Source organism: Chrysemys picta, chromosome 7, assembly GCF_011386835.1.
Source record: "Chrysemys picta bellii isolate R12L10 chromosome 7, ASM1138683v2, whole genome shotgun sequence".
Classification (NCBI taxonomy): domain Eukaryota; kingdom Metazoa; phylum Chordata; order Testudines; family Emydidae; genus Chrysemys; species Chrysemys picta.
In genome coordinates, this window is record NC_088797.1 from 12,669,468 (window position 1) to 12,741,556 (window position 72,089).

Sequence of the window (72,089 nt, forward strand, 5' to 3'; positions counted from 1 at the left end):
CATACCAGCAGATGATCTGGCCCAGGATAAAATAGTCTGGGTTGCTCGGAAGCTCAAATGAGGCAGCTTCTGGTTATGTTGGAACTGCTTTACCTCAGAAGGGAAGGACGTGATGCTGGAGCTGTGTTTTGTTTTCACCTGAGGGGAATGAGAAGAGCCCCAGTGATGGGCATAGCACTGCACACACCCTACTAAGGTTTCATTTATATGTGTTCAGTGGGAGTTTGGCCTGAGTGACTATGCAGGAACATGCCCTTCAAGGATTTATTTTTGTGTTTTAAACCCACAGCTAAATAAAGTTGTCCATTTTATTTTATTTTTTTGCTGCCTTCTGTTTTTATCCCTTTCTATTGAAACTATGCTCTCTGGTGATGCTGCAGTAATGGAACTCCAGCCATTCCAGGTAGGGCTTTCTCAGGTCTGCAGAGCATGACAATTCCTTCTCCTCCCCAGTGTATCTGAAAAAAAAAAGCATCTCCTGTTTATCACCTTGAGTTCCAGCATCTCACTACCATTTTTGTGGCTGTAATTCATGCTCAGCAATCTGGTTCGAGTCTCAAACCACTGAGCTGGCAATCAATTTCCCACTGTTATTTGGGTAGCAAGCTAAACCTAAAAATGGAACTATTAATGGATTACAAGCAAGTACTAAATCTGTTAAGTAGGGGCTGACAGATTGCATTAAAACATGTGCCCTTAAGCGCTGGGTGGCACTGAAAGTGACTAGTGATACATGATACCATTATTGACCTTTGAGCTGTGTAATTTATCAGAAAGAAAAAAAAAAACAGTTTATTTTGTACTGCATGTGAACTAAACCACTAGGGGAAAAGCTTCACACTAACAGAGTTAAAAATTATCTGTAAAAACTAGTAAAGGTCAAGTTACTATGGTGCATGTTTTCTCTGATAATGGTCTAGAAAACAAATTGATTGCTGGGCCAGTTTCTTTATTCCACAATTAACCTCAATTCTCAACTTTGCATTCTATGTATACCACACTGGCAAGTTATTCCCTAATTATTTCGGCCACAGATTGCTGCATCCATGCAAAGTCCCTCCACTGATCTTATTGAAAGATCAGGGCCTCTCCCCTGCAAGTAGAGATGCAAGAATCCTCCAGTGGTGAGTTTACAGGAATCACCCAAACAAGGAAACTCTTTTCACAATAGCAAGTTCCTACATGCCAGCGTGACTGACTAAGGTGATACCTCCTGCAAAAGGGAAGAGGTTTCAGGTGAGAGCAAATCTCTTTCATTGGGTCTGTAGCAGGAGACATGCAAAGAAAATACTATACCCAATTCAAATGTAATATTTAAAACAATGGACTTTTGGGGGTTGAGATCAGCTCATTATAAATGGAAAAAACTGAGAAAAGGGTTGTGGTTCACACTCAAGCTGCCCCAAGGTTTAAAGTATATAACCTGCTTTATGCAACAGATAAGCCAGGCAGATAGCACTTGGCATCTATCTATCACATCAACTGAGTGAACAGAATGAACTTGTCTTGAACCACTTGTTTTAACCACATACTATATAGGTTTAGTAGGGTAACATCAGGCATGCTCATTGTCTTTCTCCCTTGACAAGGGCATCAAATATAGAAGCCAAAGCTCAGAAGCTATACAGATGGCAAATACACAGTGGCCAAGATCCAGAAATCAAATGTACAGCGGCTCCAACAGCAGGGGATGAGGAATGCAACAGTTTTGTTGGCATTACAAATGTCATCATTTGGGGAACAGCAGCTTTAGTGTCTGTTGGGGTAATCCTCTTACAAAATATCGCTGTGAATTTGTTTTTTCACTTTAACCAAATCTGGCGAGTTTTCCATGCTGCAGAATATTGCATAAAGAGTTCTGTTTTGGCACATCGTCGCCTCAGATCATCAAATAGCGGACAGTATCTCTGACCATATTTCAGATCTGTCTTCATGGACAGAGTCACATTATCCTGCCTCAAATAATTCCAAATTTAGGGGCACAGTTCACTTTCAGTTTACACCAATGTACATCAGAAGCAATTCTGTTGAGTTATACAGGTGAAAAACTAGTACACCTCTACCCCGATATAACGTTGTCCTCGGGAGCCAAAAAATCTTACCGTGCTATAGGTGAAACCATGTTATATTGAACTTGCTTTGATCCGCCGGATTGCGCCGCCCCCCCCCCCCCCCCCCCGGAGCACTGCTTTCCCACGTTATAGCTGAATTCATGTTGTATTGGGTCACGTTATATCGGGGGGGAGGGATAGCTCAGTGGTTTGAGCATTGGCCTGCTAAACCCAGGGTTGTGAGTTCAATCCTTGAGGGGGCCAGTTGGGGATTGGTCTTGCTTTGAGCAGGGGGTTGGACTAGATGACCTTCTGAGGTCCCTTCCAGTCCTGATAGTCTATAATGTGTATAAATGTGGTCAGTACCAGACCTACAATGTGGAATTTCATACTAAAGACATGCACACCTATCTCACTGGGTAAACCATCAGCTGAGAATAAGACATAAGGTGATATCCTCAGCTGGTGTAAATTGCCCTAGTTTCACTGAAGTAAATGTAGCTGCACCAATTTAGACCCAATGAAAATCGGTCCCATGGGCTCAGAAATCAATTATTTGAGAATAGAATCTGAAAGGTTAATCTTACTTCATTCTAGTGGCATGTTCTGCTTATGTAAGATTCCTTCTTCATGGTAGCTTTGAAGGCCAGTTCTTAATTGTGTGGGGAGTTTTTGTTTTTAATTTGTGAGCTATTTTTAAATCTTTTCTGATTATGTAGCGAGTAAAAGAGAAGGATTGCCTAAAGAATTCTCTTAGATCAGTCTTCACTGGATTTAAAAGCCTTCAGGAAACATTTGAAGTAATCCAGAAAGATTGAAGAGTACAGATGTACCTCCAAGGATGTAAGAACTAATGTATGTAATAACTGTATTTCTTTAAAATGACTTTCTCAGGCAGCGTTAAAGGCCTAGATGTAACTCAGGGATTGGATTCAGGCCAAGCTGTAATGGCTGTGCCGTTTATCTTTCTGTTTTGTTTTTTCCCCCAGCAGAAAAAAAAAAAGCAGAACAAGCATTTTACTAAAAGATTTAAACTCTGCTTTCACTCCTTCTCTCACTTAGATCTCCCACCCCAAACAATCTCAGATCACACAAATCAAAAACTAAATTGACTAAAGCACTTCAAAAACAGGAGACCTGCTACTAAAGCTAATTTTACTTTCTTTGTCCACTGGCAAGAAATCTTAGGAACACCAACATCCTAGCAAATAGGGCACTGAAACGGGACACAGGAGACCTGGGTTCTTTTGCTGGCTCTGTGGGTGGCCTGTTGGGTGACCTTTGGCAGATCATGTCCCTGCTCTGTGCCTCAGTTTCCTCCCACTCTAAAATGAGGATAATGATACTGACCCCCCCCTTTGAAAAGTGTTAGGTAGGGCTTTTCATCAGTGGATCCCAAAGTGTTAGGTGTTAGTATCAATCCATTGATTTTCAGTGTGATTTTGCTCCTGAGGCACTTGTGAAAGTCCCATCTCTAGGCATCCACCTCTAGGGATGGGGAGGGAAGGGGGAGGATTCAAGTTGAATGGCTCATTTAGTCTTTTGCTTCACTGTGTACATAGCCAAAAAAGATGGCAACAGTGAGAGACAATGGTTCCACAAGGAGACCAATAACTCCTTTCACCCTGAATAATGAACCTTAACCAGAGTTGTTTGGTCTTGAACACACAAAGATGCCATATTTAAGGAGTGCATATATAGTCATGTTAGGGGTAGAGTATGTTCCACAAATGTCCAAGTTTATTATTTATTTCTGAGCCAGCAGTTGCCAGAAAAAAAATGGTGTAATGTTATCAGCCTGTGGTGGGAAGATGCCGTCAAGAATGTGTTCATACACCTTTAATCCTTGATTTTGTAGGATGAGACATGAATTTCTCCTTCCGTTAGCCTCCGCGTAAAAGATGACACCAAGTTAGCAGACACCTGGTGTAACACAGTGGTTCACAATTCTGGGTGGCTTGAGCATGATGTCACACCTGGTTCTTCTTTCCTGGCACATCTGCAAAGCATTGGTGTTTGTTTGTTTGTTTGTTTGTTTGTTTGCTTGATGTTTTTGTAAAACATGCTCCCACTTCCCCGACCCTGCACTGAACACCCCAAATCCCAAGACCATTTATCCTGTATCTACTCTTCTCCTCACCCTCACCAAAAATTAAACAATAATCCTATTTTGACTTGATTTTTATATCCGGTGTTGCTAAAATAGTTAATATTAGAGGAAATATCAAAAGGTATTTTGTCAACTTATGGCAGACTTTAGTCCAGCATGAGTCAAACTTCAGTGTGTTTGCTTTCCTGTCAAAATTCAAAATGTTCTCAAGCAATTTGTGCAGTTGGAAATGTTGCCCACCTTTAATTGTATTTAAATATCTGTGGCGTAATTACCCTACAACTTAATTTATGAGTAAATCCAATCATCATATACAACATGATTAGGGGTCTGGAGCACATGACTTATGAGGAGAGGCTGAGGGAACTGGGATTGTTTAGTCTCCAGAAGAGAAGAATGAGGGGGGATTTGATAGCAGCCTTCAACTACCTGAAGGGGGGTTCCAAAGAGGATGGAGCTCGGTTGTTCTCAGTGGTGGCAGATGACAGAACAAGGAGCAATGGTCTCAAGTTGCAGTGGGGGAGGTCCAGGTTGGATATTAGGAAAAACTATTTCACTAGGAGGGTGGTGAAACACTGGAATGCGTTACCTAGGGAGGTGGTGGAGTCTCCTTCCTTGGAGGTTTTTAAGGCCCGGCTTGACAAAGCCTTGGCTGGGATGATTTAGTTGGGAATTGGTCCTGCTTTGAGCAGGGGGGTGGACTAGATGACCTCTTGAGGTCCCTTCCAACCCTAATATTCTATGATTCTATGATTCTATGAACATACTCACTCAATGCATGGCTGATTAGCTCTTAGCAGGGTCGGCTCTACTGTTTTTGCCGCCCCAAGCAGCGTGCTGAATTGCCGCCCCGGACAGTGGGGCCAGTCCATGTGCCATTAGGGCGGCACGTGTGTTTCCGTGGTGACAGCAATTCGGTGGCAGCTTCTGTCTTCAGCCAGAAGACAGAAGCCGCCGAATAGCCACCGCGGGCAGCTGAACATAGAAGCTGCCGCTGAACTGCCGCCACCGCGGAAACGCACGTGCCGCCCTAACGGCCCACGGACTGCCCCCGCTGTCCGCGGCGGCAATTTGGCGTGCTGTTTGGGGGGGCAAAAACACATGGACTGCCACCCCTTGCAGATTGCTGCCCCAAGCACCTGCTTGGAATGCTGGTGCCTGGAGCCGGCCCTGGCTCTTAGGTGGGAAATAGAAACCAGATTCTGGGCCTTGCTCTGGCTGTTTTGCACTGCTCCCATGGTGCATAATCAGACACACTCCCCTCCCTCCTTAACCTTTTTACTCAGGGATTCCCTTTGTATAAAGGAAGTCTTCTCAGTCTCATACTAGGTGTATACCACCAGCAGCATAGGGACATGGCAGAGGGTAAAGTAGTGTCGCATTGATACTTCTGAACTCCACCTATTCCTAACGATTAGAAGACATTTTGTGGCCATTGGCAGGAATACAACAGAGCAATTTTTGGACTGGTCCAGCTTATGCTGGAGTAGAAACAAGTTCCTGGCTGTCCTCAGAATCAGAGGTGGTTCAGTACCACCGTTGCTCCCTTCCTCATTCCATGGTGCATAGAACACAGCTCAGGAGCCAGACCTTGGCCTTTCAAGGGAGGGGAGAGAAGTCTTTCACTTTTGTTTCCTTACCATTCCATCTTGTTTTCCTCCCTTTCTGTTTGGGAATAAATTCCGCCATTTGATATCAACCGGAGCTGTGCAAATGTAACAGAAGGCAGAAATTGGATTCTTTAACTCATTTAGTTCTATCAGACCAGAAGGTCATTTTCAAGCTTAGCAACAGGAAAGGTTGGTGAATTTATTCGGAAGCAATCGTTTATAAGGTTTTTCCTGTCAGGTGCTCTTTGCATGCTAAGCGAATGAACAAAAAGAAGGCAGAGTGGCAATAGGCCAACCCAGCAGAAGTTATTACTGGCCAGCTAATAGTTAAAAGAATTTAGATGTATGCAGTGCAACAACAACTAGCCTCACAACAAGGTTTACATGAAAAAAAAAAAAAAAAGGAAACTCAGCTATTTTCCAGCCAAAATAGCTGAAAACAAAAGCAACCCTCAAATACGACCCTGGTTGTCAAAATGCTTCAGGGTGCCTGTGTTCCATAGCTAGGACCATAATAAATTAAGTTAAGTAGTAGATGCCTAGGACAGAACTCTGTGGGATACCTGAGCTATCCCAACAGGTAGAGAAATTGAAAATGAATTGATAGCCCTGGGACAGATAATATTGGAACCAAGCAATTATAGTGCCAGACCATCCAACATGAAAGGCAAGGGGGCCAATAATGATTTGCATTGAGATAGCACAGCATGTACATCACATGATGTCCCAAGGCTTTTCACAACCATGTAAAATCACAGCACAGCTGTTGAAAAGGAAGAAAAAAAAACAGGAGTATTTTTTTTAAATAAATCCTAATAAACGGGGCTTTATGACAAGTGGAAAAAAGCATCATGCTCTTAATGAGTATGCTGATGTTTTACACCATGGAAACATCCACAACATCACTAGAAACCTGCGCTGGCATGGCAGTTTCACTTATCTGGCATCAGCGAGTTCGGTTAGAAAAATAGAATAAGGGAACCATATATATTGGTCCTCTTGTTTCCTTTCAGTTCTGTGACATTGCATCCTCCCCCTGTACGTTAGTCTAATGCTGCCCTGCTGGTCTAATGGAAGAGTGAGCAACAAGCAAACACTATCTCCAGTTTCACTTTTTGTGTTGCATTGTTTGAAGCAAATAGGCACCTTCAGCATTTTAATGGCAGTACCTCTCCTCCCCTGCCCCATGACAAAGCAGAGCTGCAGATTTTAGCAGAATAGACTTAGTGTGATTTTGAATTGTGACCTTTTATTTAATTAAAAACACTTACCTGGGAGTTATTACAAATGTATAATTAACCTCTTCTTCCATCACTAATGATGGCTTTGTTCCCTCTCTATGGGCAGTCACTCTTCTCTCTGTTGCTTGACTCTATTCATTAGCACCAGGATACTTTCCCTATGAGCTGTTACTCTTTAGGCCAAGTTGTCCCTAGCCCTAGTATTGGGAATACGGGGAAGGGAGAGGGTGGCAGAAGCTTTTCACTTTGCCCTGCACAATGACCAGGGACTATCATAGCCCCAGTTGCTCTAGAGACCACCAGGACTGCTCCATCCATGAGCTCCAGGAGGCACAATCCATCCCAGCACTGAGGGGAGGCGGTAGGGCTATGCTGGTGGAGCTGGGCACAGAGAAGGAAGTGGTCTTTGCCATCTCAAAGCACGTACACTTACTTGCTCCATCTGTGCAGCCAGGATTTTGGAGCGGGATTGTGCCTCTTGAGTTTTCCCAGCAGTTCAAACACTCCCCTGCCCCACATAGGCATTGGGAAGCTTCATATTTTTAGTGCATTTTGAAATAGTCAGATGGAAAGTCCTAGAGAAACCCAGATTGTAATAACAATTCCACCACTTTAAAAGCTTGGCTGTGATGCAGCAACGAGAGTGGCCCATTTAGGAGGAAATGTTGGCCTGATCTTGCTGGTGCACCAGTTGTGAATAACATCATAAAACATTTGTTAGCATCCTGGAAACATGCTGGTTGTTTCACTGGCATGAAGCAAGCTACGGTTTATTTCTGAGTGCTGAAGGCTCAACACATTTACTTACTGTTGGACTCGTGACAGCTACAGATTATCAATGCAGCTTAATTAATTTATGCTCAACTTCAAAATAGCTCTGATATAAGCAGCACCTGGGAATGTGCTTTTTGAAGCATGTTCACTTCTGAGAGACAAACCCCAAGTTGAGGCTGTAGCTAAATGTGACTGTCTCGCAGGATTAAAGGCACTTGTCAATGGCCAAGCATATTCCTCCCATTTGACATCAACTCCCCCTTATTTTGAAAAGAGACAACTGGTCCAGTCCCCTAAATAAAAGGATCTGGGATCTAATCTGATCCTACTAGCAGAAAGGTGACTGGATTGTACATGATGTAACGGATGATCTCAGTACACCTGTAAACCCTCTCAGACAGTTTCCAAGGAAGCATGAAGTAGGAGTGTGGGTTAGGACAAGTAGTTCAGGACAGCAGCCTAAGGGCAAGAATGATCTGACCTATGTGGCAAGGCAGAGGACTAAGGGCAGGGAGCGGGGGTAGAGAGGAGAAAGCAGGTAAGGCACCCTCTCTAAACTGTATGATCCAGCCTTGCTGGAGTGTCAGTCAGCATAGTGAGGGGAAACAGGTTCCACTGCACAACTATTCCTCTTTGCCTATGACTGCCCAACTTGGGAGAGCGAGGAAGTATTTGAACCAAAACAACAACAACAAAAGGGGGTTTGCAAAAATTTTCAAGATTGACTTTTGTCCCAATTCAAGGTAGGACATTTTTTTCAAACTCTCTAATATTCTCAGGGGACCTAGCAGAAACACGTCCACTACTCGCCACTGTCCCACCTCATGTCGCCAAGGATCCGCTCTCTTCTGCATACATGAAGGCAAGACTCAGTGGCAATTCAGATCTGTGTCCCTAGACCCAAAGCTCTTGCACACAGCTCTGCCCATGTGTCCAGCACTGAAAAAAATCCCAGGATTGGAGGAGCTCCTCACGTCATCGTGACAGCTTCTGTGGGCTCCAAAATCTAGTGACTCATAGTCAGTTCATGAGAGTTGGCAACACTGCAGCTGCTCTGCAAGGACTCCTATTACTTACCAGTACCTCCAGCCTGAGGGAACTGCCATCCTATCCACTTCATCTTCCATGTTATCACTGTTTTCTGCATTCCCCTCAGCCTTCCACCTCTCCTTGCACTCCATTCCCCTGCAACTCCTAAATCTGCCTCCTTCTCCCTCAGTGTTCTGCTCCTCATCCTTCCTATTCACTTTCCATGGTGTGTCTGCTGCTCCTCATAATACCTGAGTCCTGTCTAGACCCTTGAACCATAAAGTGGCAGCCATTTTGTCTGTGGGCTTGGCTTCAGTTTCACTGAAAACAATGAGATGTGGCAGCCAACTTTATTAAGGGCATCAGAGAGTCCTGTGGCACTTTTAAGACTAACAGATGTATTGGAGCATAAGCTTTTGTGGCTCAATACATGCATCTGACGAAGTGGGTATTCACCCACGAAAGCTTATGCTCCAATACATCTGTTAGTCTTAAAGGTGCCACAGGACTCTCTGTTGCTTTTTACAGATCCAGACTAACATGGCTACCCCTCCGATACTTTATTAAGGGCAGCTTCACTTCCATATAAGGTAGACTGTAGGGTAATGGCAGCCATCTTGCTGGATTCAGCCCCGTTGGCAGTAATAGGAGACGGTAGGCATTTTGAATAAGGAATAAATCATGAGTTGGTACTTTTCATCATGTTCTCCTGAGCTACATAACCAACTCCCCCCCCCCCCCCAAATTGCTAGAATCACAATACAATAGAGCTGTCAATATTGGAACAAAGTAAATTACACCTCACAATCTAGAATGCATTTCCAGGGAAAAGGTTCTTCTTCAAACTTTGTCTACCCTCAAGCATAGCTCTGATTCTGCAATTGGTGGCCAGCAGTCAGAGTAACTGCACCGATGCTGACCCCTACAGGTTGAGATGAGCAAGCCAGGGTTTGCAACAATTAAATTAAACAATATTTAGCCCTCCTTTGTATGTAGATATCAGAACTTCTGTTCTTCATGCTGCACTTTTAAACAACTCCCCCATTCCACAAAGGCCTTCAGAGTTGTTGTACCCTCCATAGACAAAGCACATGTTATTTCATAAAGACTTAACTTTGAGTTTTGGGTTTGTTTTTTGATGTTGTTCTCTTAATAGAAACCAAAGATCATTCTTCCTGAAAGGTTATGATTGTGCTTAGCACTGTTTTATCCATCCAAAAGAACAAAGTGTGAGGCAAATAAAAACAGAGAGGCAGCCCCTTGAGGGTCTGTACATGCCTACTTTTTCACATACAAGTACCCTCTATGAAGTCCCACTGGCTTCACTGGAACTACTCACATGGTTCAGCATTTGCAGGTTTGGGCCCCATATCTACACCAAACATAAAATTCCATCCACACAAAATTTTTCCTTTATTGTCATACTTACTCTGATTTTTTGTGAAGCTTTAAGAAGTTAACTAGCAAAGATAATTTGTTTCCCCAGGCTGTTACATGTAAAATAGTGCAGAACATAACAGTTGCTACCATTGCATTGTTCACATTGCTTGTATGTTTTTTTCCCCTCTCTGTGTCCGTCTTGTCTATTAGATTATAAACGCTTCGGATCAGGGGCTTTCTACTCCTCTGTGTTTAGTAGTACCTGTGCAACGGGGCCCTGATCTTAGTTAGTCCCTAAGTGAAACCATAATAAATATGTTTAATAATACACTTTCTAGTTTGTTATTTCAAAATTAAAAAAAAAAACAACCAAAACCTTCAGACACAGTCTAGCAAAAAGAAATAAGATGCTAGTGTGAAAAATATTATTAGCCACATTTTATTATTCGTTGTAACTCATATGCATGGTTCTCATACTCCTTCGAATATGCTGTAGCATATGCTCTCATATTTTGTATTCCGAAGCCTTTTTTGTAACAATTAACAGTGAAATGTAGACACAAAATTAATCTGCAGCCCAAAGCATGGAGCAGATATATATTTTTGAAGTGTGGATAGGTTACTGATAAATAAGCCTAACTGGATTTCACATTTGACCTATTTTTTAATTAAACAAAACGTGGAGATGCTCAGTTAAAGAAAATTTATCTTGCATGACAATCTGGACTACAGCCTTGTCTAACCTCAGTTTTACCCATAATGTAGCTACACTGATATAGCTGCACCAATGCAAATTTCTGGTAGAGATGCAGCACACTCTGATTTACACCATGATTTACAATGGTTCATGCCTACAAGAGCAGTTGCCTCAAGTTCAACTATACAAGGGTCTAAAAGCACCAGGTAAACAGGCTTATGTTTCTGATCATTTAAAACTCTGGAATATGTTAGATTTAATGAATTCACAACATAGAAAGGGGTTAATATTGGGGGTGCATCAGAAATCAGTTCTTGGACATGTGTTAGTAATGAGGTGGAAGCTGGGAGTGAATGAGCAAACACTGCCACCTGGTTACACAAAGTTTTGATCTCCTTCATGAGTAAGGTAGACTGTGAAGAACCCAAAAGACCTAACAAAACTAGGTAAAATAAAGAGCCACACCAGAGTAGTGAAATTCAGTATAGAAAAGTGCCAAGAATGCACACTACAAGAAGTAGTTAAAAATACTTGTAGACATAGGATTCTGAACTAATTCTAGCCTCTCAAGAAGAACTTAGACTCATGGTGATCAGCCAAAGGGACATGCTTGCTTCAGATGACTGACAGCAAGAAGTCCAGACGAGTTGTGGGGTTGTGTAAAGAAAGAGGCAGAGAATACTACAGGGTTAATGACATTATGTAAATCTTATACAGCCTCATCGTGATTAAAGCATTCCACAACTGATCAGCTTGTCCCAATTTGTGCAGGTGCTCTTAGGTGAGGCTCTGGGGAACATCTACATGCCTCCCCACTTACAGTACCCTTGAACAACCCATCTACTGCTCAGTAGACCATGAGGATGAGCCGTGAGAGGGTTGGCTACTGCAAGTTTTTAAAGGGCTTCCCAGCACACATTTCCCCTTTCTCGTCTGGCCTGAGCCAGACTGTCTTGTGCTGACATGCTTCTGCTGCTGCTCTGCACTTACTCATGGCCCACCCAGCTCCACTTCCCACATCCACTGTGCCTCTTCAAACAACAAATACAACATATAGATTTTTTTTTATTCTTACAATAAATACTGTATTTTTTTTTTTTTACTAAGACAAGTTGCATGAAAAAGCTCTTTGTCTTGTAGGAATCTATTAGTTCCAGGTGCTTATTCCCAGCACAAACTCATAATCCTCTGTCTCCCCCATCATCATCATCATCATCTTCTTCTTCTTCACAGCAACCAACTGCAATGTCACATACAGAAGATTATGTCTTCACATAGAGAATAATCATACGGAATCAATGAATCCCTAAGGAACACAGATCCTGTTTTCATGCAAATCACCCTAGTAATAAAAATTGAAGGAAGAACAATCCCCTAGCCCCTGACTCTCACAGATAAGCAGTATACTATATGAGCAGAATTCTTTCCAAATAGAATTGTTTTCAAACTTTCCCATAAGACATAATCTAGTGATTAGATTCTAGTCTCTTTAAAATCACAGATCCCAATTTCATATTAGAAGTGTTTTAGATTTCCTTATCTAAATCCATTCATTTCTTTTAAAAGTCTGTGTTACAGTCTTTGTGCTTTTACCACTGACGAAAAGTTTCTGTCTTATATGGTGTCCATCACAATAGGTATCTGAATGGTTCAGATGTAAAGGTAGTTGAAAAAAATGACAGTTGTTTTTGTGTTTTTGTTTTTTAATGTCCTTGAAAATATTTTTCTTTTTATGAAATAAACAAACATGAATATGGTTAGTAAAAATGCTTCAATTTGGGAGGGAAATGTTTTTGAAAAATCAAAAAAAAAAATTCGTTTCAAAATGGAAAATTGTGAAAAACAGATTTTCAGCTGAAAGAAAGAAAGAAACCAGGCCGTTTCCCTGTGAAAACAGTTTTGTCAGAAAAATCGCTGATTCATAAGGTTTAACAAATACAGACAATGTTTCCTTAATATAGGCATGGTTAAAAAACTTAGGGTTGAGTGGACCTCTATGCAGCCTTAATGTGAACATTGTCAGGTCTGCATGTCTATTGTGCACATAGTTCTGGTGCAAAAAGCAATGCAAGTACTATAAACATGTAACACTTCCATCCATAAAATCATTTGTCTACAATGGATTTTGCAGATCACACTAACGCATACACAAGTGATAAACTACTTAGTGCATGTGCAGGCGCTAAACATCTCTTTTCCCCCAACATACTGTAGAGATATGTTTATGAACGATTGGATTTGGAGACACTCCCTCATAAGGCACTGTGTTGTGAGTGTGGGAATTTGGAGATGTGCCCTGGAGGCGGGGGTTGGGTTCTTTTCTTAATAAAGTCCATCTCTACTTTGAACATGCGTAAAGGCAAACATCACATGCACAACTCTGTGATGGGAGAACAGTTCAAACAGGCACTTAAGGTGAAGAGATGTACAATTTTTCTACAGCAAAAAGGCTGATTGTAAACAATAACCTGTTAAGTAGGTTTAAAAGCTTGTATTCACCATTTAACAGCCCACAAGTACATGTTTTGCTCCTTTATAATCACACTGTGTGCCCCAGGAATTTGCTCACAACAAGTCTCTTTTCTCACTTTGACAATTCTCATTAACAGCTGCCTTTTCTGCACACAGCAACTAATGAAGGCCTATGTGACCAGCATGCTCAAACAAATAAAAATATATTCATTTGATTTGATTCACTGGGCTACAGTGAATGTTAAAAAAATGGAGGGCTGGGTTTAGAAATGGTATAAGTAGACATGAAAAATTACACTGTGGTAGCATGTACTAAAACAATAGTAAAGCATGTACTAAAATCTAGAATTGAAATTGGCCACTAAAAGATCAGATTTATCAGAAAACAAGTGACATTTTTCACTAGTGCTTCCATAGATCATGTACGGCTATTATGATATTTAATGAACTGGCTAGTATGTATGCATACAACTACCCTTTACTGAATAGAACCAGAACTGCTTGTCATAGTCCCCAAACTGTTAAAAGGTAATCGATTCTCCTTTAGCTTGGGTAGTAGAAGCCTTTGCTCTGCAAATGTTAAAGCAAAAACAAATATTTACTGCAGGTAATCAGTGGAAGGAAGCTTCTGGTGTTAAAAATAGAAGATCAAGAGAAAATAAGAGTGGTGCATCCTCTAGTCTCAGTAAAAAAATAATAACGACACTTATTAAAACTGTAGTTAAAATGATTTCTATCAGTTTGCAGCCTTTTTTCATCATAAAACCAGACCTCCCCCATTCAATAAACTTAAATAAAATGCCATAAAGATTCTTTATTTTCACTTAGTTTAACATTTAGCACAAAAACATCTTGTGGCAACTTTTATTTTCCTCCTTTCTGAACATCCCATGAAGTACTAAAGTCCCAGTTCTGCTACCCTTACTCACACTGAGTAGCATCTTTCACCTCAGATCCTACCATTGGCTTCTGGAATTGAGTTAGGGGATGAGGTCTGGATTCTGGGATGGAGCCTCGGCGGAAGCTCTTTGACTGGTGTAAATAGAAATACCTCTAGTCAATGGCTGAGGATCTGGCCCAGTTTTAAAAGTGTCCTTTAAATAACTAAAACTAATTTTTATGTTGTCTGTTCACAAATTCATTTTTAGTGATACATGCAGAAAGTGCAAAATACATATCTTGAGTAAGAACCGAAGTATAAAATCAATGATACTCCAAGAATAACTACATTTCATGAATCCTGAACAAAGAGGAGAGAGTTATTCATAACCAAAGAGGAAGGGACTGCTTTGATTGTTCCTTGGTGGTGATTTTTTCTTCTTTTCACCCAACTTTTGCAAAATACAAAAACACTGAGTGTGTGAAGATAAAAGGGGGGGAAATGGGGATGATGGTATGGTAGGGGATCTACTCTAGACCACCAAATCAGGATGAGGAGGTGGACATGAGAGGCGGGTATCGAAGGCCGGAGGAGGCTGTGCCTCTCCAAACAGCCTTGCGTGGCCCCGCCCACACTCTGCCGCCAGGCCCTTTCCTGGGCTGTGCTGCGGGGTGCTCTTCCCCCTGTGGCTGGAGCTCCAGGCTGGGGCTGGGGAGCTACTGGGGGCTGGGAGAGGGAGGCCACACCATCTGCTCTCCCAGCAATCTGGGGCTGGGTGCCACCTGCGCAGGGCTAAGCTGCGCCATCCACTCACCCACCCAGCACTCTGGGACTGGGGGGGCCACGCCATTCACTCATCTGCCCGGAGTTCTGGGGCTGGGGGGTAGAGACGTGCCTCCCGCTCACTTGCCTGGTTCTCCAGGACTGGGCGGGAGGGCTGCACATCCCATTCACCCACCCGGCACTCTGAGACTGGGGGAGCATGCTGCTCGCTCACCTGCCTGGTGTTCTGGGGCTGGAGGCACTCAGGCGGCCTGTGGGTATGGGGGACTGGGGAGGGGTGGCTGCTGGGATGGTGGGGGGGAACTCTGGGCTCCGGCAGGAGCAGCGGGGCCTCGGGAAAAAGGGGTAGTCCGGGCCGGAGGCTAGCCTCTCCGAGCCTGGGGTTCACTTGCCGCCCATGGAGGTGGATGACACATTTCTAGAACAAATAACAGAAATATCCAAAACACAAGATCAGGTAATAATGGGGGACTTTTAACTACCTAGATATCTGTTTGAAAAGTAATATGACAAAACACAAAATGTCCAGTAAGTTCTTCAGAGCAACTAGTGACCTCTTGTTTCAGAAGGTGGAGGAAGTAACCTGGGGAACAGCCATTTTACACTTGACTCTGACTAACAGGGAAGAGTTGGTTGTGAATCTGAAAGTTTAAGGCAATTTGGGTTAAAGTGATCATGAAATGATAGATTTTATGATTCTAAGGAATCATAAAGAAATAGAATAAGAGCAGCAGAATGACGTAGTAAGATGGGATGAGAACAGTAGAATAAGGACAATGGACTACAAAAATGCAGACTTTAACAAACTCAGGTAACTAGATAAATTTTCATGGGAAGAAAATCTAAGGGAAAAAGGACTTCAGGAGACTTGGCAGTTTTTCAAGGATACAGTGAACTATTCTGATGCAAAGGAAAGATAGGGCATGTAGTAAGAGTCCAATATGGCTTCATTAGGAGCTCTTTAATGAGCTGAAAATCTAAAAGGAATCCTACAAAATGTGGAAACATGGACAAATTGCTAAGGATGAGTAGAAAAGAATAGCAAAAACATATAGAGACAAAATCAGAAAGGCTAAAGGTACAAAATGAGATACACCTAGTACGGGACATAAAAGGCAACGAGTCTCTTTAAACACATCAGGAGCAAGAGAAAGATGAAGGAAAATGTAGGTCCTTCACTTTAAGTGATGAAATTCATCCTACGGTATTGACTGATTGAGCTGAAGTAATGTCAGAACCATTTGCGATTATCTTTGAGAACTCATAGAGAACAGGTGGAGAACCAGAGAACTGGAGAAGGCAAAAGTAGCACCTATCTTTAAAAACGGGAACAATAGAGGATAGGATGAGCTATCGACCAGGCAGCCTAACTTTGAGACCTGGAAAGATAGTGGAACAAATTATTAAACATTCAATTTGTAAGTACCTAGAGGATAATAGGGCTATAAAGAATAGTCAGTGTGGAATTGTCAAGAGCAAATCATGCCAAACCTTATTTCATTCTTTGACAGGATTACTAGCCTAGTGGATAGACGATGAAGCTGTAGTCCTAGTATATCTTGATTTTAGTAAGGCTTTAGTATGTCCCACCTAACAATCTCATAAAAAAAACCTAGGAACATGTGGTCTAGATAAAATTTCTATAAGGTGGGTGCTTGAAAGATCATACTTGAAGAACAGTTATCAATGACTTGCTATCAAACTGGGAAACATATCTCCTGGGGTCCTGCAGGGGTCTGGTCCTATTTAATATTTTCATTAATGACTTGGATAACAGAGTGGAGAGTATGCTTATAAAAGTTGATTATGACACCAAGTTAGGAGGGGTTGCTAGCACTTTGGAGGACAAGCTTAGAATTCAAAACAACTTTGACAAATAGGAGAATTGGTCAACAAGAAGAAATCCAATAAATAAAAGTACAAAGTACTACATTTAGGAAGCAAAAATCAAATGCACAATTACAAAACAGGGAATAACTGGCTAGGCAGTACAACTGCAGTAAAGGATCAGGGCATTATAGTGCATCACAAATTGAATGAGTCAACAACATCAGCACTAGTGAGGCTTCAGCTAGAGTAGAGTGTCAAGTGCTGGGTGCCGCATGCTAGGAAAGATGTGCGCAAATTGGGAAGAGTCCAGAGGAGAGCCACAAAAATGATAAAAACCTGATGTATGAGGAAAGGTTACAAAAATTGGGCATGTTTAGTCTAGAGAAAAGAAGGCTAAAGGGGGACCTGTTAACAGTTCGCAAATAAATTAAGGACTGTTATAGAACCGTTGATGATCAATTGCTCTCCGTGTCCACTGAAAGTAGGACAAGAAGTAATCGGTGTAATCTGCAGCAAGATAAATTTACGTTAGATATTAGGAAAAGCTTTCTAACGACAAGAATAGTTAAACTCTGGAACAGGCTTCCAAGGGAGGTTGGGGAATGCTCACCATTGGAGGCTTTTAAGAACAGATTGGACAAATACCTGTCATGGATGGTCTCGGTATATTAGATCTTGCCTCAGAGCGGGGGCTCTTGAGGTCTCTCCTAGCACTACATTTCAATGATTCTATTATTTCAACTACCAGGAAGGTTTTTAGAATGTTCGCTGTCATGCTGTCTCCACCCTATAGATTACCCACTTATTTAGCACAAGAAACAAAGAGATTAATTTACACTAGTAAAACTTCCCTCTGAGACCAAACAGACGGTGTGTATACCATCAGTGCCTGATCACTCTCATTGATGTGTCTTTCATAGTTGGCTACTGGCTCTGAACCAGTAATTGATTTCTCTCAAATGTCTTTCTTTCCTGGGTTCTTACTGGCCCTGTGCTAGTGCTTGCTCTCCTACACTGTTAATGTTATCTATACTGACTGCTCTCTAAAGTGTATATCTTAAGCCTCACTGCGTGTCTTCAGAATGTAACTTCCTTCAGTTGGCTGTGTTTAGCTCTTGATCTCTTCATATTTAGGGCTAGGGTTAGGGTCAAATGTTGTGGGAAGTTGTATTAATTTTGCAGGGGTACAAGATAGAAAATGCCATTGTTTAAATATTGATAGATCGGGGAGAATGGTTCATTGGTCCAAGAATGCAGAAATAATTTAACCTTTGAAATATTCATGAGTATTACAATGTGTGTAGGCATTTAAATAAGGGCCAAAAGTGCTAAGTGAGAAATGAGTGCTTAAAAATTTGACCTCAATTATGGGTGTCGAACACTTGAGATGTTAGCCCCATGCACCTGATCTAAGACCCATTGAAATTACTGTAAAACTTCCCATGGGGCTCAGTAGTCGTTGGGTCAGGCTTTATATAATGACAAATTATTGCTTAAATAGCCCTGTGAATGTTAATAAAGTAGGGGGTAGGGTTTAGAAGATAGTGTAAGTAAACATGTGAAATTACAATACAGTAGCAAATGTATCAACAGCAATGAAACATACTAAAATCTAGAATTGAAATTGAGCACTAAAAGATCAGACATGCCAGAAAATAAGGGATTTTTTAAAAGATCTTAAATCAACCGCATTCAAATGAAAGGTAAATTCAACTTAGATACAAATGAGGTAACTGCAAAAGGGTGAAACACCAGTGCACTGTTACTGCACTTATCAATGGATAAGAAATAAATTCAATATCATTATACCCCTACTATCCTTATCCCTTATTTTTTTTATGAATTCTCATGCTTGCTTAAGAATCTTGTGTCATTAGTGACAGTGGAAATTGTACAATAATTCTTCACTTTAAGTCATCCTGGTTAACATTGTTACATTGCTGATCAATTAGGGAACATGCTCATTTAAAGTTGTGCAATGCTCCATTCTTACATTCTTTGGCTGCCTGCTTTCTCCACAGCTGGCAGCCTCCCTACACCCCCCCTCCCCACAGTGCCTCCCGCCCACCAGCAGACCCCGCGGATCAGCGCCTTCCCTCCCCCCCCCCCCCCCACCATGGCAATCAGCTGGCTTGCGGTGTTTCAGGGGCAGGAGGGGGGGGAAGGAGCGCGGACTGGGAGCACAGGCTCACCCTCCCTCCCCTGCCTCCCCAACGCCGCAATCCAGCTGATTACCTTGGGCAGGAGGCGGGGGAAGAAGGGGGAACCTGCGCACCGAGTCCTCGCTCCTCCCCCCTCCCTCCTGCCCCCTAAACACCACAAGCCAGCTGATTGCCCCAGGCAGGAGGGGAGGGGGAGGAGCAAGGACTCGGCATGCAGGTTCCCCCTCCCTCCTCTGCCTCCTGCTGGTGGCAATCAGCTGGCTTGCGGCGTTTAGAAGTGGGGGTGAGGAGTGAGGACGCAGCGTGGTAAGTAAAGGGGGAGGAAGTGGCGAGGAAGAGGCAGGTCAAGGATGGAGGCTTGGGCGAAGGGGGACAGTGGGTGGGCTGAGGGATGCTTGCAGAGTAGGGGAAGCTGCCGCTGGTGCGCAATGTGCTTCTCTTAGCCTACAGCACCTTCAGCCTCCTTGCCTGCCTCATCTCCAGTGCCAGTGGGATGTGCCTGTGTGGGGTAAGGCAGGGGCACCTCCCAACTATAGTACTGTACTGTATGAACTGTATGTTTGTAAACACCCACATGTGCACACTACTCCCCCCCCAGTGTAGTATTAAATTGCTTGTTTAAATTTTTTTTTAAACATATACCTGTATGAAATTGCTTGTTTAAAATTGTGTAAAACGTATATAATGCCTTTTGTCTGGCAAAAAAAAAAATTCCCTGGAACCTAACCCCCCATTTACATTCATTCTTATGGGGAAATTGGATTCGCTTAACATCGTTTCGCTTAACGTTGTAGTTATGTTCCTGAAAAATGTGAAAAATGTGAGAGTTACTGTAACTGGGATGTTTATAAACCATTTGTGATCATTCATTTGTTTGTCTAAACACTTCATATTGGCTGAGAAAAGCTAGGTGCTCTTCTTACTAGTCATTTGAACATCTATTTTATAAGCCATCTTGATTTTCTTTTTAAACCAACATTAGAGCTTTATTTTCTATGGTATGAAGGTAGGTTTCTATTTCTGATAACACTTGGACTAAGAGGTAACAAAGATTCTGCCTTCTCAAAATTGCAAAATAGCCACAAAGCTAGATGGTGTTTGGGAAAACTCAAATCAAAATCTTTATGAGTAACAACACATCTGTTCTTATTTACAGGCATTAGAAGATACAAGCAGCAGCTCAAAATCAGAAACATTAGTCTGATCTACCACCCCTGCAGATTTTAAGTAATTCAAACTTTAATAATATATATAAAGGTTTGGCTTGACAAAACTCTAATTATGAGTCTCATCTTATCTGTTCTGCCCTTGGCCAGTATCCAGCTAGCAATATTTTCAGTCCTGTGACAGAAGACATTGTTCATGGCTTTGAACTCTTCTTGTTCGACACTTAAAAGTGTTTAATGTACACCATTAATTTAGGCTTTTTCAAACCAGTGGGTTAAAGGTTTGTCCAATTACACTGCTCTACAGCCAAAATGCTTCTGAAATAAATGTAGTCAAACGTTACTAATTCTGGGACACTGAGAATGAAAATGATGCTTAAAATTGTTGATTGGCTCTAGTTTTCAAGATATGCTATTGGATCAGTATATACGACCCTTGACTTGGGAATGGCGGAGAATAAGTGAGTTATAAAGGGAAGGGATCTCAATTTAAACCAGAAATGACTAAAATACATCTTTGACTGGATCTATGAATAAATCTATGACTGGGTTTGGACAGTACTTGCTTTTTAGGCAAAACAATGAATGATGCAATCTGAAGCTGGTATTGCGTCATACATGATATGAATTGCATCATGTTATTCCTAGAAGTCAGGGATGATGCAATCATAACGAAGCTTACAATCATAACAAAGCTAACATCACTCTGCTGAACAAATTGCCCTATATCAGCTCTAGAAATCATACAGTGTCGTGCTCTCTTATTTGTCAGTGTTTGATTTTGCAGCGATGCCTTGTACTTGTGTGAACAGTGCAGATAACATCGATGGTGTGATGGCAGCCCTCAACATCCTTCACGATCCAGATGAGTGGAGACTGTTCATTGATTCATCAAAGATGAGTCTTAAAGCTGTTTTACTGCATAATGGCAATGTTTTGCCATCAATTCCAGTTGGTCATGCAGTCCATATGAAGGAAACCGATGACAACATGAAACAACTTTTGAGGTGCATAAACTATGACCAACATCAGTGGCAGCTTTGTGGCGATTTGAAGGTTGTTGCTCTCTTGCTTGGTCTGCAGACTGGATACACAAAGTACTGCTGTTTTCTCTGTGAACGGGATAGTCGTGCACGAGATTCCCACTACATCAAGAAAGATTGGCCACTCTGACAGTCGGAGCCTGGGAGGAAAAGTGTTTAGCGTCCACCACTTGTTGAATCAAGGAAGATTTTGTTACCACCCTTACACATCAAGCTGGGTCTGATGAAGAACTTTGTCAAGGCCATTGACAAAACACAAGCTGCTTTCAAGTACCTCCGTGGAAAATTTCCAAGGTTAAGTGAAGCTAAGATAAAGGAAGGTGTCTTTGTTGGTCCTCAGATTTGTGAACTTCTTCGAGATGATGCATTTGACCATGCACTGGGTGGCAAGGAAAAGACGGCATGGAAAGCCTTCCAGTTACTGGCAATAAATTTTCTCGGAAACAACAAGGCAGACAACTACAGGTTGTTGGTGGAAAACCTCCTCAAGGCAAACAAAAGCCTTGGTTGCAACATGTCACTAAAGATATATTTTTTGCACTCTCATCTAGATTTTTTTCCACCAAACTGCAGAGCAGTGAGCGACGAGCATGGCGAGCGATTTCACCAGGACATTGCAACAATAGAGAAGCGCTATCAGGGCAAATGGAGCCCATCAATGCTTGCAGACTATTGCTGGACAGTGACAAGGGATGCTCCATTTAATGAATACAAGAGACAAGCCAAGAAGCGCCGAGTAGACACTGAATAGGACTAAATTATGTACATATTAGTTTTTTGCCTTTTGTTTCATAATAAATTTTATTTATATAACCCTTTTGCTGATTTTTAAAGTGTTACATAAACAGGACAGGTGAAATATTATCATATAAAGCAACCATAAACACATGAAAAGACCTAGGTTTACAATTTATGATTAAAACTCTACTACCTACACAATATACATAGACATAAAATGTAAAAACTTAAATATCTTAGAAACAGTAGCCAATCAGTTGTTTTAATTGTCATATTTGAATTCAGCACATCAAAATACATAATAAATAGCACATTTTATCTCTGAAGCAGACGACTTCTCAAAAACTGTAGACCAGTGTTATGTTACAACTTTAAGGAACTTGAGAGCATATGTATAGAAATATAGGTACCAACACTACATTTAGAATTAGGATTGCAACACAAACCAACAAAAGCTGAGAATTCAAAGTTAAAGATGATGCTTTTTTTCTTAACTTACAAGGCAATAATTGTGTGAGTTACAGATGACCAGAGATGGTTATTTTTTTTAAATATACAACACTATTTAAAAAATAATAATTCTGGCGTACCAAATGATAATACTGCATTATACCCAACGGTAATATGCATCTCCCTTTATGGCTTTCAATGTGATGCAGCTGCTGTTGGGATGAAACCTAGCGGCTATTTAATGGTGCACAGCAGCAGTACACAACAGTATAAGCTGCAAGGGCTCCAGCCCACCAAACCAGACCCTGATTGTCCCTTACCTCTGCAAAAGTCCATTTCCAGATCTGAATCAAAACACTGTGGCTCAGTATCCGTCTCTAGGTATAAAAGACAATATGTGAACACCAGGTCCTGCTGAAACTGCTGAGGGGAATTCTGTAAAGAAAGCAGGATGCAATTAATTAAGTTTGGAATTTGGCCAGCATATCAGAGCTAACACCCTTACATTTGTAAGTGCCAGGGGCTGGGACCTCAGCTTTTCACCTTGTTCAAAGGGTTGCATCTTCAACCTCACCCTCACCCCCATGGGATCTGTTCTGTAACTGATCCAGAGGAAAGAGCATTGCCTGCAGAATCACTAATGCCATTTCCAGAAGCACCATGGGCATATCTTGGAGACTTCATATCCAATTACTGACCAGGCCTTGACTCTCTCCTGCTTGTAAGATATGAATAAATTATAGCCTGAATAAGGAAGACAACATGTCAGTAAAACAGCAGCAGTAAGACTCCAAGCCCACCATGAGATAAACTAGATTGGCATTACTTAATTCATTTATGCATATCATTAAGAGAAAAAGTGCTTCCTAACTGCCTTCTTTGTTGTGAACAAATCCCTCATTAATCATGGGCATATCACCTGAGAACACTGGTAAAGTCAGTGAAGTCAAATAGAATAGTGACAGGTATTGAAGAGAACACAATATATCTCATCTGGGAATGCATTCACCTATTAGTCAATGCATAAACACACATTTGAACTTTCAGAGATTTTAGAAGGGGAGCCAAGAAGCAAAGGGCTGCATACACACTTCCATAATTAGATGCAAGAGGAGAATCACAGGAATAATTATCTGTACTTTCCATGTTGCCTGTAGGTTATCTATTTACTGTTACACACCAACCTTATCTTCTCCAGTCATGTTGAGTAGAGACAGAGATGGCAGCAAATTAAAGGGGCACCTGGGCCAAATTCATCTTTGGTGTAAATCAACTGATTGGAGCTATTCTAAGGATGAATTCGGTCCTTTGGTTCAGCTTCAGAAATAGGGACTTTGTCTTGGAACTCTTATTCATCCAAATAGCCCAACTGAATTTGCTGGGAAAACTCAGATGGTCATGGAACACGACACTGCGCCTCATAATGAATGGACATTAGCTTAAAGGTTCCTATGTGGGCTGTTTTCCATCAGATGGGCTTGTTCTGTTCTGGTCCAACAAAAAAGTAACCAAGTCCAAAAGCCTGCTTAAGTATTCTTCTATAAATAAAGAGGTAAGTAATATGATCAGCTGCTGTTCTGTGCTTCTGAAGAGTTTCTGTAGACCATGAACAGGGTAATATACGAAAGCATACATTCCACTTTTATTTTCATCCCCACATGAACAACATAGTTACGTCCAGTGTGATGCAAGATTCCCTGACACATTCAAAGTTTATGACATGTACCCAGAAAAGAAATGGCACGAAGATTTATTTGGAGGTGCCAAAAGTCACAGAACCTGATCATTAAAATCAGTTATTTGTCCAAAGTATTAGTCATCATTAATATATTTTTCCACTATCAGAGATGTGTATATGTCGTGACATTTAGGTTTATTGGACACATGTTTTAAATTATGTCACCTTATACCTATGCCACACGAATTGCACATAAATAACTCTGAGAAGCAGATGTAAGATGTTAACTTTCATAAAACAATGTATTTTTTAGAAGCAGCCCAAGATCAAGGATTTCTACCACCCAAGCTAAAGGAGAATCTGTTAGCTTTTTACAGTTTCGGGACTATGACAAGAAGTTGAGCAATTCTGATTCTACTTAGTAGAGGGTAGTTGTTTGCACACATACTAGCCACTTTAGTAATCTTCACAATATCTACATATGGCCGATAGAAACATTAATGCCACACTGCCAAGACAAGGTGCACGGATTATGCATTGTTATTAAAAGAGTAACAATTTGCCATACAAAAGGAGAGAAAAAAAAGTTAAGCAGCAAATAGGCAGTTTGTAGTGAGTTATGCTCAGCAGGAGTAAAAAGGCTGAGCACTAGATGTGGGACAGCATATAATTAATTAGTAAAACATCTCTCTCGCTAGCAATATTTTGCTCTTCACTCCACAGCAACTAAGTTGCCAAACCAGAGGCCCGACTACCATGCTCACCGTTATCTGTATGCATACCCATACCATCTCCAGTCCAAGGTCAGGGCATTCCCTCCAAAACCCTTGTTCTGTTTTGCAAGTATGAAACTTATATTACTGGAAACACATGAAGACTCTTTGACAGCGCATAACTTTCTTCCTCCTCTCTGAGGAACACCACTTCAGAACAAAAATGTAATAGAGCTCACAGTGTCACCAGAGCTGTTGTAATATGCACTTGGGCATTGTGAAGATTCATGCTTAACGCCTTTATATAATTTGCAGGAATACGTATGAAGTCTCCACTGCATACTAATGCTGTATTATGCAGTTGTGCAAAAGAGCAGGGATGTACTAAAACATTTTGGATGGCAAGGATGAAGAGTGAATAGCAAAGACCCAAGCAAAAACTCTGCCACATCACCTGTGATCACAAAAATATGAATGAACAAAGTGATGCTAGGCCTGCTCTGACATATGCCTTGTGCAATCCCAGAGACAATCCTGGCACAAAGGCTGCATTTTGGGGGAGAGTGGGAGAACCAGAGGAGAGGAGGAGGGGTGGCTGAAAGGCAGTCAGTGTACTTTAATGGACTTCTATGGAACAGGGAACCAGGGACTCTGCAGTTATAGGTACTGAAACTAGGGGTGCGGGAGGTGCTGCTGCACCCCCTGGTTTGAAGTGCTTTCCATTATGTTCAGGGTTTACAGTTTGATTCAATGGCTCTCAGAACCCCCACGATACAAATTGTTCCTAGCACCCCCATCTGCAGTTCTAACTCCAGCTCAGCTGTGCCTGATTTGTGTGGCCTCAGGCAAATCAGCTAATATCTGCATCTAATTTCCTGATTTGAAAACAGTGATCATATTACACACTTAGCTATGTCAGAAGTGTGCAACTGATTGTTTGTGCAATGCACTGCAGGCATAAAGGAATGTAAGTGCAAAGTATTAGTGTTTTATTAGAACATAAGAAAAGAATGCCATTTACATGACCTCATGTACAAAGAGAAACTTGCTTAATTTTAACAAACCTCTTGACTCAGTGAAACTTCTGAAGCCCATAGCGACTTGACTGACTGGAGATATACTCATGAGTAAGAACCAGCTAGTTCATTAATATTTTGTTCTGTTGTCCTGCCAGCTGTGATGCACTGCATCGGCCTATCATAACACTAAATATATGTATCAGAGGGGTAGCCATCTTAATCTGTCTCCACAAAACAACGAGGAGTCTGGTGGCACCTTAAAGACTAACAGATTTATTTGGGCATAAGCTTTCATGAGGTGCCACCGGACTCCTCATTGTTTTTTTTAGTAAATCTATGATCCATGGTATTATTATTTTATTCATTAGCTATATTCTGGCAGCAGTAAATATAGTCCAAAGACATTAGAAGACAGAGTCTCTGCCCAGGAGAGCTTACAAGCCGAGAAGACAAGCTATAGTTACAATTTAGAAGCCTTTTGGTTCTTTTAAATGGCAAAATATGGTCTCCTAATAATTATCTTATGTCATCCTGACATTTAAGTTAACGTACAGTGTGAAGCCAGAAAATGCCACCTGTTCCGTAGAGGATTTCATACTCTTCAGGGTAAAATCTATTAAATAGCACTCTGTCCTGTATAAAAAATACACTCCTTTACTGCAGGGCAGGTGCAATCTTGAGTGCAGACTGCTATGTAAATCAGATTAGTATAAATCAATTTATGATATATTTTTAATTGTTTAACGGGAAGCTTCAAGTTCAGTGAATAGATTTTTGCGTATTGGTCTGTTAATGAATTTTAAGAGGGGAAAAAGTTGTAAAAAATAATATACAGCTGTGCTGTTCTATATCTGTATGGGGCCAATTCTGAGTACGTCCTTCGAGAATCCAACGTGCCTTCAACTCACACATATGCCAAGTGTTCCCAGATCATGACAATTAAACTTCATCAGTTAAATTTTAATATAAAGACCGAACTAATTAAGGACCTGATCCAACACTCATTGATGGGCCCAATGACAATTAGCAGAGATAGTGAAGTTCTCATAGTGGGTATTGCATATCCCTACTAGCCTTTATTGGACTGATAAAGGACCACTACTAAGGATTTAAGTGCTACTGTACTTTGTTCATACCACACCTTAGTTTTGGACATTTTAATTTTGAAAATGTTCACTTTGGTTGCCAGGCCTTTGATGGGGCCAGAAGCAATGGAGACATCTTCTGTGGGTGGGGAGATCGCAACTGGAAACTGCTGAGGTAATGTTCCTTACACCTGCCTTCCCTTTCCTTCCTCCTCCTTTACCTTCAGCTGCTTCTTCTCTCTTGTACCCCTAACCACTTCCAATTCCTATGTCCTGCTTCAGGGTGTAAGAAGTGGGATCAAGAAGATCATATGCTGCATCTGAGCCTAAGGCCTGAGACACCCACTGTTACTGTCACTGGATGTGGTACTGGTGCCTGCTGATTGGTTTCTATTTGGTGATGGTAGAGGATTGATACAGTTTGCTGCCCAGGTGCAGTAGGCATTGTAGAAAACATGTTTTAGCCCCACCCTTACTCTAATTGCTGCATTTCTGGTGATACCAGTGGCTAGCTGACCACCCCTTTTGGTTCTGAAAGAGATATTTCTAATTAGGCAAAATTGGCAAATTGCTGTGTGGTTTTTTTTTTACCTTCCCAGAAGGGCTGGTTTGAGTGGTTTAGGTTCAGTTGTTGCAACTTGGTCCTGAGCAAAGCATTGCATGGTGAGGGGGGCGGGGTGGGACTCAAAGGTATTTAGGTGCCTAACTCTCCTTGAAACCAATGGGAGTTAGACACCTAAGTTAATTTATGAATCCCACATTTTGCCTCTGTGCTCATACAGTTTGTGGCTTCCCCCATCTCATCTCTTCTACTTCCAGCGAGGAGGAGGGAAGACAGGGTTCCTTGGCAGTCCTAGCGGTCGAGAGGCGATATGGCCTTCACAGCCACCCTCAGGTTTATAGTTCTTCAAGGTCTTTAGTGCCATTTGAGATCCACACTGGAACAACCTGTAGTGTAGGCAATTACCCCAGTTAGGCAATAGTTTAAAAGAAAGTTTTAGCCCCCGCATTCAACCTCTCTCTGATTTCTGTTTCATTGTTTCACTGTACACACAAATTGTACCTCGCCGTTGTATGTTTAGTGTTAATTTAGCATTTGGCTTCGGTCAAATAATTACTACTCAGCGAATCAGAATAATGTGTTTTGAGGTTCCACTTTTCCAAGAGGATTTTAATCTATAAGACCCTGAAAATAACTGGCTTTTTTTGTAATAGGAAACAACATAAAACATTGTGTATAAAAGAAAACCTCTTTTTAGATGACATTTTCCTGAAAATTAAATACATAAGTAAATAGCATAAAAACTACTAGTTAAGAGGTAAAAATGATTTATGTAATTAAAATACTCATGTATTATGAATAATCCTAATTTACATGGGTATAGTAGGTCATTTTATAGTAATTAGCTGGTGCAGAGTTTTTTCATCAATTAAACTAATTGCTTTTTAAACTAGGTGTAGATTGAATATTGATCTTTTTATTCAGCTCACTTACATAAGCAAATTAGATCTAATTGCATGCTTACCACATCATTACTCAGTTATCACCAATTACAAAAAAAAAATCTTGTAGAATAATGCTCTCTTTCTGGTATTTGAAGTGGGTTATTTAATTGAGGTGCTCAGAACTGTGTTTTGTCATCTATCAAAATAGTAAACATTTTTGCAGGCAGAACAATATAGCACATTATCAGTTAACTTAATGTACCAGATCAAATCAAAACAGGTACAGTAGATACTCAGAAGTGTGGCTGTTTCTTCTGAAATGTGTTAAAAGGAGTCAAGAGAAGTGAACACACACATAGAAATAATGGATACTGACCGTTCTGATTTACTATCACATTACTTCTCATTTTCCAATAGTAATTTGTTACTTGGCTTAGAAAGGATCAAAAAGCTGGCGAATTTCAGGGTTTCATTTTTAAAATCATTTTTAAAAGCTAAGTGGGGGGTGGCGAAAGTTGTCATGCTTTCCCCGCAGCAAACTATAGTCTCTGCATGGCTGCCCTGGATGGTTCACAACACAGTCACTTTCTATTTTAATTACAATGGGATAAGAAAGTGATATAATCCTTATATTCTAGTTATAGATTTCTTCTCTGTGTGATCTAATTGTCACGCATTAGCTCTTGAAGAGAGACTAGAGATAAAACCCCAACAGCTCATAATAAAGTGCTTTTATTTTTTTGCGGGGGGAATGGATTGTCCCTGTCAGAAAGGCTTATTTTAATCCTCAGATCTCCTACTAATAAAATATTATGGAGATGGGGAACTAAACGTTCATACTCACATAAAACATACCTGTTACAATTTTTTTATTTTATTTTGACACCACGTAGAGCTCTGTTATGATATACTTTTCCTATGTGGAATAAAACTAGGTGAAAATCATTTATTTTATTTTTATGTATTAAATTGTGTTGTGTGGTTGGTGGGGTTTTTTGTTTGTTTGTTTTTTCAGAGACTCAAACTACAGAATTGCTCCTGCTGACAGACATTCTGGCAAAGTTATCTAGGCTGTCTGAATGACATTTTTATTATAGGGCTTTAAGAACTCAACCAAGATCAGAAACCAGTTGTGCTGAGCCCTGTGCATATTGAGATAGCATATGAGCGTGTCAGGACAAGGACTAAGGGCCAGATTTTTAAAGTATTTAAGTACCTAAAGAAGTAAATAGATGCCTAGTGGGATTTTTAAAAGCACCTAAACAGGCTAGGTATGTAACTCCCTATCTGCATCTTTTGTGCCTAAATACCCTAGAAAATTTGGCCTTTAGGATATGTCTATACTGTAATTTAACACGTGCGGCTGTTCCATGTCAGTGGGCTTGGACTCGTGGGACTCAGTTGAATTGTGGTGTAAACATTCAGGCTTGGGCTGGAGCCTGGACTTTGGCACCCCATGAGTGGGATGGGTCCCAGAATTCGGGCTCCACCCAAGCCCAAATGTCTACACCGCAATTGAACAGCCCTTGAGCCCAAAGCCCGAGAGCCAGAATCAGCGGACACGGGCCAGCCACAGGTGGTTAATTGTAGTGTAGACATACCCTAAGTGTAGAAGGCAGGCAATGTGTGGGGAGAAAAAGCATTAGCTCATTTTATAGACAAGCAATAGAGGCACAAAAGGTAGGCTTCCAAAATTACCTAAGTTAAATCATTTTCCAAAGTGATCAGGTCCAGATTTTTCAAGGTATTGATTGATGCAGATAGGTGCCTAGTGGAATTTTCAAAAGAATCTAGGTGCATAACTCCCAAAGATTTAGTAACAGTCAGTGGGACTTGGGTGCTTTGGAAAAAATTAACCATAGACATTATGTGAGTTGTTCTAAGCCATACAAGCAGTCTGTGGTAGCGGCAGGAACTCAGTCCATATCTCCTGTGTCCTACCCACAATCTTAACCACAAACCATTCTCTCTCACTTCAGGAGAGTTTCTCGCTACAAAAAGACTCCACACTAGTACCGGTAGGAACTGTGATTTAGTGCAGATCCCACCACAAAAAAGGTTATTCATGTAAACCGTACAAGTGACATAGGTAGATTACAGTCTTGCTTATCTTACACAGAGTGTTCTTGCAAACAGACCAGTGGTCAGAGTCTGCCCTCCTCTATGGTGATAATGAGAGCAAAAGTATGCTGGAACACATACGGGGTTTAAAGGGTGTCTCTACCACAAGTGATAGGAAGGGCTGGGGGATAGCAGGCACTACTGTTATTCCAGAACCGGGCTGCTATTCCCCCGGGCAGGTGGGTAGGCAGTGAGCAAACAGGAATGGGAAATGAATTGAGCTTTGACTCCATCCGATGGCTCTGAGCCAGAGCTGAGAGGAAAGCACCTGGCTTCTGGCACAGGGTGGGTGATCGGGATGTGGAATCAAAAAGGCAATTGTGACTTTCAGTGTCATAATTTATTCCTTGGTTACTCCTGGGAATGTACAATTCGGTGCCACTCAGGACAGATTATTTGTTAAAGGCTAGATCGTAATCTTACACCTATTACTGGGGCAGATCTAAGATGATGTAAATCACAGCGCTATGTCTATTTACACCAGTTGAGGATTTGACCCATAAGGTTACAGACATGTTTAGAATGGGCACTGTTATCCCTGCATTCATTACTTTCTCTTTCAGGCTCTGTCTGAAAAATTGGATTCTTCTTTTCTTTTGGAATTTGTGTGAAGGGTTTTGTTGTATTATTATGTTTTATTGCACTCTGCTTTTTTCCCGACTGCACAATAATCCCAAGTGCTTTGCAAAGGGTTCACTCTATAAACACAATCAAATATATTCCTTATCATTTGATTTAATGGGTAGAGAGAAAGGACTGGAGCACACATGCAACTGAAGCTGATCAAAAGCTGATAGCACTTTCACTGGGGAAGCCTAGACAGGAAGTATCCTGTGTGCATTGGCTATTGATGAGGCCAGAGACCTAGCAAGATAGGGTTTCCAATTAGCTCCAAATAGAGGGGGAGGCTGGTGTAACTATCATTCGCACAAATACATGTTATTTCCTTCAGACTGTCAGAGGTATGACTGTCTAGTCAGCTGGAAACTTTTCAGCTATAAACCTGCTCGAGCATGAATTGGTTTTGGGGTGGAATGGACTTTGAAAAGACAAAGGATACTGCTGTAAAATAATAAAATAGCAGAACAGCAAGGAGGAAGCTGAAGTTTAGTCAATTCACTTGTTGCATCAGAACTCATTCTCCGGACAAATGAGGGCTTGCAGGGAGCTGGATTCAACGACTCTCTAGAGAAATTCTTTGCAGACATTCTTACAAAAGATATACTGAGCCGTAATCCTGGGTGTGCTGCACCAGGGCAGAGCAAATGGAAATCACTGTTTAACTGGCGTGTTGAGGATTGTCCTTGTGTATGGGTAATCCCAAGGTGACATATAATTAGGCTTGGCAGAATTTGATTTTTTTAAATATAATTTTGACAGCTAATATCAGTGTCTATTTTTAAGTATTTTTCAGTGTTTATCCATTTAGATGTTCACAGTTGTGCAAAATCATGGGAGCTCAGACCATGGGGAGTGGGTCAGTCAATAATTATTTAATAATAGTAAACATTGAGATTCAAATTGTTAAAGCTCTATCATGGTTAAAACACAAACTGTCACTATCGTATGTCAACACGTTAGCCTTCAAGCAAAATCAAAGCAGCATTTTTCTTACCTTGCCTATCTATAAATTCTGGTTGTTATCGATGGAAATCATTTTTGTCTGTTTGTGTATGTACAGGGAAACTGATGTTTATCAACATTTACCGATAAAAAATATAATCCTTCCAAGCCCACATATAGTTGGTGTCACTGTTTATAGTCTCACCCAACAACTCGTTATGCAGAGTTTCCAGGTAAAGGTGGGATGCTACTGGCTTACCCCATATCCTCTTGGTTCCTCACTGCTGGAATGGCCTGTTGAAACTGTGGATAGCCAGCTGTAAATTAGAGCAGCCCAAATTACACTGGGAACTGCCCTGGAATGTAGCTGGCCTCAGTAATACTGGACATGCAAGAGTGGCTTATAAATAAAACTAGTTGTCATTGAAAGCATCAGCTGAACTAAGATCATGAGAACTTCCACACTAAATGCAATGAGTACATGTTATTGTTATTTAACTTATGCCATATATACACTACTGTATTTCATTCATTTAACTCCAATACATTCATTTATACATTGCTATCTTAAGTCTTGAAAATGTTTTCCTACACTTTATTCTTGCATAATTTCTAAAGTTTTGGACAGATATATCACACTTAGGGCTCTGTCCTACTCACATTTAAGCCAGTGGAAAAATTCTCAGAAAATGACTCAATGGGAGCAGAAGCATGGCTTTAATATAGTATTAATTGATTTCCTTTTGGGGGAGGGAAATGGTATTTATAGTTGATGGCTGGTTTGTTCTTTCACTTTTTCAAAGTTCTTCCCTATTGTTAAAACTGGAACATATGGAGCATAGTTGTCGATGTCAAGGCCCAGAGGCCAGCTACGAGCATTCTTATAGCAACTCTACCTAGAAAATTGATCAATAAACTGCATTCTTTTTTCTGAACAAAATGACAGTCTATTCCATAAGGGAACTTAGTGGTCCATGCTATGGGAAAAGAAACTCAAGAAGAACATTCAACTACTGTTACAATAGAACCTCAGAGTTACAAACACCTCAGGAATGGAGGTTGTTCGTAACTCTGAAATATTCTTAAAGTTGAACAAAATGGTATGGTTGTTTTTTTCAAAACTTTACAACCAAACATTGATTTAATACAGCTTTAAAACTTTATTATGTAGAAGAAAAATGTAGCTTTCCTGTTATTGATTTAGTAGTTTACATTTAACACAGTGTTTACATTTGTGTGTGTGTTTCTGCTGCTGCCTGATTGTGTACTTCTGGTTCCAAATGAGGTGTGTGGTTGACTGGTCAGTTTGTAATTCTGATGTTCGTAACTCTGAGGTTCTGCTGTACATCAGTTACATGTTCCTGCAACTTTTTTATTAAATGATTAAATCTCATATTTACCTATGAGAATGTAACATAATCAGGCCAGATTATCTAAAGGGAATATCTCCATTTTGCAGACAAACTTGAGATGTGCAAGTATCCCAATTTGGGCACCTGGAATAGCATTGCATATTCTTTTTGCACCTTCAAAGACAGGATTCCAGGTCTTAGGCCTATCCTTTTTAGATTTTTTTTTTAAACAACCTACTCTGATATATAAGATGAGAAGGTTTATTGTATAGAAGTATTATACTTCTCCTGAATACAGTGTGGGAATCATCTCTCTGAAGAAGGGAGATAGATTTTTTAAAGTAAACTATACATTGCCTGTGCAAATATTCACATTTACCTAAAGCATCTCTGTCTTTTATATCTAGATCACCAGGCTGCCAGGTTTTCTTCTTTCAGTCAGAAGTAGAAATGACCACATATCAAGTGCAGCTAATCATACATTGTGCACCTCCCTTTATGGGCATCCTCAATGGTAGAAAGATAGCTACTCATTATCATAAGTACTGAGTTCAGAATATAAGTCTCTAATTTTTCTTGTCGAACACAGAACTTTCATGTGTTTATTTTTTTTTTAGTTAAGTATATATTGGATCCTTTATACTCCACACATGGTATATTCTCTGAGGTACAATGTATCCTAGACGCCTGGGCCCAGCTGTCCACTGCCATCTGAAATTAGCATTTGTGGACAAAGCCATTTCTATAAATAGAAACTGCATATGAGTTGTCCACTGAAAATCAAATGGACTCTGCATGGGTTTAAAGTGAAGCACATACTTAAGTGCTATCCTTGATCAGGACCTGATAGCTGATGTAAAACTAATACCAGAATCAGCATATTCCAAGTCAGAAACAAACTCTGCCACATTTGTCTACAACACAAAATTACCATTTTCAGTGTAACTCAGTTCTGAATACTGATTACCCATGTACCCTGTCTGATTCACAGTAATAAGCTAACCCAGAAAGCAGGGCATAAATTAATGAATTATCCTAAGTTCAACTGAGTATTTTTGTTTGTTTTCTTGACTAGGTGCTTCAGGGCTTCACACTATCCTTATTTATATGCATACAAACCCATTGGTATTCTCGGAGTTTCTACAGGTGCGAGGGTAGAAATTGGCCCCTTTGACTTTTCCTTCACACCATATTGGCACATGAGCTTCCCCAAGACCTTATCTCTTCCCCTTCCCATTGGCTTTTCAGAGCTATTTGAGAACAATTAAAAATCAGTGAAAGAGGGTTTGCATGTCTGTGTATGGATGAACTAGCCATGATGCCCCGTTTGTTCACCACTGGTTTGACATGATTACTTTCCATATTTGAAAGCCTATACTGAAAATGCACTTTTGCACTAAGCCAGGGCAGCCAAACAATTTGTTGAGAAAGGAGAGACTGAAGCTAGATGGAGATCTTCCTCTTTGCTCTCTTAAACTATAGTTCTGAAACAGCTTTGTTTCTTACAGGTGCCTGGCATCCTCATATGTGAGAGGTGGAAAGGCAATGGTCATGTAATACTGAAAAGCAAGCTTCCTCACTTTGTATATAGAGCCACATGCTGATGCTACGTGCTACCAGCCAGCTCAATCTCAAGATCTCTTGGCACATCTCTATAGATGGGGGGAGGGCCTGGGGAGACTCTGGGGAAGAGCAGCAGCATCAATATCACAGAGTAGGTCTATCCTAGTCCTGGAATGAGCAGAGCATGGTAATATTAGTCACAGAGAATCAATACGCCTCTGTAGCTGAGCAAGGGTATTTCTGGGATAGCTTTGGGGGTAGAAGCTCTGTGTGCATTAGAGGATACTGCCTAGTATACAGTGGCTGATACTAGAATACCAATATAAACAAGAATGGGAGGACTTTATTTTTTTAGTTCTCGGAGAGAAACTTTGCTAAAAACTTTAACATACCATGCAGAGAATAAAAGAGAATGAAGCGTAGCAAGTGTGGAACAGACAATCTATTCAGGAAGGCAAAACTTTTGAAATGTCTTCATGTTTGCCTCCATTCGAGTCAGCAGAATAGCTAAAAGGATGCCAAGGGACACAGTTCACTTTGAAAGCAAGTGTCAGTCTTCTCCCTGGAGATTGTTTTCTATTGTTATTGTAAGTAACAAGATTACTATAAGAGAGATTAGAAGAAAATATTTTCTTCTATGTAGTAGATCGAGCACTCACCGGTGTGGTGCCTCCTACTGGTTGCCTCAGGAATTAGCTCTTTTCCAGCCCTCGGAGCACCCCCTGCCAGCTAGTGTCTCACCTGCCTCAGGCCTCAGTGTCCCTCCGGGACCCCGGTGCCCCTTGCCTCAGGGTTCTGCCCCCATCAGTCCCTACACTCTGGGATTCCCCTCCCATGGGAACCCCCTCCCCCTCTATACCCACCTTGCCTCAATGGCTACTGCCAGTCGTCATCTAGCCCCTTCTCACTGGGACAAACTGCAGTCTGTAATGGCCACTCATCATTGGCAAGGGGGTTGGACCAGCGGCCTCTGCAGCCGCTGTACATCTTTAGGCCTTAAACAAGGCCTCAGCCTGGGACGTTGCCAGGCTGGAACTCCCCAGCTCCTCTTGCCTGTCCCCAGCACTGCTCTGCATCAGGTACCCTCTGTTCCCAGGTAGCGAGGCCCTTCTCCCTCTAAGACTGGAGAGAGACTGGCCCAGGTCCTCCCTGAGCCTTTATAACAGGGCCAGGTGTGGCCTGATTGGGTGTGGCCTCAGCTGTGGCTGCCTCCCCAATCAGCCTTTAACTTTGTTTTCCAGGAGCAGGGTAACTGCCCCGCTACACTCTACTTTCACAAGTTACATTATATATTTGACAATACATTGTGTAAACTCATTTCCTCCGCTTCCTTCGTATACAAAGTTAATCTCTGATCCAGCAAATGAAGCCAGGAAAGCAGGTGACTGTGACCAGATGGAATCACGTTGAAGTAGATTGGAGTTCCCATGCAGGAACAGGAATCTACCTTTCTAAATCCACTTCCATGCTTAAAGCCTTTTCTGTCATCTGTGACAGTCATTCAAACAACTGGGCGATGGAAAGGGGGAGAAAATCACCACGTTTTAGAAATTTGGAAGCTATTGCACAAGCATTATTGTATTCAGGGTAGAGCTGGTACAGATTTTTCAACAATGGTATTTTTCACTGAAATTTTGAATTTCAACAACAACAACATAAAAAAAGGAAATCATGAAATTCCCTGTTCCCTTCCTCCTATTTTTTTCAGACAGATTTACAAGGGAACAGTAGCTGAAACTATTTAATATTTTTGAAATTGACCAGATTTTAAGTTGATAGTGTCTCTAGAAGGTAACAAGCCAATTTCTGTAGTGCCAACCTATTTTCAAATGTTCATGACTTTCTGGAGCATTCCCTGTTGGGGATGACTTTTACCTGCTTGCCCTCAACTAAACATTCCCCCTTTGGAGTATTTGATCATTTCAACCATTTTTAGTTATATGATTGTTAAAAAAAATCTTTCATACTCATAAGAAATTTTGGCCACAATTTGTGTTGGGCTAATTAAAAAAGCTAATGAAGCCGGAAAGCTCAGGCTTCGGATGCAATAGGCTTTGATGAGTTTCAAAGGTCCCTCTGTGGTGGTTTGTTTTTTAAAGATTGGTTTAGAAATGAAGTTAGAATGTGGGTCTAAGCCTGCCCAGTAGAAAATTCCATTTGTCTATCAATAGCCCTATTTCACCACCATGTGAAGGAGGATGGGGTGTAGGGAAGGAGAAAGGCAGACAGCAAGGTCCTTGCAGCCCAGACCACCTGACCACTGCAGGGACTGGAAGCCTTCCTCAACTGCCACATGGCCCCTGTCCCCTTCCAGCTCCTCCAAAATACTATTTCTTAGTAAGCGGGGGGCATACCTGGGACATGAATCTCCAAATGGGGGCTCTGCAAAAATAGTTTGGGAACCTTTGACCTGTTCCATATCTCATTGAAAGCATGGCTCTCCCATACAAGGTTTTGAGCATTTCAGCAAGGCCTCCCCCTGTAACTTCATTTCCCATTGAAGCTGGTAGGAGTTGAGGGCATTCAGCACTTCAGCAACAGGCAGTATGGAGCATTTTCAGACTCAGTAAAAAGAACAGGAGTACTTGTGGCACCTTAGAAACTAACAAATTTATTTGAGCATAAGCTTTCGTGGGCTACAGCCCACTTCATTGGATGCACAGAATGGAACATACAGCAAGAAGATATTTAAACATACCGGGAACATGAAAAGGTGGAAGTACGCATACCAACTGTAAGAGGCCAATCAATTGAGATGGGCTATCATCAGCAGGAGAAAAAAAAAAAGCTTTTGAAGTGATAATCAAGATGGCCCATAGAAGGTGTGAGGATTCTTAACATGGGGAAATAGATTCAATTAGTGTAATGACCCAGCCACTCCCAGTCTCTGTTCAAACCTAAGTTAATGGTATCTAATTTGCATATTAATTCAAGTTCATCAGTCTCTCTTTGGAGTCTGTTTTTGAAGCTTTTTTGTTGCAAAATTGCCACCTTCAAATCTGTCACTGAGTGGTTAGAGAGGTTGAAGTGTTCTCCTACTGGTTTTTGAATGTTATGATTCCTGATGTCAGATTTGTGTCCATTCATTCTTTTGTGTAGAGACTGTCCGGTGTTTGTCTCTCCTGTTGCAATGTACTCAGAGTCTATTCCTAGTGTTCTAAACTTATTTCCTTTAAGAGAAAAATATTCTCAAAGAAACTCCACTTTCGGTAAGAACAACTGTCTGTCAAGCCCATGCTTTTTAGTGGCTTCCTAATTTAAGCACATTCCTAATTCCAGGAAGAGCACAAGCTCCTTTGTTCTTTTTGCTTCATGCACTATTTCTTTAATGTATGTATGTGTTATTACAATACCTTTCTATTACCATGATTGTTCTCGACACATTTTTCCTAGCAAGGCAATTTTGGTGTCAGCTTTAATACAACCGTTTGAAAATTCCTCCAGTCTGTGGACAAATTCTCACTCTAGGTGCAAAAACCCAGTGGCATTTTGTCAGAAAATACATCCTGCATTTTCTCTCTTTGTGATACATTTAGGCTTGAAAAGATATTAAGAACTAAACATGATATAAATCCAGTTAAATATTTACCTATGCATATTCACTACACCAAAGAAAAAAGTTAATCCTTTGCTGCTTTGTTGCAGTGTTTTCTAAGGAAATGTCTCCAAAATCTTTTTTTTTTTTTTTAAATTTGCATGATTGCTGCAAGGTTTCTTTAATGAGCCTTCAGGGTGATAAAAGGCACAATTAAAAATTCTAGTTTCCTCAATTGATATTTTTATCTTGGAGCTCCTAGTTACATGTTCAACTTTATAATCCAGATGACTAACCTTTCCTTTTGTGTCATAATTAGATCCCTAAATAAGAATTTCTTAAGGTATTGGTTTGGTTCCTGGCTCTTTATCTAGGATTATTTGCAAGAGATAGTTCAGATTTTCCTCTTAATAGGTGAAGATGTTTAATTTAGAACAGACATTACCAACAACTGCTTTAGTTATTAAATTAGCAAACATGAGACATGTTTATGATGTTTTGATATTTGAGCATTAAGATGGTTTAAGATACACATCATAAAGATGAAATATTCCATTGACGAAAGAGCTGTTTTGTAAGGATTCATATGAACATTTTTTCTGGTTTGAACTCTGGATTTCATACACCCTGAGTTTCATTTTGAGTTAACTCAGCGGGGTGCCTTTCACAGCTATGCTTTGTCTGCTTTGCATTTTGGTGCTAATGCAAAGTAGCCGTAGCCCGCAACATTCTCCTCAAAGATGAAATACCAAGTGACAGCACCAGCTTACCAGTTCTACCCCACCTGTCTTGGAACATGGAGCGGGGGGAGGGGGAGGCGAGGGGGGGAGGGAAGAAAATAAGAGAAAGGGGGTGTGGTCATTGCACCCTTACTCTCCAGGTGCTGGGATGGCTCCCTGCAGTCATAGGGAACGGGGAGTAAAATAAAGGAACCATAATGTTCCTCTCATTTAACATAGGGACCAAACTAGTTGCAGGATGGGGGGGGGGGCATAAAGTTGGCTTAAAATCACCTTTGCCTCCCCCGCCACCCCATTCTGAACTGTACTCACCACAGCTTGGATGCACACCAGGATTGTGACCACAGCTTCAAAGCCAAACTTGGATGATGAATTTCATTTGGTTTCACATCACAGCACGAAAGACCACTTGCATTTTTCATGAGCTTCCATTCCAACCTAGACCTTTAGCCATATTGGCTCAAGAGCGGGTTCAGACTCACTCAGGACAGTGACTCTTAGATAGCCTTTTAGGGAAATTTATCCTGGACTTTTACCAATAGGAGTCTTTGGGGTTGGCATAGGTGAACTTCATAAAACTTTTAAAACAGCAGTCATTCACCATTGGCTGTGGTGTGCTAGGAAAGCTGCTCTCTAACCTCACTGGCTACCACTGTGTATCTCAGTGTAAGTGGTGTGGCTTTTATTTTTTTTTTTAAATGGTGGCCACTAGACCTTCACCATCACTGGAGCTTCTTTTTCACACACACACACACACACACACACACACACACACACACACACACACACACACACACACACACACACACACACTTTCTTTACATTCGTAGAATCTCTTTACTCTGTTCCTTGCCTCCCAGCATTATTCTGCTGAAAAGCAAGAATCTGAGAGTTAATATTTTTTTTGCAGCTATGTACTATTTGATGCTAAAAGTGCAGCACACAGTATTATGTTTAAAAGAAATGAGTGATACAGTAGTGATTAGAGAGAGGGAAAGGAAGAGTGTAGAAAAGTTAAAATTAATAACCTCCTTTGTGTAATATATTATACAAAAAAAATCCATCACCTTAAGCTTGAATCTTTTTATTCTTTGGATTTTCCTCTTAGCAGAGGGACTGTTTAAAAAAAACCACCTTTTTAAAATTAATTTAATCATAATCTCTAATCTGGATTTAAAGAAATCTTCTGGGAAGATGGCACCCTTTGATGACTTCAGTGAATTATTTTGTTTAAGTAGTGCCTGAAAAACACAGTTAAACAAAATTTCATAAATTTGGACTAGGGTTTGCTTAAAACTCACTCAATATACAACTAAGAGTATGCAAGAAAACTGTTAAAGGCTGCCTCAGGTTTTCCAAAGTAAGACACAGCTTTTTAAATCTTTAGCCTTTTGTGAAAAACACTGTTATCTTCCTACTGAGTGATTTAAATCTTAGATACATAGCAAATGCCAGAGCAGAGCAAACAAAAGATCTGATTTTCACCTTGGCCTTAACCCAACCTCCCTTTTTGCAAAATAGCAGGCTGGCTTGGAAAAAGAGTTTTGGGTTTTTTTGTTTGTTTCTTTTTAAAATGTCTGCTTCTGGTAATAGTTTGTGCCATGTGCTTTCAAGGAATGAAAGGGAAGCGCCTTTGTGATGCACTTAGCTCATTGCGCATAATAGTAACCACATTGCAAGGCGCCTTGGGGGAATTATTACTTCCTGATACCCAGTCATTCAGATGATGTAAAGTTACGAGCACCAATAGCTTTAAACATGGGTGGAGAGAGGTTGAGTGTCTCAGACTGGTGCCATGACCACCACCACCACCCCGTCTTCCCCGCGCGCTTTAAAAAAAAAAAAGGTAACATCCATTATGTACCTGCTGCAAAAGGCAAGAACATTGACTACCTTCAGGACAGAATATCTGCACTGTTTCTTAATGGTTATTTCTTCTTAATTTTTGCCAACACATTAATGTTTGCAGAATCATTACTATTATGTGGAATTATTCCAAGCTGTTCATACCACGTAAGATTTGGCTCATGTGACTTTTCCACAGCCCATTTTCCAAGTTTTACCACCTGTTAAGTTCTTTCAGGTCCTAGAGGAGCAAACAGATAAGCCCCCTGCCAGGCCAATTCTATCACTTAGTAGTAGCTCCAGATGTTTAACTGGATGTTTTGAGCATCATTGGCTGGTGTTCCTCCTCTCAGTGTGTTGGCCCATAGCATCATTTGAAGGCTTTCCAGAAGAAATAATGGAAATCTGACAAAACAAACTGCCAATATTTTTAGCTGGACAGTAACATGCTCCCAGTCCAATGTGCCTTTCTGGAGAAATAATGCACACTCTGTCAACACAATGTGACATTAGATGGCTGCTGTCCAAGTCTGTTTTGAGGGAAGTAATCAAGATGCTGACTTATCTGAACATTATACACAGAAGTGTAGAGTGGGTAAGCAGTTGAATTGCCACTGATACAAGTAATCCAGGTCATCTATTATTGCTTGAATCCTTACTCAGCTTTCCTTTTTGGATTACAGCTCCACATATAAACTATGTAATCCCCTTTGGATGATAAAAGACTGGTTAAATGCAGTTAATTCTAAGAATCAATATTACATTTTACAGGCCCTAATGATTAATAAAGTGTTGTGAGGAAAAGGCCAGCTGTACAGATTGCTGCTAAACAAATCATATAGCCTGCTTCTCTATTAGCAGGCTTTCAATAGACATACCACAGCAAGTCAGATTATGCTCACAGTCATGTCCACACATCCCCACTGAGGAACATAGGTAAATAAAATGTTTGTGTTTGCACATCGACTAGGTTTTCACACAAGTTAGGCAGGAATTTTGGCTAGCGATTCTGGATGCCTAATTTGAGACACATTAACAGGCCCAGGTTTTCTGAGGGTATATATCCAGCATTTTCTGAAAGCTTTTTGAGTTTTGATCCTCCTTCTTTCCCCTCCCCTGAAAAAGCATCCACAATTATTAGTATTGGTTGTATTTTTCCCCATAAATTTTAATCTATCCTTATTAAAAGTCAGTTATCTATCAGCTAGAGTAACTGAATACTTTGAGCTTGTCTACAGGGTACTGCAAAGTGCATGGGAGAGGTGTGAATTCTAAAGTGTACCAACATGTTTCATACTATACTAACTGACTTACATAGACCCTGCTGGTGTGCACTAACAGTACTCTAATGTGCATTAACATACGGATAATAGGGAGTATTTAGTGCACATCAGCAGGTTTGTTAGTGTACTTTAGAATTCACTCCCCTCTAGTGTGCATTGCCACACCATGTAGACAAATCCTTTGAAATGTAGAACTGAAAAATACACTGATTTCCCCAAGTGCTTTGTTATACAGAGCCCGATAATTACTAGCACACTAAGAGAAACTACCCTTCTTAGGTAGCAGATATTATGAATGAGACTTGCAGTGGGGGAAGGGAGCAGTAACCTGAAGATGAAATAAATCAAATGACTTCTGTCATTCTGGGTAGTATTAAATTTGCTATGGTGAGAGTCACTAAATCAAATGTGTGACGTCCTGTGACAGAAGTGGTTCATGTGGTGATTCGAAATAAACAATAGGCTTGTACATGAAGGGATCAGCAGTGATTTCAAGGTGGATGTTACTGTTACCCAAAGCTAACTCCCAATGTATTCCCAAACTGGCATAATAGGAGCTATACAATAGCCATAGAACAACCATAATTTCCTTCAGGTTGACCTGTATAGTGTTGTTCAGATGAAAAACGAAGGGTTGTTACATGTGAAAACAGTGCTACAATAACACCTAGCCTTGTGGAATCAACTGACACAAACCAACCCTCCCCCTCCCATGCACACCACCTTGGCAAACAAGATTCCTTCAAACAACTGTTGTCATTTAATCCCAAACAGTTGCTGTATTAAATAAAACCTTGCCACCGGGATGAGTGCTCCCCAAATTCCATTGCTCAGATACAAAGAGACAGATGTTCTCATCAGGCAAATATCCAGGTAGCAGTTTCTCTAGCAACAATGACCTCATGAAAGATTTTAAGAACTTTCTCCCCTCACTCCTGGAACTTTTTAACAGTTCCAGACAGTGTGTAGTCTGAATTTTTATTATGGGAGTATGTGTGTATGGGGAGCCGGGGAAGAGGCATTAAAGCAGATGGAAAACCTATGATGGTGTCAGATAACCCTACAGTGTATGCCCAGTGTTTATTCTTATGAGATGTATAGGGTTATTTTTTAAATGAAAAAGTACTATACTTATTTATGACCCAGCGCTACTCCTCTAATAAAATTACAGCCACTTAAAAATTACAGCCACAGGATAGGCCCACTGCTTAGTGAAGAGGGAGAAACAGTAACAGGAAACTTGGAAATGGCAGAGATGCTTAATGACTTCTTCGTTTCGGTCTTCACCGAGAAGTCTGAAGGAATGCCTAACGTAGTGAATGCTAATGGGAAGGGGATAGGTTTAGCAGATAAAATAAAAAAAGAACAAGTTAAAAATCACTTAGAAAAGTTAGATGCCTGCAAGTCACCAGGGCCTGATGAAATGCATCCTAGAATACTCAAGGAGCTAATAGAGGAGGTATCTGAGCTTCTAGCTATTATCTTTGGAAAATCATGGGAGATGGGAGAGATTCCAGAAGACTGGAAAAGGGCAAATATAGTGCCCATCTATAAAAAGGGAAATAAAAACAACCCAGGAAACTACAGACCAGTTAGTTTAACTTCTGTGCCAGGGAAGATAATGGAACAAGTAATTAAGGAAATCATCTGAAAACACTTGGAAGGTGGTAAGGTGATAGGGAACATGGATTTGTAAAGAACAAATCATGTCAAATCAATCTGATAGCTTTCTTCGATAGGATAATGAGTCCTGTGGATAAGGGAGAAGCTGTGGATGTGGTATACCTAGACTTTAGGTAAGGCATTTGATATGGTCTCGCATGATATTCTTATTGATAAACTAGGCAAATACAATTTAGATGGGGCTACTATAAGGTGGGTGCATAACTGGCTGGATAACCGTACTCAGAGAGTTGTTATTAATGGTTCCCAATCCTGCTGGAAAGGCATAACGAGTTGGGTTCCGCAGGGGTCTGTTTTGGGACCGGCTCTGTTCAATATCTTCATTAACGACTTAGATATTGGCATAGAAAGTACACTTATTAAGTTTGCGGATGATACCAAACTGGGAGGGATTGCAACTGCTTTGGAGGACAGGGTCATAATTCAAAATGATCTGGACAAATTGGAGAAATGGTCTGAGTTAAACAGGATGAAGTTTAACAAAGACAAATGCAAAGTGCTCCACTTAGGAAGAAAAAATCAATTTCACATATACAGAATGGGAAGAGACTGTCTAGGAAGGAGTACGGCAGAAAGGGATCTAGGGGTTATAGTGGACCACAAGCTAAATATGAGTCAACACTGTGATGCTGTTGCAAAAAAAGCAAAAATGATTCTGTGATGTATTAACAGGTGTGTTGTGAGCAACACACGAGAAGTCATTCTTCCGCTCTACTCTGCTTTGGTTAGGCCTCAGCTGGATTATTGTGTCCAGTTTTGGGCACCGCATTTCAAGAAAGATGTGAAGAAATTGGAGGGGGTCCAGAGAAGAGCAACAAGAATGATTAAAGGTCTTGAGAACATGACCTATGAAGGAAGGCTGAAAGAATTGGGTTTGTTTAGTTTGGAAAAGAAAAGACTGAGAGGGGACATGATAGCAGTTTTCAGGTATCTAAAAGAGTGTCATAAGGAGGAGGGAGAAAACTTGTTCACCTTAGCCTCTAAGGATAGAACAAGAAGCAGTGGGCTTAAACTGCAGCAAGGGAGGTCCAGGTTGGACATTAGGAAAAAGTTCCTAAGTGTCAGGGTGGTTAAACACTGGAATAAATTGCCTAGGGAGGTTGTGGAATCTCCATCTCTGGAGATATTTAAGAGTAGGTTAGATAAATGTCTATCAGGGATGGTCTAGACAGTATTTGGTCTACGCCTTTTTCAGGACTACAGGAAGGAAGGCATTTCATTTCATATCAGAATCCAGGGGGAAGCAAGGTTGGACTGACTATCTTAGACAGAATTGTCTACGGTGATGGTGCCACTAAACCCCACCGTTACTCGAGGCTGAGAATAAACTCAGTCTAACCATAAGTTTTCAGGTATCTAAAAGGGTGTCATAAGGAGGAGGGAGAGAACTTGTTCACCTTAGCCTCTAAGAATAGAACCAGAAACAATGGGTTTAAACTGCAGCAAGGGAGGTCTAGGTTGGACATTAGGAAAAAGTTCCTAACTGTCAGGGTGGTTAAACACTAGAACAAATTGCCTAGGGAGGTTGTGGAATCTCTGTCTCTGGAGATATTTAAGAGTAGGTTAGATAAATGTCTATCAGGGATGGTCTAGACAGTATTTGGTCCTGCCATGTGGGCAGGGGACTGGACTCGATGACCTCTCGAGGTCCCTTCCAGTCCTAGAATCTATGAAAGATGTCAGAATTTGGCCAATAGTTTTAGCTGAATGTACAGGACGATAACAGTTTGGGCTAGTTTAAATGCATAAAAATGTCCAAATTCTTGTTGTTTGAGTTATTTTCCCATAGCCCTAAATCCAGCTACTCCTATGTAATCCCCTGGTGTCATCTGAATTTCCCATAGGGAAGCTTGCATTGGTTAAGTGCGGTAAACCTGGCTAAAGTGATTCTATGTCAAAACCTGTTAAAATGGAGTGGTGTCTGTATGTGTGTTGTGTTTCCAATTAAAAACGGAAAACTAAAAGTCCAGGGTTAAGTATTTCTGTCCTATATCAATCTTTAAGCACGTTTAGGCTTTGGATTTAAAAGGATCCTAAAATAGAAGTTTGTAATTGTAACGGACACTCCAGTTGAACCCCATTAACCGTCACCCTCATCCTCATTTGCCTTCAAAAATCACATTGTGTGGAACCTAATTAACCCATTTACAATTTATTAATGATTGGCTTCTTGTTTTCTCTACTAACATGCCTACTGAGCTAAAAAGGAAAGAAAAAAACAATCCTTGAGCTGAATCTTCTAAAGCTCTTCTTCCTATTTCTGTATTTTGAAATTCCTAATTAAATCCCTGGGCACAAGTGGATATAATTTAGACGGCAACTCAAGTCTTTAGGCCTATACAGATGTCACTAAAAATCATCTTTGAAGGATGATTTCAGAAACAACTACGGCACCATTAACTAGAGTAAATTGGAGGCACACAAGTAACAGACACTATTATTTTGACAGCCGCTGAGTTAAATAGAGGTTACAAGGAAAATCTGCATATCATTGTTGAGTTGATCACTAATTAGGAAGAGATTTCATTAGAGCACTAGTCTAATTTTTTTTAAGATGTGCTGAAAAGAACCTGAACACACTGAAGATTTTGCAATATGTGAAAGAAAATGTGGATTTTCAGGGAGAACTTAAAGGATGTGCAAAATTAGACTCTGATTCACAATGCTAAGTTAAATTGGCCTAGGGAGATTTTTTTTTACATGTAGGTTAGTTTTGTTTAATCTAATTATTTGTTGTTGATGAAGTTTGGTGCTCTTGAAAATGCTGGTCTGGAAAATCTTCCATAACAGAATACGAAACAAGGTAAAATTCAACTCACTGCAGATTTCTTTATAACCTGAAACTCAGTCCATGTTCATAAGAAGGCCATTGAGGTTTGCAGACCTCTGAGCAAAGCTGCACTGAGTTTGCACAGAACCCAGGGCAGTCTAAGCATTCAGGTAGAATTCACAATATAATACTCCAGTGGTTTACTCCGTATGCTAGCCCTCTGTGCACCCTTTATGTATATACCTTTCAGTGGAGCAGCCTGGACTAACTCAAAGACAGCTTGTCATATGACCCACTAAGGCAGCTACAATCCACAGGGATGCTGGGAGTGAAACTCAAAAGGCTTTATTACCAATACCTTCCCCCCACCAAAGGATTCAGAATAAGACCTGATCTACACTTAAAAATTAGACTGACCTAGCTATGGGCTGTGAAAAAAATTGGGGCTCCGAGCGCCATCATTAGGTCAGTCTAGACCCCAGTGTAGGTGCAGCTAGGATGACAATGTAGGAAGCGTCCTTCTGTCAATGTAGGAAGCATCTATACTTCAGTGCTACAGTGGCACAGCTACGGCATCTGTAGTGTAGATGTGCCCTGAGATTACCACTTCAAAGTAAAGGTGACCTGTCTGAGTTTGGATCATCTTCCCACAATGACATTACAACAGCCTGGTAATACTCCCCTGGAAACAAACACAAAATCCTTGTGAATGACTTTTGCTGCACACAATTCCTCTTACGCACAGATTACAGAGTAGTGGTTGCCACATGAATGTCTAGACACACGCAAAATGTGAAAATCCCTATAAAACCAAACTAGACCTCTTCAAACAGAAAGTGCCACATTTGTCACAGGACTCTTGCTAGCACCAGTCAGAGCAAGTAGGCAGTTGCTAAATGTCAGCTTCTCCAATATAACAGACAATTCAGCTCTACCATAATTTAGAGCACTATTCCCTAAAGAAGTATAAATAAGAGAAGCTCATCATAGACCAGAGGCTCACCTATTAGGATCCTTTGTAGACTCTGAGCTCTCCGGTGAATAGTGTCACATGCAAATAATAAATTCAATCTAGCACGATAGCATCATATATATTGTGAATTTTCAGAACCCAAAATGTCAGATATTCAAGTAAATATGTTACTGCTGTCATAGGAAATGCTGAAACAGGGAGATTCTACTCTTGCCAAAGAAGAACCTGTCCCTGCTTGCTGTCCTAGCCAGACAATATTTTCAAATTCAGAAGTGAAATCCTAACTCCATTGAAGTCAATGGGACCAGAATTTCACCCTAAGGTCCTTAATGCTAAGCATCCAAGGCCTAGTCTTCACTTACCGGCTGGTCCGGCGGCATGCCATCGATGTTCTGTGATCGATTTATCGCGTCTGGTTAAGACGCGATAAATCGATCCCGGATCGATCCCGGAAGTGCTCACAGTCGGCGCCGGTACTCCAGCTCGCCGAGAGGAGTACGCGGCGTCGACGGGGGGAGACTTCCTGCCGCGTCTGGACCGCGGTAAGTCCGGACTAAGGTACTTCGAATTCAGCTACGTTATTAACGTAGCTGAATTTGCGTACCTTAGTCCGAAGTCCGGACTAAGTGGGGACCAGGCCCAAGTTTGAAAACATTGGCCATAGAGAACAGAGTTAAGGTGTTCTTACTTAAATAATATCAGTGTAAATCCAGCAAAAAGGATACAGTTCTTTATAGACTTTCAGTATACGTTTTTTGTTTTTTTGCAGTACTTTAAAATAAGCCACCTTCTGATCAGCAAGAGTCTGATTCTCCATTTCCTTGCATAGTCATTTATACCTGTATAATGTGGGTTTAAAATGCTACCACCAATATAAGCAAGTAAAGAATCCTGAGTTGGCAACATTTTTTCCCTCGCTTGCATACATGTAAATGATTACACAGGGTGCAAGGCAGTGAAGAATAATCTCCTTTGTCTGTTGAGTTATTTTTAATGCAAGCTCTTTAGGGCTGTGACCATGTCTTCTTTTCTTCTGTACAGGAGCGCATACACAGCTCGAATAATAAAATTATTAGTGATGATGTACAATTAAGGGAGAGGAGAATTGGTTACATAAAATGTATGTGAGTGAATGTGCCCAAACATAGGCAGGGCTAAATGCTACCTGTTTTATTTATTCCCACTGAAGTCACTTGTCCCAAAGAACAATTAACCCATAGTTCTATTACCTAAGGTCATATTCCTTCTCTTATTATCCTGCAAAAGGGATCTTTACAATATCTAACCTAGGAATCTGAATTACAAGTTGGTCATTTATAGAAAGAGAGACAAGGTGGCTGAGGAAATATCTTGTATTGGACCAACTTCTGTGGGTGAGAGAGACAAGCTTTTGAGCCACAGAACTCTCCTTCAGCATGTGAATGGCGGTTAAATACACACCTATGGATTCAATGGCAAGCAGGATTTGGCTTATAGTTTGTGCTCTCCACATGGGGTAGCTGATCATTTGCTCCTAGCAATAGGTCTCTGTCTTATTGGAATAACAACTCCACACAAGAGCAGGCAAAAATCCCATCTAGTTACCCACTACAATAAGTTAAAACAAAAACAAAGCTGCCCTTTGTTATAGCCCACAGAAGTAGCTCCTCTCCAGCCAAGATTCCAGCTGTAAATGAAAATCTTGCTATAGATTTGCTCCTCCTTTTATAACCTGCATTAATGAGGTCCAGATGCCTGCTCCTCTCTCTTTGATTGACAGCTGCACATAGCCCTTGAGGTGTGGCAGGGTTTCTCTTCTTGGGAACTGTTTTATCCTGTCTTCCTCTTGCTGGGGGGGTTGGAGGGAAGGGATAGGGGTACATACACCCTGTTATGCAGATCTGAATCTAAAGCTACAAGTTGGTGCAGGCCAGCATACTTTGTGCATCAGTTTGGTGCCTTCCCACCATCACCGGCATCTAGGGAGGCCTAGAGTATGAGGTTCCAAACGCTCTGTGCCCAGCTAGCGCTTCGACAGGATCTGAGGCCATTTTGTGTGCAGAAGGAACAGCACTGGAGGCACTTTCTTTTAAAGCTAAAATAAAAATAGCTCCATTTTATCTGGTAATGAACTCAGAGGCAGCCTGCTTGGGAATTTACCTTGGGCAGCAGCCGAGAGCCGAGAAGGGAAAAAATAATAAAGAGGGTTGAGCCAGAGGGTACTGGTGGAAATCGAAAGGAGAACTGACTGTACTGCAATATACGGTGCTCCCTAGGCACAGACATGCTAGTGTGCTGCCAGCATGGATGTCTTTCATTTCTCTGGGGTACAAGCAGCTCCTTCCCTCCTCTCATTCACTCTCATATTTGACAGCCTAGTGCAGTCATTCCATTTTTGCCCAGGAGGGGTTTGGTCCTGCAAGGTGCCTAGCACTCTTGGGAGGTGCTGAGTTCCAGTGCAGTCAGTTGTGTGGCAGCATGTAACAGAATCCAGTCCTAGTAGCACCAGTCTCTGAGCTAACTGGGTTTTTTCCCTTTGGAGATGTGATTTCTCTCTGCTGTCCCGTAGAATAACCCAGAAAATCAATGCATTGGAAATACAAGTCAACAATGAACCATTGTCTCAGCTTATGCAAACAGCACAGCCCCTGCATTCATGCAATCAATCATCTGATAGTACACAGCAACCTCCAAAGTGAACAACAAAGCACCTGTCTTTGGTAGGGGGGAAATAGCAAGCCGTACGTTGGCACCAGAAATGTTTAAATGATAATAACTGGGTTATTAATTAGCTTTTTATTGCTATAAGGAGTGTAAGCTATCCAGCCCATCCTGTAAGGAGAAGGGCTCTGAATGGAGTACAGCAAATCCCAGATGCAACAGTCGCATGTCTACTCACTAGCTGCAGTTCCTCTATATATTGCAGATCAATATATGAGCGCAAGTCCATGTGATGGGGGCAAGGCAAGCAGAAGATGGCTCAGAGTCAAAGAGTTGCTGATCTGTGCAGTATGCTCACATGGAAGAGCACCTTCAGTTATGCAGTGAATTGCCTAAAATTAATGCAGAGGTTTCTGTGTTAAAGCCACCACAAAGTCCAGCATAAGGCAAGGGGGTGTGTGTGTGAATGAATAATAGGGAAGTGATAGAGGCATCCCATGGCAACAGGGCAATCAGCTAGATGCACTACCTGTGATGGGTATGATGACTATGCCAGGGATAGGCAGGGACTGGGTTTCCAGTGGCTCGCTAGCCGACCAGATCATTGCCGACCCCATCTCCATCAGCCCTTCACTGAAAATGAACACACTTTGATGCAGTCCCCCAAATGTCACATAATTTATTTGACAAGCATTTCCCCGTCTATGCTTTTTCAGTGTGAGAGTGGAACATAAGTGCTATCAAACACATTTCAGGAAAGACCTGTGTCTGTACTGTAAATTTTCTTTTGCTGCCCCTTCTCTCCCTTTCACTAGCAATATTCTTAACAATGCACTTTTCTATTGAGCCCTTCTCATTAATGACTCCCTCTTTGTCTGCTTTAACTTTTTAGTTCTTACACCATGCCTGGTAGAAGCAGGGGGGAAAGTCTAGCTTTTAAGACTCTTTGAGCTCACGTCCAAGAAGGCACCTGTTTGTCAAGTGGTCCATGCTATATTATTGTATATCTGAATAGATTTTAGCCCGCAGGTAGATTAAGCTTCCAGGGAGACAGCACAGGCAGGCAAGCAAACTTTTCTGGAACTTAAGAGAAGTAAATAAATAAAATCTCTGAGGAAAAACTCACCAGCTAGAAAATCCAGGCAGGGTCAGGACTTACAAATTTTCCAGGGGCCAGTTTTTGGGGCAGGTGCCTCCTGTCAGCTGCAGACCCATTAATCACATTAGATCAAAACATCATGCAACTTGTCAGGATATATGTGACACATCTGATGTAACCCAAAATTTAGCCCTGTACCAAAAAGAAAAAAATGACATTTAATCAATCAATCAATGAAAACTCATTTTTTGCACATCCCAGAAGAAAATGTCAGGGTGCAAAACAAAAGAAACTTCTTTAAAAAAGTCATTCTGTATCTATATAAATCAATTAATGTAGCTTGAATCCAGCTCGCAGTAACTCCTTAATTTCAATCAGTAAATTTCCTCATTATCTTCAAATAGAAATGGCTAATGGAACAAGAATATCTACAGCCCACCTGAAAGGCAATTTTTGGAATGATCTTTATAGTTGTTTTTCATTGAGGACCCAAGTCACTTACCCAAATGTTGAGATAGATTATTAGCAACTGACCTATTTTTTTCTCCTTACACCTTACAAACTAATGTATCAACAGTACTCAGGGATAACTTCACTGAAAGACAACCACCTCAGGGATGAAATGCACAAACATTTTAATAGTCTCCAACCATATAACGCCACAATTCAGAAGTGAAAGTTAAAACAAATTTTCCCAATTTAAACTCCTTGGCAAATTTAAGTAGGAAGATAACAAGCGCCATAGTTAAAATTTGGCCAGGATATGAGGGTTAACAACTCCTACTTTTATGGGGCCTAATCTAAAGCCAGCTCACATAATAATGGCCATGTCAGGTCAGACCAATGATCCATCTAGCCCAGTATCCTGTCCTCCGACAGTGGCTGGTGCCAGATACTTCAGAGGGAATGAACAGAATGGGGTAATTATCAAGAACATAAGAATGGCCATACCGGGTCAGACCAAAGGTCCATCTACCCCAGTATCCTGTCTTCTGACAGTGGCCAAAGCCAGGTACCCCAGAGGGAATAAACAGAACAGGTAATCCTCAAGTGATCCATTCCCTGTCGCTCATTCTCAGCTTCTGGCAAACAGAAGCTAGGGACACCATCGCTGCCCATCCTGGCTAATAGCCATAGATGGACCTATCCTCCATGAATTTATCTAGTTCTTTTTTGAACCCTGTTATAGTCTTGGCCTTCACAACATCCTCTGGCAAAGAGTTCCACAGGTTGACTGTGCATTGTGTGAAGAAATACTTTCTTTTGTTTGTTTTAAACCTGCTGCCTATTAATTTCATTTGGTGACCTCTAGTTCTTGTATTATGAGAAGGAATAAAAAACATTTCCTTATTTACTTTCTCCATACCAGTCATGATTTTATATACCTCTATCATATCCCCCCTTTGTCGTCTGTTTTCCAAGCTGAAAAGTCCCATTCTCATTAATCTCTCCTTATACAGAAGCCATTCCATATCCTTAATCATTTTGTTGCCCTTTTCTGAACCTTTTCCAATTCCAGTGTATCTGTTTTGAGAAGGGGCAACCACTTCTGCATGCAGTATTCAAGATGTGGGATTCATGGATTTATATAGATGCAATGTGATATTTTCTGTCTTATTTTCAATCCCTTTCTTAATGATTCCCAACATTCTGTTTTCTTTTTTGATGGCCACTGCACATTGAGTGGATGTTTTCAGAGAACTATCCACAATGACTCCAAGATCTCTTTTTTGAGTGGTAACTGCTAATTTAGACCCCATCATTTAATATGTATAGTTGGGATTATGTTTTCCGATGTGCATTACTTTGCATTTATCAATATTGAATTCCATCTGCCATTTTGTTGCCCGGTCACCAAGTTTTGAGAGATCCTTTTGTAGCTCTTCACAGTCTGCCTGGGACTTAACTATCCTGAGCAGTTTTATATTATCTGCAAATTTTGCTACCTCACTGTCTACCCCTTTTCCCAGATCATTTATGAATATGTTGAATAGGACTGGTACCCAAACAGACCCCTGGGGGACACCACTATTTACCTCTATCCATTCTGAAAACTGACCATTTATTCCTACCCTTTGTTTCCTATCTTGTTACCAATCCAGGAGAGCATCTTCCCTCTTATCCCATGAGAGCTTATCAAGTGATCCAGTCCCTGTTTTCCAGTCCCAGCTTCTGGCAGTTAAAAGCTTAGGGACACCTAGGGTATGGGGTTACATCCCTGACCAACTTGGCTAACAGCCATTGACAGTCCTATCCTCCATAAATTTATTATTATTTTTAACCCAATTATAATTTTGGTCTTCACAACATCCCCTGGCAATGAATTGCACTGGTTGACTGTGAATTGTGGGAAGAAATTCTTCCTTATGTTTGTTTTTAAACCCGCTGCCTATTAATTTCATTGCATGAACCTGGGTTCTTATGTTATATGAAGGTGTAAATAACACTTCCTTATTTACCTTCTCCACACCAGGCACGATTTTATAGACCTCTATCAAATCCCCTTTTAGTTGTCTCTTTTCTAAGCTGAACAGTCCTGTTAATGGAACAACACCCATTGACTAAAATGGATTTTGGATCAGACCCACGAAAAACACCATGTTATATTTAAATGGTCACAAATATTTAGGAGTCAGTCCTTATGCTTTGCTCTCATTTGAAAGATTGCTAGTAGCACACTTCTCCTAAGACTATGCTGGGGAAGTTGCTCAGTTGAGGTCTCCCCTCCTAGTTTGACTTTGTGTGTTCTTCTGGAATTATACAACAGGGTAGTATAGAGGAAAGACAGTTATAAATTATGTTCAGCCAATACCAAAAGTAGGCAGTACAGGAAATCTCATAAGAAGACTAAGCTAATGAGAATTTCAAACCAAAGCACTATAGATAAGCTATAAACATCTTTTCCAGAGTTTATCAAACCAAACGCTTGCAACTTTCAAGGTTTACAAAGTACTATTGGTTAGGGCTGGCTGGAAATTCCGTTTCACTAAAAAAATTGAAGGTTTCAAAATTTGTTTTAATTCTGTATGGAAATTAAAATGAGATGTTTCAAAATCACACACATACCTCTTGAGAGAGAGACCGACTGCAGAATAACCAATAGATTAGCAGTTAGGGCACTCAATTAGGACACAGGCTCAATTCCCCACTCTACCTGATTCAGAAGAGGTACTTGAACTTATGTTTACTACATCACAGTCAGTCTCCAGATTATTGGCTATTCTGGGGTGTCTCTCTCTCTCTCTCTCTCTCTCTCTGTGACCATAAATTCCATCCTGGTCCTGAGAAAGTTTTGATGAAACTGAAGCATTTCCATCAACAGCTTTGGTTTTGACAAATCCGCATTTTCTAACTAAAAAAGGATTTTGTCAAAAAATTCTTGACCAGATCTACAGCTGGTAAGGGGTGAGCATCAAGATAACCTCTCTATATATCTTTCTCTTGTTCCCCACCTTATCACCCCCTCCTTCAGTTGGCAAGAGATAAGAAAAGTTTAAATATCTGGAGAACAGCCTCTGATGTTGTCATTTTATCTTCACAATATTTCTTAATTTTTAAAAGAAGGGAAAAGGATGCATAAAAGGCTTGCTAAACCTCAGATATCTGAGCTCTTTAATAGCAATGCCACAAAAGACCTTTAGTTTTCAGAAAAATACAAACTAAATCTTCCATTTCCTTTGTTAGGACAGATAAAATGACATTTTGTCAGTTACATATGCAAATAGATTAAATATATATATATATATTTAATTCATGAGCATCTTAAGAATACGTGCCACTGTCATTGAACTTTAAACACCCCATAGTTTTAAAAAAGCACTTTTGGCTAGCAAAATAAGAAAATATTTTTCCCCATGTACAAGCTGTGTCTTTGTTCCCAGTAGACAAGCTAATGGTGTATAAAAAAGCTTTAAATTTTTCACTCTAACCGGCTGTTAAGATAAAAAGAACAGTGACTCTCTTAGAAACATGTTGTATATTAAATTCACAGGTCTCAAGACAAACATGGCTTTAACTTCATACTGAACAGAGTGCGCTTTTGCCGCATTGGCATTTATCACATATTTGACAGTGAAGGAACTACTGAATCACAATTACAGATGAGAGGATCTCCAAAAGTCCAGACGTTTCGTTTTGTTCTACTCCAAAACTTGTCCAAACTTTATTACAACTTTTTGTGACAGTTTCCTTCTCCAGTAGGCTAGAGAAATATCAGAACCACCAAAAACCTCTAGTTTCAGGGATGACAAAGTTTGGGACCAATGCTTACATTTATTTTGCTAACACCTTCTCTTGTCCCCAATCATGTACCTGTAATTCAAAATAGAAATATTAGAACTGGGACAAATGAAGATAAAGGTCAGATTTGGCAGAGAACAGGCTTGGTAGAATGGTGTAGGTGTGAAGTTTGATTCTTTTCTCAAGTACCCTGATGTAAATGAGAAGCAAATCTGTTCAAATCAATGGAGTTACACCAGTGTAACACTGATATAAACGAAAGGAGAATCTAGTTCCATTGTCTCGGACTGTGTGAGGAGAAGGGTTAGTTGAGTATATTTTAAAGTTTGAAACAACAGCCAAACTAATTTATTATTCAACAAAAAACAAACATTAAATCTTGCCTAAAAGCCTTATTCTCTTTCCAAGAGCCACTTTACAGGTTTTCATAATTCAAATACACATGCTTATAATATTAATTATGAAGCACTTAGACACGTCCACCAGTGGGAAGGCTGGAGCAATACCAATTTTAGCACCTTGCATGAAGGCCAGTTATTTGGAGTTTGAAACCTTTCAGGTTATAAAAGGGAGTACTGCAAAGTCACTGGGTCTCATAAATATTCCTCTTGCTCTGTACTACATCCAAGATAGAATAAAGGGAGTCCATTCAAATCAAAGGAGAGATCCCTAGTTCACTGACATAGGCACTCCTGTATAAAATGGTATAAATACATAATCAAGCAATGCAAATTACACTGTCAATGGATACTGAATTTTTAATTTTTTTTTTCAAAATTACATTAGCCTAAGACTGAGAAGAAGCATTGAGCAGTCTTGGACCAGCAACGGGTTTAATATTCAACATTTTATGGCCTGGTAGAATAGTACTGGTATAGAGCTTGATTCTTCTCTCATATAAATCAGGAATAAATCTACTTAAGTCAATGAAATAACACCAGTGCAACAATTGCTAAAAATGGAAGCCAAATGCCATTGGAAAGGAGATACTTCCCCAATGAGATACATAGCACTTGCTTCTAGACATGGATGTTAGTGGATGGATCTAATGGATGTTCAAGTTGCAGCACTTTTACTTGGAGAAAAGCTACTTTAGGTAATTTGCAGAGATATATTTATTAGAGTGAGTTGAAAATCAGAATTTTCATCTGGCAGGAAATTCCAACATTTCCACATTTGTTTTCATCCCATATTGAGACAAAATATTGAAATAGCACAACCTGGTTGGACATTGAACTTCATCCATCTGAGACATCCTGGTGGCTCGTGGAAGTTGCATTATGGGTGACTTGTGACCCTGTTCTTCTCTATGGTTCTGGCTCCATGGCCAGACTGCATCATCCATGATGCATTATGATGATCATAGGATTCCCATGATTCACTGCAATGGTTCATCTATAATGGAGACGGTTAAACAGCCTGATGGTAAACTGACTTATGTCCTTCTTGCTGATCGAACAGACAGGACCTCCGGTCCATGGAGGGCCCCAATCTTCAGGGAATGGTTGGAAGGATTTGGCCTACTAAGGCCCACAGACTGTGTTCTTGTTCTGTGCAAACATTGTTAGGAACTTGAAACCACAGGAAAACTCCTTGGTGGGATTTGAAGGACTGATCACTTGCCAGAGCCCATACTGGAGTTGGGATGGACTCTGATTAGCATGCATGTAGGGTTTTTTATTGTTTTTAATATGTTTCCTCTGTACTGCTTTTAACTTTAGAATAAAATATGCTTGCTTAGACAGAGCTGTGTGGTAGATTAGCTGTGTCAATTACACCGTTAACCATCTCTGAAATGAAGGCAAAATAAACCTGCTTATCATAGAATATCAGGGTTGGAAGGGACCTCAGGAGGTCATCTAGTCCAACCCCTGCTCAAAGCAGGACCAATCCCCAAACAGATTTATGCCCCAGATCCCTAAATGGCCCCCTCAAGGATTGAACTCACTAAGTTTAGCAGGCCAATGCTCTGGGTTTAGCAGGCTAATAGGTTTAGCAGGCCAATGCTCAAACCACTGAGCTATCCCTCCCCCCTTGTGTTTTTCTGGGGAATTTATAGTATAGTCAGGGAACTGTACAGCCTGGAAATACCTCAGAAGGGAGAGAGACGTATCTCCATCCAAGAGAAGTGATGGCTGAGGAGCCTGGAGCCTAAAGTGGGTGCCCATGCTGGACGATAGAGGGGGAATATAGTGCAGTTGCCCTGAACTAATACACCCAGGCCTCCTGAATCACAATTGAGTGCCTTAACCCCAAATCATCCTTACTTCATGAAAGAGTCTGATAAAATATGTGGCATATACAGAACATCTGATTGTATGTTTAATTGTGATAACCTGTCTAACTTATCCAGGGCTTCATCCTCCAGCTGTAGTGTGGCCATCCCCTAAAAGCTTTCTTGCCACACACTCCCTATATTCACTTTGTGTGCAACCTCCACACAAAGAATAAATTGTTCAGCATATATATTATATATATATATATATATATTTGAAGTACATGTTTACTTAAAGGAAAAAGACCTGAGATGTCTTCTACTAGTAACTGAACCCCTGACTTGCTGTTTGGTCATTTTCTATTTTGAAGCCACTGGCCTGACATGCTTATTAATATATACTTTATGCTATACATCAGCTATATTTTTACTCAATGAAAGAATGTGACCTACTTTATTCCACTTGTATGTCTCATCTTATCCATCTAAAGGCTGTGAGTTATGTTGGTTGTGACAGATAGTGCACTTAAGGGCTGTCAATCATCTGTACCGTTGGAGACAGAACTTTGGAGAAATTAAGCCACTTGTATCTACCAACTGTAAAAATTAAGCAACTGCTTATGAAAACACAAGGGCTTTGATCAGGCAATTTCCTTCATGCCCACTTGCTCCTCATACTATTCACTGAGTAGAATGTTACTCTACAAATACCTGCTGAAATCAATTTAGGTAATTTGACCTAAATATTATAAGCTAGATTGTAACTGGCCTTATGATATTGAGCAAGGTAGGAAGGGTATTTAAATGCTTCCCTCCGTCTTTCCACAGCCTACCTGAATCATTGTTCTGTGGGGCAGATGCTGCTCCACATTCTGGTGGATGGAGAGGAGAAGAGAGCGTCTAGAGTCTTCAATGTTGCTTATATCAAGCATTCAAAAATCATGCATCAGGCCCCCCCAAAATCTGTCTATCTATCTTCAGTTCCATTTCTTTGTCTTCTGATCTGTAGGGTGCATGCGCTTCACATTTTCAAGCTTTTTCTCAACAACCATGAGGGGCTAGAACCTTGCTATTTTAAAATAAACAATGAGTTTCTCTTGTAATTTCTTGACTTCAGCAGCTGAAATGTTAAGAAAATTGTGACACTCGCGATAAAATCATGCGACTCGTCAGTGAGTCTTGACTCCGCCCCTACTATGCACCAACCAATAGGGCTGAGAAAGTGCAAGCTAGGGAGTATTTCTGAACTGTAAAAGGCTGTAGCAAAACACTAGCCCCTTAGGAACAAGAAGGGGAACAAGAAAAAGTGTGATTGCTTTCCTTGTCTACTTCTGGGGTGCGTTAGCTATATGCTGTCCCTTATACAGAGCAAGATGACTCAGGGCTAGTTATCTAACAGCATAACTCCATTGTCTTCAATGGAATTATGCCATCAGAGAATTTGGACTACAATCTAGCCCTTTGATATCACACATTCATCCGACTGACTCTGGAACTCATTAGTTACCAAGATCTTAAATACTCTGAATCTGTTACCTTCAGTACATGCCACAGACATCATCTATTAGCTTGGATTTTGTGAGAGAAGAGAGCTGGAATAGTGAGGAAGAATTATTACCTCTGTTAGGATCAGTTTTTTCAGCTTTATTTTAGCTGTGTAGGTAAAGTTGTGCTACTGGATATGGCATTTGCACAGATAGAGTTTTTAAAGATTGGTCAAAGGTCTAGATCACGTGATAGGCATATTTTACAGTGTTTATCAATCAAATACATACAATTAGCTTAACTAATACCATGGCAGAAAAGCTTTTTAATAAAATAAAATTTCCAGATCTGAACCCATCTGAAATTTGTGACATTCAAAATGTAGCCTGAGAGCAGATCTAAATTTTATTGTTGCAGTGAGAAAAATTACCAATATTCTAAGGCCAGCATATATTTGCTGTGCTAATTAAAATGTATACCCAATTTTGTGAACAGCATCTTCTCTTGATTTATAAAAATCTAGAGAACCCCTGTGCAATTCTTGTTTTCCCTCTTTCTATTATGATAGTGAATAAGTAGTACATTATCAAAGCAAATTATCTCTCCAATATGGTAAATTTAATACATCATCAAAATGAGACACCATGATGATGAATTTATGAATCATCCTTGACAGACAAGGTCAAATAATAGATTCAATATTAAAACTGCATATACAGTATTTTAGAAGCAGTTCCTTTTATCAGGGTGGGAGTTTATATTTAAACTTATTGAAGATGCGACTTATGCTGTGTATTTTATGATAAAATGTTTAAACCGATGTGTCATCAATGCCTGAAGCCCCTAAAATGGAAGGGAATTGATGAACCCAGATGTGCCCAGATTATTCTAGCAGTGAGTCATGTCCCATGCTTCAGAGAAAGGTAAAAAACTTCCAAGCTCCCTACCAATCTAACCAGGGGAAAATTCTTTCCCAACCCCAAATCTAGTGATCAGTTAGACCCTGAGCATGTGTTTAAGACATTCCGACCAGGCATCAAAGAAAGAGGATTCTCTGTAGCTCTTCAGACACTGGTCTACCCCATGCAGTGTCCCATCTCCAGCTGTGGCCAATCTCAGATGCTTCAGAGGAAGGTAAACAAACCAAAACCAAAAACAGACAACATCTGGCCAACTGTACATTAGGAAAAACAAATCCTTCCTGACCCCATATATACAACCATCTGAAGCCCTGAAGAATGAGAATTGATGATAGTCATGGCCTTAATGCAGAGCTGGAGGTGTTATGAGCCTGTTGAGGCAATGAAGACAATCATGTTCTCCTTGTGGCCTATAAAGAAAGGAATTCATAGTTTCTCAGAGATTCCAAGGCCAGAAAGGACCACCATGACCTTCCAGCCTGAAGCTGAATTGAAATATAGCTTTTAGGAAAGATATCTAATCTCATGTTAAGGACTACATACAATGATAAATCCATCATCTATATCATTGATAAAAATATTAAATAGTGTTGGACTGAGAACTGGTCACCGAGGGACCTGCTAGAAACAGCCCTGCTGATATCCTCATCAACAATTGCATTTTGAGATCCATCAGTGAGCCAGTTTTTAATCCATTGAATGTGTGCCCTGCTAATTCCATATAATGCATGGTTTTCAAACAAAATATCATGTGGTAGTAAGTCAAATGCCTTGGAGCTATTGTCATAATAGGCTCATTGAAGTCTTAATGGGAGTTGGATCACGCACATACTTAGCAAAAGCTCCAGATAGCCCCTTATCATATGGGAGTCTTAACAGAATTAACAGTCAATCTATATTGACCTAACTACAGGACATTTCACAAGACCCTTAAAAGACATAAGGCCTGATGAACTCCTGTTGTTCACTGGAGTTTTGACTTCAATGGAAGCAGTACTGAGCCTACCATCTCTGGGTATGTTTTCAGCCAGAAGTCATCAACAGGTTCAAAAAGTGTGGCGCTATAATTCCAAAATATGTTGCATTCACTAAGGAACTTTTTCAAACAATTAAAATAAATGGCGGAGAACACATAATTTAGAAAGGTAATCAGGGAGCTAGCTACTAAACTGACCCAAGTTGTATGCAATGTTGTTGTAGCCGTGTTGGTCCCAGGATATTAGAGAAACCAGGTTGGGGAGATAATATCTTTCATTTTCAATATCAGCTTCAGGTCTGCAGTACAAAGGCCTATCATTCAATGCATTTTCTGATGCCAAGTGTGTCCAGTTCCCTTTTGTTTGTTTTTTTGTGGGGGTTTTGGCAGCTTTTCCATGGCCTTCTGGTATACTTCCCAAAGGAGTGATGTTATACCAGCAGTACCAACTTCCTGCTCTGGCCTGCCCTGCAGCAAGGACATCCCTTCTGCCTTGCATGTTTCTATCAACAGCCCTATGCGCCGGCTAGCCAACCAGCAAGCTGTTTCCAGAGATCAGCACTATTCAATGAGAGCCCACTTCTTATAGGTACTGCCCCTGTGGCTGACTGTTACAACAAGGCTATCCAGGAGCTGCCCTCCAGGCCCTGCCCCTCAGTCCCATGCTTGCTGACAATGCCAGAATGCTTTCCTTTTATTGAATTTATTCTTGTGCAGAGCTATCCATAAAGCACGCTAGATTTTCTTCCCCTTACAAATGTTAGAGCTCATGTCTTGAGAGAGGGTTCTGTGCAGTGATGAAAACTGTGGACAATTACCTATTTTGATATTTTTTTTAGGTGCAGAATTATTTGAATAGAAGAATTGAGTTGAAATACACAAGATAGTAAGCTCATTGTGTTTCTTTTTCATGTACGGATTTGATTTTATTCATACAGATTTACAGCTGGGATTGACTTTTTAAAAATACAAATGTAAGATAACTTTGCACAAATGCTTTTATGTAGTTTGAAAATAACAGCTAATTTTAGAAAATGCAGAAAAATTGACAATGACAGGTCCATTGGAGCACACAGATAGATGAATAGATAAAGAAATTATGCTGCATTATTTAAACCGGATTGAACAAATAAGTACGACCTCTTTTGTAAAGGATGATAAATAGCTTAGACTGTTTAAATCTTCAGAGATATAGTTATAGAAATACTTCAATATAGTATAATGAAAGTAAAAAAAACCCACCATAAAACTGAGACTGCAAATGCAAATATTATGTTCCATCTAGGGGAGCCCTACTATTAAAACCACTTCATCCTATTATTTCTTTTGATAACTGGGGATAAGATCTCTCCTCAGATAAAAGAAAAAAAAAGTCATTCATATAAAAGACAATGAAAGTTGAGCCCAGGTATTGGAAACCTGAGTGCAGAGCTGTGCCCATTATGTAACTGGAAATTATTTCCTGTTTACAGATATTATATTAATGTAAATGAATATGCATATGATAGAAATATAGGCACACACACACACACACACATGTGTATGTGTCTTTGTATCAATCTACCATATACCTATCTATATTAATATAATTTCTTTAAAAAAGAAATTGTATTTATAGAATAGACTCAGGTGTGTGTGTGTGTGTGTGTGTGTGTGTGTGTGTGTGTGTGTGTGTTATGGAAGCACCACCCAAAACTGCATAGTTAACGTTGAGTTGGATTTTCCAGGTAACACAAGGATTCAAATGTTTTCTCATGTATGAAGAATATAGTGTATTTTCCCCAAAATTGCAGCTCTTACTCTGAGTGCAGAATGAATTTTATGAGAATGTATAAAGAAATTGGTTAATTCGTTTATGAGTTAAAACGTTGAGCAACCAAAGTCAGACTGTTCATCTTAATGGAATAATGATGTCACTTCAAACTTCCTTTATAATTAAAATCTTGTGCCTGGGCTCCAATTGAAAAATATTTTTTGGGGGGGGGACGAATGTCACATTATGCTGGGTACAATCTGGACCATTTAACAGCTCTGTCCCCTTATTCTTTAGCCTGACGTGCTTTTTACATTGCTATTCTGTCAGAACATCCACTCTTGGCCTGCTCACACAGCCTTCAGCATGCAAATTTACTCCCAGGTAAATACATGAGCACTCTGACAAGCCACTTGTGAATTAAACTGCTTGGTGACACCCACAAATTCTTGTTCCCCCGCCTTGTTCCCCCAGAAATGTGTGTCTTTACTATCCAGCACACTACTGAAGAATGCAAGCGCATAGAACATCTGTCATTTCATCACAGGAAAATGATAGATGCACCAACCTTGTTATCCCAAATGGAGTTTTCCCACACATTGTAATCCAAATGCACAGGTTAAGATAAAATAATAAGACAAATGTATTAACTACAGAAATATAGATTTTAAGTGATTACAAGTGATGATGCATAAAAGGCAGGATTGGTTACAAAAGAAAATAAAAGAGTAATATGCAAGCTAATACGTAATTTAAGACGGCAAGTGAACTTCAAAGCCAAAGGTGTTGTCTCACCATGCAATTTAGTACATTTCACAGGCTGGGTCTCCTTTCAGCCTGCGACCACTCTCCCTGAGTTGAGTTCTTTGAGAGTCATTGGCTCTTTGGCAGAGGCAAGAATTGAATCAAAATTTCAATGGTGTATTGGTGTAAGGAAACTCCCTTAACTGTGAGACCACCTTTTCTCTTCCTATAATCCCTTGCCTCATTCACTACACACCTTCCAACTTCAGTGACAAATGAGGCACGGGTCCTACAGGCAGCAGTCTCCTTTACTACACAACCCTAATTTGTCCCCAGAGCATTGCATCCTGTGCACTGATGGAGGCCAGTGTCCTTAGGAAAAATAGTATGTGATCATGCAATGAGAGGGAGAGAAGAAAAAAACCCTATCATGTTTAAACATCAATTTAATATAATCTTGATCAACCATTAAAGTGTCTTAATCACAATCATATGATTAGTGCATAGTGTCCCTACAGGCAGAGCTAAGGTTCTTTAGATGCCCTAACTGTGTGTTTCCATAACATAAAATATTTGTATATTACTTAGGTTTAACCTTAATTTTAAAAAGAAGAACAGGAGTACTTGTGGCACCTTAGAGACTAACAAATTTATTAGAGCATAAGCTTACCAACTCTGAGAAGCCAATTAAGACAACTCCCACCTGTTCATGCTCTCTGTATGTGTGTATATATATCTCCTCAATATATGTTCCATTCTATATGCATCCGAAGAAGTGGGCTGTAGTCCACGAAAGCTTATGCTCTAATAAATTTGTTAGTCTCTAAGGTGCCACAAGTACTCCTGTTCTTCTTTTTGCGGATACAGACTAACACGGCTGCTACTCTGAAACTTTAATTTTAAATTTCCTGAATTAGGCTTTGGATAGTTATAACATACCTATAATGTATCTTAGCTTAATATTACTGATATATACTCTCAAACAGAGAAAAAAATGATGGCAGTTTTCAATTGGAAAATGCAGGTCCATCAAAATTGAAACACTATAAGAAACTGTCAATTTTACTGAAATTTTATTTTGGAGGAAAAAGCTTTCAACAATGTCAAACCAAAACATTTTGATCGTTGCTTTTGAAATGACTTTTCTTTTGGAAAAAATATATATATTATATTATAATATAAAAAAGTTAAAATCCCAATAGGGGACTTTGTATCCTTCCCTGCTCCCATATACTATACAGTTCTCGGACCCCAGACTGGTTCCCCTGAATTACCCAGCCTCCTGCAGGCTCAGGGTCTTCCATAGAAGCCTTCCCATTCACTGTTCTTCCAACTCCCAGACTGAGAGAGCTCAGTCCTTTTCTCAAACCCAGGTGTCCATTAAGCTATTATCTGACCCCTTACCTCAGCCCCCTCAGGCTGGAAAGTCCCTAATTTATTATGGTACAGGGGAGGCTGGCCTCATCTCCCCACAATGGGACCAGTCACCCTGAAAAGGCATAGTGTTTTCATAGCTCCCATCACTGTACAATGTAAAATAGAAGCTGAAATGTCTACATATTATATTCACAAAAATACCTAAGAAACATTTAAAATATTTATTATTCTGCCTCTTGTCCCTTGATACAGTTATGACAAATGATGGTGACAATGTTATAATAATTTACCATATGACTAGTGGATTTAATGGTTTTTTTTTACTTAAAATACTGCATTCCTTTATAGTCACTAATATTTTTACTCATTTTTATTGAGACGTTTGCATAGCTATGCAGAGAGATAAATACAGTGTGTTGTTAATCCATCCAGCAACAGATGTCTGATAGAGACTAGCTCTGTAAATCAAAACAGAAATGAAAGCAACTTCTTGCACTCTCAAAGGCAGGATGAAGCCTGTATTATTCTTTCAGAAATCGAAGAGAAGGGTCAAATCCCGAACCTGTTTATATCTCTGCACTATGTAGTGGATCTTGGGAATCACATCTGAGGCAACAACGAGTCTAACCATTCTTCGTACACATTCCCTTTCATTCCTGAGAATTACACATTGAGCCAATAATGCTGCAAACCTCAATTATTTCCTCACCACCTTCCCTACTGAAACATTATCATTCATTTTTGAAACCCCAGGATATTTTGCTCATTTGTGCCTTTACATGCACTATGTTAACGTTGTGTTTTGTTATTTTTTATTGAATCTTTCATCAGTGGAATTGATCAATTACTCTTCATTGTAATTTTTTACTGACTGTGGCAAGTTCTTCTTTAGTGTTTTCATTGATACCTATGGATGGGCCACCAGAGGAATTCTTTCAACTTACCAATGCCCTTGAATTTATTATAAATAAATACTAATGTACCTGATACAGCCCTATATAAAGTGCATCAGAGTCTAATATCATGGTAGCAAGGTTCACATCCAAAAGAGAAGGTCTCATTCACCAGGTACAGATGAGGCAGAGTACTCTTGGTTCCCCCTACCAACCAAATATGAAGGAGTCCCGTGAAATCTAAGGAGCTCTTTCTCACAAACTGTAGATTCTCTCCGTCAATCAGGGGTGCCAATATTGGCTCCAGAAACTCTTCCCATTGTTTCTCCCATCTTATCAACACTTTCTCAGTCTTGTCTAGTCTGAGCTTCAGCCAGCTAGTTCTCATCCAAATACCGAACTCATGTGAACACGGGATCAACATTCCACTGCACTAGATGGGTCAGACAAGAGAGGGCTTTAGCGCTGAGCCGCTTCAGGACATCAAAGACACAGCAGACCATGTGTCATACTAAACTCACCTCCCACTCCCCCAAAGCCTCATATCTATGTTGAGCAAGTGCAGTGATAAGATAGAATTGTGCATGTATAGGCATAATAAAGCCTCCTTGAGGCAAATGAGCCATTGCTCCAAATAACTCAATGGGGCCACCTTGAAGAAAAGGAGTGTTGCCACTGCGCAATACAACCCATTTCTGCTAAAGAAGATAAGCAGGCAGCAAAACATATAGATCTAACTTTGCCCTAAACCCACTGGGTTCATTTGTGTAAGTATGTATGTATGTGTGCATGTACACTAAACACCAAGTTGCACACTGCTCTTCTCCATGCAAGTTGGCAGTAGATTGCATGGCTCCAATACACCCTTCCAAGGAACAGATGAAGATAAGAGAATCATCATGACACCATTACCTACCCTCTCTCCAATTCCATCCAAGTTCTTCCCCTGCAGAGTGGCACACAGGGGTGTGCATGACACCCAGCTATGCTTTCCTGCCCTTCGGCATGGCAGAACCACACCCGTCCCACACTCTAGGAGACCTCCACAAACTTGAGAATAGGAGCAGGATTCACTTCTTAATTAGCATGAGTGTAAACTGGTATAAGCTGGTGTTGTGACAATCAAGGTTCAATGATTCCAAGAAGGTTTAAACCCCCCAAATGAGAAGATAATAATACATTATGCAGTAAGATGCTTTGTGCTACAAGACTTTATTTAGTAAGATCTTTTATGAAAGCTTGTAATGTTCTGAACTTGGTAGTCATTATGTATACATGCTGTGGTTCTGAATGTATGTGTTTTTGCATATAGTAAACTATTAATTAACTTCCACTCCACTTCATAACAGGGCAGTGAACAGTCTGGTAGGGTCCCGCACCTCCCAAGCCAGTTGTTTGTACAAAACAAACTTCAAATGCCCATCCGTTTTCCAGTCCAGGAAAAGACAAAGATGGACTATCAAAGTTAACTAGAAAGACAAAGTGGATGAGGTAATATCTCTTATATTTTATTTGATCAACTTATCTTAGTGAGAGAGACAAGCTTTTGAATTACACAAAGCTCTTCCTCAGGTCTGGGAATGGTGTATATCCAGGACTTTCTCCTTAGATCATATGGACATTAATGTACTCACAACCACCTTCACCAAACGGGGACACTCCACCAGAGAAGTAAATCACATCATGGAACAGGCCACCCAAATACCCCAAGGGAACCTGCTTCAATACAGAAATAAAATCCCTCTGACCGCACACATCTAATTTTCATCAACCATACTGCAACCCATATGAGGTATCATCAAACAACTACAACTCATGCTCGATGGGGACACCAGTCCAGACCTGAAGAAGAGCTCTGTGGAGCTCTAAAGCTTGTCTCTTTCACCAACAGAAGTTGGTTCAATAAAAGATATTACCTCACCCACCTTGTCACTCTCGTTAGAGTTAATTGGAAAACATTGAGACATCCCAGCTAGAAATTCCCCCACTCTGAGTAACCAGGAGTCACCATGCCAGGAGAGAAAAAGAAAAAAATAAGAAAAAGCCTTTTAAAAAGAGCTGAGGTTTTCATCTAGAAACTGAGGGACAGCCTCTAGTGGGGAAGCTGTCTGTGAAAGCTGGATCCTTCCTTTGCCTGGTAAAAGGCAATAAGTAACTTGCATTACAAAAGGGATTTTATCTAATATAAAAGTGTTAAGTCTGAGGGTGTGTCTTAATATTTATTTCCTGGAATACTTGTGTACATTTGCTTCCCTTACTATTTCATCTTTGACTCTGTGATTTTTCTATTAAATAAGCTTTTTGGTTTTTTTTTTTTACCCCAAGTGGGTCTCTGATGTACAAACTGTGTGGACAGTGTGTGCCAAAGTGAAGAACTGGGGGCTGGTTTCATGCCTTCAGAGGTGAGGAACCAGGGATCTGTCTGGGTGTTTGGTACTTAAGAACTCAGGGAGGATAGATTTGGGGAGACTCAGGAGTAGAAGGCTTGTTGGTCACCCTGCAAAGAGTGACTAGGCTGGTAGAACCTTGTGCTGTGGGTAGGCTGCTGGTGTCAGTGAACTGAATCATGCCTGCACAGCATAAAGGCCTCAGTGTTACAGGGCAGGCTGTGATAGAACTCCTTACCAATCTGAATGGGCCCCAAATGTCACAAGACAGTGACAGGGGAAAGTGTAGTATGAAAACAGGCCAAATTGGGGGAGGGGGGTTAATAAGGTGTAAGATAAATCAAGGGGATGTTCTTTATTTTATGCATTCTTAAAATCTACTGTTGGGAATTTTTCCTGCTAAAACAGCTTGTTCTGAGCCCTTGGTGTGTAACTTATAGTGGCCATCGTTACACTTCACCACCATTTATGGTCCAATAAACTGAAAAGGTAGATTTTCATCACATCCACTTCTTCCTTTGGCCAATTTTATGCCAAGTTTCATTACCAAGCGTGTTTATTTTTATGTATTATTAATATCTTCTTTTATTTTCCATCCTGAAGCTAGACTAATATCTACAGTACATCAATAACAATAATAAAAGAGCAAACCAAACCCATCATTATTTGCTTACTGAAAATATAGCTTATGAGGAGAACTGATTTTGACTGAGATTTTCCTGTTAGTACAATCATAGTGACAAAAAAGAAGACAATCAAATGGATTTTGCTGCATCTGCAATGAGCATTGCCAATGCAAATCATGCTGGGTATATGTGGCAGCACCTAAGGGTTTTTTATATAACAATCTTTGATCGTTTGATTTCTTCTCTTCTCTACTCTTCTCTTCAAGGATTTCCACAAAACAAACAACACAAATAAAACAAGCAAAACAAAACACAAAAATTTGCCAATGGCTACTTTCTTTTTTTATTCATAAGTGATGGATATTACTAATGATAGATCCATGAACTGCAAACGTTTCCACAGTCCCATCTGCATAGTTACTTTTCATGAGAGCTGTATTATGTACATCCATCTGGTATTGTGAAAAATGCAATATAACTTTAACATTCACTTTACCAGTAGGGTGGAAAGCCATAATATGCTGCACTTGGGAAGAGGGAGGAAATGTATAAACATCTGTGTCCAGGGGATACCCGTTCTACACCTTCTCCATTTTAAATTGAACCATTTAACACAACTCTATCATATATATCCACACGGGCCAAGAAATACATATTCTGCTCTCTTTGGTTTATATCCAGAACAAATCCATTTCATACAGCTAAGTATTGTTGGTGGGTTAGGGAATATTTGTTTATTTGTTATAATATGATCCAGTTAAGATATTTACTACTGGCAATGGTGACAAAAATTGAGGCTTTTCATATCATATATTTTCACAGCAAAGCAATATTTTTATGAAAATAAATCTTTTATGTCCCCATCGCCATGCTACAGTTTTTCATGTGATATATATCCTATACATACACATACTTTCAACTTCTAGAGGGGTATGGATACCACATCATTAGTATGGAAAGGACGATGCAAATGAGATGGTACTTTATTGACTATGCTAATAACTGTATTAAGAATCTGAACATGCCTATTGTGTACTAAATTGTTCCTGAAGCCCCAGCCCGCTCAGAATGAACGGAATGCTCATGCAGTTAGTTAAAAACAAACCAACCTAAAGCGCTGTGCTTTTTCTCCAGCTAACCTGACACCTGAGTGCACACCAATGGTCGGATCCAACTCCCATTGATGGAACAGCTTGCTTTAAGTATACAAAGTGTTAAATTAGGCCCTTAAAGTTCCTGCCACTAAAATAAATTAATAAATAAAACAGGATTATGGTTGCTCACGTGTATTTCCTCCCATATTAAAAAGCAAGGAAATCAATTGCATCTTTCATGAGCAATATAATGCAAGTCTCCAAGCATTAGCCCCCTACCATAATTAATTAATGGAGATATCCCACCTCCTAGAACTGGAAGGTCATTGAGTCCACCCCCCTGCCTTCACTAGCAGGACCAAGTACTGATTTTGCCCCCAATCTCTAAGTGGCCCCCTCAAGGATTGAACTCACAACCCTGGGTTTAACAGGCCAATGCTCAAACCACTGAGCTATCCCTCCCTGAATGACCATAATGTCATTCAATCTGCTGACAGACTAAAACCCTCTTTAACACACTCCCTTTCAATTCAATAATATCATTAGGCCTGGTCTACACCTCAAAAGTTTCACCAGCACTATTATATTGGTAGGGGGGTGCATCTCAAGACTTAATTATGCCAATAAAAGCCCTAGCATAGATGCAGTTACACTAGTATAAGGCACTTTAGATGGGTACAGCTCTTTCACTTCACTGTGTCAGAATAAGACATACTGGCATACACATCACCTGTATAACTGCATCTCCTCTGCATGTTTGTGTGTTGCCACTTTAATTATATGTGCATAGCTAAAGCAGAAGTGGCAGATTAGGGCTCAGGGGCCCCAGTCAATTGGGGGGCCCCGGAAAAATGGGCACCCCCACTCCCTGACCTACTCTGTCTGTCCGGCGCTCCCGCCAGGGAGCAGGGTCAGGGCACAGGGACTTGCCCTGCTCTGTCCGCCCAGCGCTCCTGCTGGGGAACTGACCACACCACCGTACCCCAACCCCATTCCCCAGCAGGAGTGTGGGTGGGAGGCCGGGGTGGGGCAATCCCCCGCACCCTGACCCCATTTTCCAGGCAGGAGAGCTGGGGAAGGGGGGGGACTGCAGGCAGAAGGGGGGCCGCACTTGCTCTGGCCCAGGGCCCCATAGAAGCTTAATCCGCCTCTGTAAAGCAGCAATACTTTTAAGTGTACACAAGGCATTACAATTAGTCCAAACACAAGACAATACACAGCTGTAGCTTGAAATTTGAAGTTATTTAATAATCTAATGATAATTAGCTTCTTTAAAATTCTTACATCTTCACATTGCGTACACAACAATGTAAAGGAATGCAAAACCGATTACATACTCAGAATGTCTTCATTTATCAGAAACACAGAATAACCTATTATATCTACATTAACTTCTTCCGTGTAAATCAGATCAGCCTCTTCAATCTACAGCTCTAAAGAAAACCATATTGAAATATATTTCATGTGGCCATGTTCTGTAATATTTGTGCTGGTTGAAATATTTCATTCAAAACTTTATTTTGACAAAAGATTGCCTTTTTTCAAAATCAAAATCTCATGGAAATCTTTTTGTGTTTTTGAAATTTTCCAATTCTTTTGACAAGAAAGTCCTGATTATAAAAAATAAAAACTAAGATTTGTTCCACTTCTTAGGTGTTTGCCTTTTCTGTCTTTTTTTAAACTTTCCCCTATTTTCTTTTTAATTTTCCCACTGAAAAGTGTGGTTTAAAAGATGGAAAGGAAAGGAGAAAAGGGAGGGAAAACTCCAAATAATAAAATAAATTAAAAAAAAAACCCTGAAAGTATTTTCAGCTTCTATCCCTCGGTTGAGGGGGCAGGCCTTTGGCTTTGGGCGA

General features: G+C 40.5%; 1 long non-coding RNA gene across 1 annotated transcript; it reads right to left on the bottom strand.

The window, feature by feature from the left end:
- Window positions 1–3,777: 3,777 nt before the first annotated feature.
- On the bottom strand, window positions 3,778–39,681 carry LOC135972915 (uncharacterized). Its single transcript, XR_010589534.1, has 4 exons — window positions 39,544–39,681; window positions 22,737–22,851; window positions 5,802–5,866; window positions 3,778–4,050 (listed from the first exon to the last, which is right to left on the bottom strand). It is a non-coding gene; the product is annotated as an uncharacterized LOC135972915 (long non-coding RNA).
- Between the last annotated feature and the right edge of the window lie 32,408 nt (window positions 39,682–72,089).